Source organism: Quercus robur, chromosome 4 (genome assembly GCF_932294415.1).
Source record: "Quercus robur chromosome 4, dhQueRobu3.1, whole genome shotgun sequence".
NCBI classification, from domain to species: domain Eukaryota; kingdom Viridiplantae; phylum Streptophyta; class Magnoliopsida; order Fagales; family Fagaceae; genus Quercus; species Quercus robur.
This window is the reverse complement of record NC_065537.1, coordinates 64,176,858-64,238,287: the sequence shown is the minus strand read 5'-3', so window position 1 is coordinate 64,238,287 and position 61,430 is coordinate 64,176,858. Positions and strand designations below refer to the sequence as shown.

At 32.6% G+C, this 61,430-nt stretch overlaps 4 protein-coding genes across 6 annotated transcripts; 1 reads left to right on the top strand and 3 right to left on the bottom strand.

The window, feature by feature from the left end:
• Positions 1–1,239: 1,239 nt before the first annotated feature.
• Positions 1,240–13,685, bottom strand: LOC126724517 (ras-related protein RABH1b). 2 transcript variants are annotated; one of them, XM_050429026.1, is made up of 7 exons: positions 13,569–13,685; positions 12,946–13,016; positions 12,711–12,799; positions 12,253–12,362; positions 11,542–11,634; positions 11,099–11,252; positions 1,240–1,241 (listed from the first exon to the last, which is right to left on the bottom strand). In XM_050429026.1, coding segments are annotated over exons 1-7 (636 nt in total). The 2 variants fall into 2 exon arrangements, with proteins under 2 accessions (XP_050284983.1, XP_050284982.1); XM_050429025.1 differs by lacking the exon at positions 1,240–1,241 and having other exon boundaries at positions 10,964–11,252.
• A 16,200-nt stretch (positions 13,686–29,885) lies between these two features.
• Positions 29,886–34,269, top strand: LOC126723338 (acyl carrier protein 1, mitochondrial). 2 transcript variants are annotated; one of them, XM_050426693.1, is made up of 2 exons: positions 29,886–30,144; positions 33,861–34,269. In XM_050426693.1, exons 1-2 carry the CDS (start codon positions 29,938–29,940, stop codon positions 34,053–34,055), a joined length of 402 nt encoding a protein of 133 aa, XP_050282650.1. In that variant the 5' UTR covers positions 29,886–29,937; the 3' UTR covers positions 34,056–34,269. The 2 variants fall into 2 exon arrangements, with proteins under 2 accessions (XP_050282650.1, XP_050282651.1); XM_050426694.1 differs by having other exon boundaries at positions 29,891–30,144; positions 33,879–34,269.
• A 14,761-nt stretch (positions 34,270–49,030) lies between these two features.
• LOC126723337 (putative invertase inhibitor) lies at positions 49,031–49,836 on the bottom strand. The gene has a single exon (XM_050426692.1). The coding sequence runs from the start codon at positions 49,733–49,735 to the stop codon at positions 49,187–49,189; it is 549 nt and encodes a 182-aa protein (XP_050282649.1). The 5' UTR covers positions 49,736–49,836; the 3' UTR covers positions 49,031–49,186.
• Positions 49,837–52,531: 2,695 nt separating this feature from the next.
• LOC126723336 (protein TRIGALACTOSYLDIACYLGLYCEROL 4, chloroplastic) lies at positions 52,532–58,582 on the bottom strand. The gene is made up of 5 exons (XM_050426691.1): positions 58,211–58,582; positions 56,251–56,500; positions 55,191–55,572; positions 53,342–53,658; positions 52,532–52,831 (listed from the first exon to the last, which is right to left on the bottom strand). Exons 1-5 carry the CDS (start codon positions 58,480–58,482, stop codon positions 52,634–52,636), a joined length of 1,419 nt encoding a protein of 472 aa, XP_050282648.1. The 5' UTR covers positions 58,483–58,582; the 3' UTR covers positions 52,532–52,633.
• Positions 58,583–61,430: the final 2,848 nt, after the last annotated feature.

Here is a 61,430-nt window from a genome sequence, read left to right as displayed (position 1 = left end):
TCTTGCTACAATAAGTTTATTTTTTTTTTTTAAATGAATAATAAGTTCTTATATATATATATATATGCAACTTAAACCCAAATAAAATATAGCTTTGTCTTGTACGGCTAGAAAACCTATCTCATTTCCTAAAAAAGGAAGAAGGAAAACCTCTCTCATTTTGGCACACTTCATTTGACTATGAAATTGCTGATTGGAAAAGTACCATAAAGCCAAATAGTGCTTACATGTGATCACTTCTCTCTTTTGGGATTTTGGTGCATTGTCAAGATTTGGTATCACATTTACATTAAATGCAAGCATGACTTTCATGCGTGGATGTACAATAGTGCTCGCCAACCCTTCGGTTATTTTGCTATATATATATGGACTTGATATTCAGAAGTGGTGTTATTTTGCTCCATGTGAGCCAATTTTGTGGCAAAATGTAAGAATGAAAGATCTCTTTGAGGGGGGTTTTGTGGAGGGTTGTGCAGAGAAGAGAAAACTTCTCTTTGTATTAGGTGCAACCCCAAACTTGGTATTGAGTCTCAACTTTTGTTTTGAGAGAGAACTTTGTATTTATATGAGAGAATAATTTGGGAGTATTGGAGTTTGGGCATTGTGCGAGTGTTCTTATACCATATTTTGTATTCTTCATGTTTGTTAGTGAAAATTTGTTTTGTCATTGCTTGTGGTCGTAGGCTAAAAGTCGAATCACATAAATTTTTGGCGTTCTTTCTTGTGGGTGACTGTGTCTATTTTCCTGTCAAGTTTTCTTCATTCATATCATATATTTGGTGAGGTCTTTTGAAGGTTTATAGTATTTTCACAATCAATTTTGTGTGGGACTGCTATCTAGAGGCATTTCCTATTACAATTTGGTAATAGAGCTTTCTCTATTTACAACACCACCAACTTTATTCCACCACTTTTTATCAATAGTGGATTATAGATGGTTAGCCTCAAGTCTTTTAGAATAAGAGTTTGTAGTTTAGTTCATTGAAAATATGTATTTTCAAAAAATTAGCCAAATGGCACCAAAATCTTTTAGCAACCAACCAAAAAAAGGGGCAAAGCTACAAAAAGAATACATAGAGGACTTTACAAACACATGATATAATTCATAAGACATTTAGGTTGGGACAAAGAAGTTGGAGCTTTGGTGGACAACATGTATCAACATGCACATCATCCTGACTCTGGTTGTGACTGCGTTGCAGCTGCATTGCTAGAATTAAGATTGACATCAACCATGTCTTCTTAATTTGTCAAAAAAATTGATAATGAAAACTGAGTTGGTTTTTTAGAAATACAAAAACAATAAGAAGCTTATATAGAGAGATTTTTTTTTTGGCTGGAAAAGAAATGATCATATACTGTCATTGTGTTAATCAGATTATGATGACATAAATAAATGACTGGTTAGACATGAAACTCCTGATGGTCCATTAGAGTCATCGTTGACTGGCAAACAAAAGTTTTTAATCACGACTTTGGGATATTGCATTTGTTTCAAAGTTTCTGAGCAACTTAACAGTACATTAAAAATGTTAGTTGCATAAGAACCCAGAAACATAGAGATTATAACAAATGAAACCCATCTCTAATTTCTCTTCCAATAGACGAAATTTAATCATTTGATTACTTGAATTACACATCATAAATAAAATATAAAAATGTGTGTGCGTGTGTAAGAGAGAGAAAGAGAGACCTATCACGGTGTTTTGAGTTAGTGAAATTGAATGAAGAATTGGCCCTCCAAAGTTTAAGAATAAAAAAGAGATTGAGAGATTTTAGAGGGTATTGGGATTTAGGTGCATAAATTTGAACCTTTTTTTTTTTGTTTTTGGGGGGGGGGGGGGGGGGGGGGGGGGGGGGCTGAAACTCAAAAATGAAGCTTGGAATGATTACTTATTAGGTTTAGAAATTTAAAAGTTAATTTTGGTTAAGTTTAGGGCTGCTAGAAACAGGGATTAAGTTTGCAAGCTGCTAGAGGGATGACCTAAGCAATAGTGCCACCCATTAAAGGGACATGTATGTACAAAAGAAACAACTGATTTGAACATATCTGAGTCTTGTTGCAGGAAGTAGAGACCACCATGTTCTTTACCTAAACCAATCATGCTCCAATGAGCAAGGTTTTGGATAAAGCACAGGTTAGAAATGAAGACAATGCAACAAAATAAAGATTTTGTAAGATGGCTAATGGAAATCAAGTTGAAACTAAAGCAGGTACACAAAGTACACTAGTCAAGATAAGAGTTTCACTGAGTTTTTAACTGTGCCTTTATGAGTTATTAATGTTGTTTCCCCAATAGCAATAGGTAAATGAACAACAGTATTGATGACAAAAATAATGGTGGTAAGATGAGTGATTGAATGGACTATATGATCAGTTGCCTGTGTCCAAGATCCAATCTTTAGATGCAGAAGCTTGTCTATCAACAATACTAGCTGAAAAAATGGAATATTTGGAATCCATGCTATGGGAGTAGAAGGGGAAATGATATTAACCGTGAAATTGTTAATGAAATGGGAAGAGCTAGCACCACCAGATTGAAATTGAGCACTAGAATTCACCATAGAAGATTCATAAGCAGAAGAAATTTGAGATGCAGAATTGGTTCAATCAGTGATTGACTGAGACTTCTGAAAGCTCAGAAGTTGCTCACATCGAGCTTGTGTAACAGGGACATTGAAAAATAATAATAATAGTAAGGTCTAGATAATATATGAATTAATCATTTATTTTAGAAATTTTTTATTAAAATTTGAAAAAACTGTAAAAAAAAAAAAAAAAAAAAAGTCAATTATTTTTTCATTTTTTACTAAAATATTTCTTAAATTTTTTTATTAATATATGCCGTTAGTTAAACCCTAATAGTAATAATTAATATTTCGTAAAAACAAAATATAACAGAACAATTTCTCTATCAAAAAAAAAAAAAAAAAGGGACTCCGTGAAAGTCTGTTCCGAAAGACAAGACCAGAACACAAATTTGACAAATGTGCAAGACAGAACAATTCCACATGCAGACATAGCATTAAAGCAGAAACTAAAGCAGCTGGCCCAATCACAAATGATTTTGCTGCTGAAAGCCCAATAACAAGCCCATGAAAACTATCCATTTTTCAAATCTTCCAATATTTGAGCAACCTCTAGTGCAACGGCCTCCTCATACCACTCTTGTAAACGACGTTCCTTGTCTTCCCTAGTAGTATTGGGATCACGCAACAAATTTCTCATCTTTTGGACACTGTAAAGGCCTTTGATTGTCCGAAACCTCTCTGTATCTTGAGGTCCAAAAAAATCTGCGAAAGGACAATCAGCTTTGCATCCTTTTTTCATGATTCTGCATGCAGCGCACGCCATAATGTCTGTTTCAGAAAGACAGGAAGATGAATACAAAGTCATTAGTGTCAAGATCCTAATCAAAATGGAGCTTTTCAAAAAAATTCTTTAGTCCTACATTGAATAATGATGAGAAAAACAAGGTTAATATAACATAATTGAGCTAAACTGTCTTCTGCAAATCAAAATTAAAATAAAAAACAGAGAGAAGGGAAGAAATATAAAAAAAAATGTAAAATTTTTCAATCTTTGGTGGTGGGTTGTTGTGTCAGGTTGCTCTGAATAGCAGAGAGAACGCCAAGAGGATTGGAAGGGATTGGAAGCACCACCAGAGAGATACCAAGGTACACAGGTGATTACCAAGGAGTGGAAGAAAAAAAAAATCTGAAAAAAATGTAAATTATTTCTATCTTTAACAAGACCAGCTATTGGGGTCAAGTGAGCAACACTATCTTCTTCAAATCAACATTCAAATAAAAAACAGAGAGAAGGGAAGAATGTGCAATCAAAAACAGAAAAGGGAAGAAATATAATGAATCAAGAGCGACACTATCTTCAGCAAATCGAAATTCAAATAAAAAACAGAAATTAATCATGGCAAGCTAGCGAAGAAAATCATATCAAAATTCATTAAAATAAAAAACAGAATCCACGACAAGAAAATTGGATCAGGTTACTTGGAGGGAGGAAGAAAACCATGGCAGACATCCCATGATAGGCGAAAGAAAACCATGGGAGGAAGGACTTGGACATCATTGGACACTGGGAGGAAGAAAGTGGCAGACACGGCTTGATAGCTTGGAGGAAGAAAACCATGGCAGACATAGGTTGGAGGAAGAAAACCATGGAGAACTTGGCTTGGTAGCTTGGAGTACTTGGACACCATTGGACATCAACTTGGATCAGGTTACGCTTAAACCACACCATAGAACTTGGACACCATGGCTTGAGAAAAATGGAGGACTTGGACACCATTGGACACCAACTTGGATCAGGTTACGCTTACACCATGGCTTGGGAAAATTGAAAGACTGGGACACCATGGCTTGAGAAAATTGGAGGACTTTGGAAGGAGCAATTTTGGAGGGTGGCTTGAGAAAATTGGAGGAATCGAACACCATTGGACACCCAAACTTCGATCAGGTTATGCTTACACCATGGGAGGACACCAATGGACACCATGGCTTGAGAAAATTGGACGCCATTGGACACCAACTTGGATCAGGTTACGCTGACACCATTTGGACACCATGACTTACACCATGGCTTGAGAAAATTGGAAGACTTGGACACCATTGGAAACCATGGCTTGAGAAAATTGGAGGAATCGAAGACAACCTAACAAAATATCACAAACAACTAAGAAAACAGGGGTAATTACCGCGATATAGAAAGTGGGAAACCAAAAGCGTAAAAAACGTATACAGTTTGTAAATGAAATCCCACATCGGCTAATGATGATAAAAACATGGTTAATATAACGTTGGAGAAGAGAGAGTAACACACGGAATAATACAAACTCACTTTGTAGACAAGTGAAGGAAGGAGAAGGAGTGAGGGAGTTATGAGTTTACTTGAGAAATAGTGTGTAAGAAATAGTGAGTCTAATGTTTAATCTAATGTTTAATCTAATGTTGATGTGTGATCTATGTTTAATCGTTTAAGCTGTTGAATCTATGTTGAATAATGTTTAATCGTTTAAGCTATAGTGTTATCTAATTAAACAATGTTTAATAGCTATGTTTAAGCTATGTTGATGTGTGATCTATGTTGAATAATGTTTAATCGTTTAAGCTATAGTGTTATCTAATTAAACAATGTTTAATAAGAATTGTTTAAGCTATGTTTAAGCTATGTTGATGTGTGATCTATGTTGAATAATGTTTAATCGTTTAAGCTGTTGAATCTATGTTGAATAATGTTTAATCGTTTAAGCTATAGTGTTATCTAATTAAACAATGTTTAATAAGAATTGTTTAATAAGAATTGTTTAAGCTATGTTTAAGCTATTGAATCTATGTTGAATAATGTTTAATCGTTTAAGCTATAGTGTTATCTAATTAAACAATGTTTAATAAGCTATAGTGTTATCTAATTAAACAATGTTTAATAAGAATTGTTTAAGCTATGTTTAAGCTATGTGATCTATGTTGAATAATGTTTAATCGTTTAAGCTATGTTCTAATGTTTAATAAGAATTGTTTAAGCTATGTTTAAGCTATGTTGAATAATGTTTAATCGTTTAAGCTATAGTGTTATCTAATTAAACAATGTTTAATAAGAATTGTTTAAGCTATGTTTAAGCTATGTTGATGTGTGATCTATGTTGAATAATGTTTAATCGTTTAAGCTATAGTGTTATCTAATTAAACAATGTTTAATAAGCTATAGTGTTATCTAATTAAACAATGTTTAATAAGAATTGTTTAAGCTATGTTTAAGCTGTTGAATCTATGTTGAATAATGTTTAATCGTTTAAGCTATAGTGTTATCTAATTAAACAATGTTTAATAAGCTATAGTGTTATCTAATTAAACAATGTTTAATAAGAATTGTTTAAGCTATGTTTAAGCTGTTGAATCTATGTTGAATAATGTTTAATCGTTTAAGCTATAGTGTTATCTAATTAAACAATGTTTAATAAGCTATAGTGTTATCTAATTAAACAATGTTTAATAAGAATTGTTTAAGCTATGTTTAAGCTATGTGATCTATGTTGAATAATGTTTAATCGTTTAAGCTATGTTCTAATGTTTAATAAGAATTGTTTAAGCTATGTTTAAGCTATGTTGAATAATGTTTAATCGTTTAAGCTATAGTGTTATCTAATTAAACAATGTTTAATAAGAATTGTTTAAGCTATGTTTAAGCTATGTTGATGTGTGATCTATGTTGAATAATGTTTAATCGTTTAAGCTATAGTGTTATCTAATTAAACAATGTTTAATAAGCTATAGTGTTATCTAATTAAACAATGTTTAATAAGAATTGTTTAAGCTATGTTTAAGCTGTTGAATCTATGTTGAATAATGTTTAATCGTTTAAGCTATAGTGTTATCTAATTAAACAATGTTTAATAAGCTATAGTGTTATCTAATTAAACAATGTTTAATAAGAATTGTTTAAGCTATGTTTAAGCTATGTGATCTATGTTGAATAATGTTTAATCGTTTAAGCTATGTTCTAATGTTTAATAAGAATTGTTTAAGCTATGTTTAAGCTGTGTGATCTATGTTGAATAATGTTTAATCGTTTAAGCTATAGTGTTATCTAATTAAACAATGTTTAATAAGAATTGTTTAAGCTACGTTTAAGCTATGTTGATGTGTGATCTATGTTGAATAATGTTTAATCGTTTAAGCTATAGTGTTATCTAATTAAACAATGTTTAATAAGAATTGTTTAAGCTATGTTTAAGCCATGTTGATGTGTGATCTATGTTGAATAATGTTTAATCGTTTAAGCTATGTTCTAATGTTTAATAAGAATTTTTTAAGCTATGTTGATGTGTGATCTATGTTGAATAATGTTTAATCGTTTAAGCTATGTTGACGAAATAGTGTTATCTAAATAATGTTTAATCGTTGTTATCTATGTTGAATAATGTTTAATCTATGTTAATAAGAATTGTTTAAGATGTTGAGAGAAAGATGTAAGATAGAAAAGTGGAATTGTTTAAGATGTTGAGAGAAAGATGTAAGATAGAAAAGTGTAATATGTTAGAGCTATGTTGATAGTGTTATCTAAATAATGTTTAATCGTTTAAGCTATGTTTATGTTGAATAATGTTTAGTCGTTTAAGCTATGTTGACGAAATAGTGTTATCTAAATAATGTTTAATCGTTGTTATCTATGTTGAATAATGTTTAATCTATGTTAATAAGAATTGTTTAAGATGTTGAGAGAAAGATGTAAGATAGAAAAGTGTAATATGTTAGAGCTATGTTGATAGTGTTATCTAAATAATGTTTAATCGTTTAAGCTATGTTGACGAAATAGTGTTATCTATGTTGATGTGTGATCTATGTTGAATAATGTTTAATCGTTTAAGCTATGTTGACGAAATAGTGTTATCTAAATAATGTTTAATCGTTTAAGCTATGTTGACGAAATAGTGTTATCTATGTTGAATAATGTTTAATCTATGTTAATAAGAATTGTTTAAGATGTTGAGAGAAAGATGTAAGATAGAAAAGTGTAATATGTTAGAGCTATGTTGATAGTGTTATCTAAATAATGTTTAATCGTTTAAGCTATGTTGACGAAATAGTGTTATCTATGTTGAATAATGTTTAATCTATGTTAATAAGAATTGTTTAAGATGTTGAGAGAAATATGTAAGATAGAAAAGTGTAATATGTTAGAGCTATGTTGAAGAAAAATTATATAATATTGTTGAGAGAAAGATGTAAGATAGAAAAGTGTAATATGTTAGAGCTATGTTAGTATGTTAGAGCTATGTTAGAAAAATTATATAATATTGTTGAGAGAAAGATGTAAGATAGAAAAGTGTAATATGTTAGAGCTATGTTGAAGAAAAATTATATAATATTATAGAAAAGTGTAATATGTTAGAGCTGTGTAAGATAGAAAGAAGAAAAAGAGAAAAAATATTATAGAAAATAGAAAGAAGAAAAATTATGTATATTATAGAAAAGTGTAATATGTTAGAGCAAAGTGTAATATGTTATAGATCTTATAGAAAGAAGAAAAATTATATAATATTATATAGAAAGAAAGAAGAGAACAAAAAGTGGACATTTTCACAGTAATTATTTTCCTATACTACAAGTGAATCATGATTAGTGACAACTACTCATGCCACAATTACAAGGAGTACCTAGGCGGGTAGAAAACTCATGCCATGCCATGACAAATGACAAAATTCTATACTATTTATTACAAGGAGTACAATTTATTTTCCAGGGCGAATATTTTCCTATACTACAAGTGAAGGATACTCTATATGGGTAGAAAACTCATGCCATATACTATTTATTACAAGGAGTATAGTTTATTTTCTAGGGCGAGTATTTTCCTATACTACAAGTGAAGGATGAGTTTAGTTTCCTGTACTATTTATTTATTTAGAAGGAGTTTATTTTCCTATACTACAGGTGATCATTCTACAAGTGAGTACAGTTTATTTTCCTGGGCGAGTATTTTCCTATACTACAAGTGAAAGATGAGTTTAGTTTCCTATACTATTTATTTATTTAGAATGAGTTTATTTTCCTATACTACAAGTGAAGGATGAGTTTAGTTTTCTATACTATTTATTTATAAAGGGTTTATTTTACAGGGCGAGTATTTTCCTATACTACAAGTAATCATTCTACACATATTGAAAACCCATGCTACAAAACTCTATACTATTTATTACAAGTGAAGGATGAGTTTAGTTTCCTATACTATTTATTTAGAAGGATGAGTTTAGTTTCCTGTACTATTTATTTAAATATGAGAAAAGTGAGATTCTCAATTTAATTATGAAAAAACTCATTCTACACATATAGAAAACTCATGCCACAAAACTCTTTAAATAGGAGATTCTTATTTAAATATGAGAAAATTCATTGAGAAAAAAATCTCACACTCCACGGTACCGAGTGAAAATCTCACATAAAAAATCTCAGGTGGCAAAATCTGACATGACACACAAACCCAATACGACTAACCCATTTATAAACAGGTCGTGGGTTGAACTTAAATGAGTTTGAATCATATTCAGGTCAACATAACTGACCCATTTAATAAACGGGTTGTGTTCAAGTTCAACATGTAAACCCATTTGACCCGTTTAGCTTATAAAGGTATTAGCTTTTGTTATTACTATTGCTCAAAATTTTGTTGTAATTATATGTTTATTACTATATTTATAGTTATAATTTTATTTTTAATTTTAGATATATAAGAATTGATAACATGTTATTCAAGTCAAGTATGACCTATTAATCAAACTGGTTATTAAACGAGTTATTTGTATTGACCTTTTATATAACTTGTGAATTAAACGAGTTAAACGTGTCATGTTGGGTTAACTTGTTTAATAATCAGTTTGTGTTAGAATTGAGGTTCTTGACACATTTACTAAACAAGTCAGATTCCAGGTGAACTCATATAGCCGAATACTCAAGGCTCAACCTGATACGAACCCTACCTGCGAACATGAATTGCGACCCCTAATAGTTCCCACGGGAGAAAAGCAAAAATCTCACATACTCTCACATTCACTACAATATCCAAAAGAGTGTGAAGAGTATAGGAGAATAAATAGGAGAAAACTTATTGAAAAAGAGTGAAGAGTTTAGAAGAAAATTAGGCGAAAACTAAGATGTGAATCATCAGTTAGTGTCACTTTTCTCATTAGTTAATGTGATATACATTTAAAAGTTGTTTAAATTTCGCAAGATATTGTTTTTAGTCAACTATTCTAATTTTATAATTTTAATTAATTTATTTGTATCTTAAATAATTATCAAATTAATTATGATATCATTACAGTCTGACTTCAAAAATCTTGAACCTCTCATTTTTCCATTCCACCATTGAACAATTTTGTTTTTAAAACCATGCTCAACAAGTTTTTTTTTTTTGTTTTTTTTTTTTTTTTGGTCGTTATAAGCCTAATGATAGATTGAATTTTAGATCTCTAAATTTGTGGCACATCTTTTAAGTCAATTGAAACCATCACTACTCTAAATGAATTTATTTATAACAATGTCAAGCACTTTTATTATTGAAGTCTATGTCTAACTCTTATCTTCCAGTCATCATTAGAGGGATGAGTATCCACTATCCCAAAGCCTTTGGTAAAAATTGTAAAAGCTATTATAACCTTACAGGAACCTCACAATTATTATTATTATTTTTTTTAACTTCCTATCATGCCAGTGAAGGGCATAAGGCATTTTATGAGCTCATCATGAATTTTTTTGGCACAACATATGTTCCTTATTCTCTCCAATAGTCAATTTTAAGATAGAACTTAACTAAAAGAAACCTTTTGATGCATCTAATGTATACATTCTCTTCCTCACCACATGTGTATCTCATATAGCTTTGGAATCTATACATTAAACATTATGAGAGTGAGAATGCATACATCCTGTGCATAGGACAATTAGTGCAACTAGAGGGATGACAATAGCTAAAACTTTAAGCCTTGGAACAGTGAATGGGTAATCAACAATGTTACAAGTTCCTCAAGTAAAAAATAGTCTCATGCACTTAACGGTTGTGACTTTTGGGCGAGGAAGGGCTATGCTCAAGAACTAGAAGGCGAATCATGTAAACAAGGAAAAAATGGTCTTTTTTTATTGTCCCAAGTCCTAACTAATTTTCGGATGTGTGCAATTCCCTCATCTTGTATACATACATAGGGAAGAGTTCAATTTATGGGGTGACCAAATAAAGGGGAGGGGAGATCAGTCTCACAGGTGACAGGATTGTAAATTGGAGCAGAAAAGTCACATTTTTAACACATACCTAACATAACATAAAGATTCTTTCAAAATAAAGGGTAGACCCAAACATTATATTGCATATAATCACTTTTAGAATAAGAGTTTGTATTTTAGTTCACTAAAAATGCATATTTTCAAAAATTTTGCCAAATTGTAAATCCTTTAGCAACCAAAAATAGGTACAAAGCTACAAAAAGAGGACAACGAGGACTTTACAGACACATGATATGATTCATAAGACATTATGGATGGCGCAAAGAAGTTGGATCATAGGTCCATAGCATGTATAAACATGCACATCCTCCTGACTGTGGTTGGCACTGCGTTGCAGCTGCATTGCTAGACTTAAGATTAACATCAACCATGTCTTCTTGCTTGGTCGAGGAAAGTGTTTCCATTCCAGGTAAGGCTGCTGCAATCTTCCGAAATAGTGCCAGACAACAAGAAAGAAACTTACATAAGAGGGTTTTATTTTTTATTTTTTATTTATTTTTTTTGCTGGGAAAGAAATAATCATATGCTGTCATTGTGTTAATTAGATTATAACATAAATGATTGGTCAAACATGAAATATTTTAGGAGACCTGAAATTTAGCTAAAGCATGAAACAGCTGCTATAACCATCAAGTCTGCAGTGTTTGAAGTGCACTAAACCAAAATCATGTGTATTTGATTTCTTGCATCATGCCATTAGCATTTATATAAAGTAGCTATCCAAAGTGGAGGAAATTAATTGCTTACCTTAATATTAAAGCCGACCTTGGCACTAGTTTCAATAAAAATAACATTCAGGTCACGAGCTTTGGCTTCTCCTTCCTCTATAGAAACTTGCCTGTCCAACCATTCACAAGATGCCCAGGTCATAAGCACAAAATAATGCACCAGACATTAACCACAATAAGCATAAGTAACATTGAAAAAATATCCATTGGGAACTTTGAAATGTAAGTGATCTCCTAAGCATCCATGTAAATGAACAAGATATTCTCAATTACCAACTTTGTAAATTGTGTATGAATGTCGTTTGCCAATAGTAGTTAAGAGTTAACAATGTAGGAATTAAGGTAGACCTCAATTTGGTCAAGCAAGGATATAAAAAATGTAAGAGCAAAAATTAAACAGGCATACATGTCAAGACATTCTAGAGCATAATTGCAGTAAATGTAGAGCTCAAAGTTAGCATAAAACCGTCATTTTTTCCCCTCACTTTTTGCCAGTGGAAAACTTTTATATTTTTGTCTTTCTAGCTAGCTTCACTTCTAACTCAACTGATTCTGCTACTGTTCACAATGAATAATGTAAGAGGTAACCATAAATCTAGAAGAGGAATTGAAGTGTCATTTCTATAGTCAGCATTTGATCAGGGAACAGTTTGACCAACTGAAAATGAAAATAACACAAGGGATCAACTTTATCCAAAACAAACTGCAGCCAAGGCAATAATCAATAACTTTTCTCCACTAGATCTGTTTTGTTGCCAACAAGTACAATGATAACATCACTGCCTTGATCTATGCGAACCTCTTCAATCCATTTGGAAGTATTTAAGAAGGATTGTCTGCCTAAAGAAAAAATGTGCCTAAAATCATTAGGAAATTTACTAAACATATAAAACTCGACTAATCAATTTAAAAACATTAGGTGCCAAACTATTAAGCTTTTGAATGAGTAGCCTTATAAGTTTGATATGAGCTATTATACTTGTCAAGAAAAAAAAAAAAAAAAAAAAAAAAAAAAAAAAAAAAAAAAGAAGTTTGATATGAACCATTGCATTTGTGCAAGATGCTACAATTAACTTCAATCATTTTTTAGGATGCATGAACAGAACAAGGATATGCAAATGGAAAATTGAGACCCCAAAATAGAAAAAAGTTTCCACAGCATAAAAAGAAATGAGTCAAAGAACATACTTGCAACGTCATACACAATGACTGCCACAAAGGAATCCCTAATATAGCTCGGAATGAGACTCCTGAACCTTTCTTGTCTAGCTGTATCCCTATCAAACATTTCAAAAATTGATGTTTAATATGTGGAAATGAATAAAATTAAAAAAAAATTGAAAATGCAATTTAAATATGGTCAACAATGAAAAAATGAATGTAACAGTAACACCTCACAACCCCTTTAAATTAAGAATCTTACCAAAGCTGCAATCGAACAGTTCGATCTTCAAGGTACATAGTCTTTGACAAGAAATCGATACCAATGGTAGCCTGTTTATCAATTAATAACACATATAAGATAACAAAGAATAAACAAGTCCAAATGATCACAAATCTTACATTAATTTCAACATCATTATATGGTTCAAGCTATTGAGATGGCCCCCTCACTTTGTACTACATCGTCCTCTCACATAAGAATGGACCCCAATTATAAATCCCGCATTTTTGGCAGAAAATTATTCGATGCTCTATGAGCAATACTCCCTCCTCTCACATGAATTAAATTAGTCAAACCCTCTATTACGCTAGACAAGGAAGCATCAAAATTCTCATTTCTAGTTAAGTATTTAGCATCATTTAAATTCTAAATTGAATTTTGAACAAGTCAAGTAAAAATCTCAATGCCAATGAAATTTTGCTCAATGAATTTGATTTGTAGCATTGTCCTCACAACACTACCAAGATCATAGGATCATACATAACACACACAAAATTGTAACATCACGAAAAATCTAAAAATTCAATTCAACCACTATTACATCACATTCATTCAAACGCAAAAAAAGCCAATCAGATCCAAAAAAAGAAAGCGAAATGGACCTGATAGGTGTTGTCGAACTTGTTGTACATGAAGCGAGTGATGATATTGGTTTTGCCGACGAACTGGTCTCCCAAAAACACCAGCTTGTATTTCGCTAAAGCCGATACCGGAGCCATCTCTTTCGTTCTGATTTCCGATCTATCTATATTACTGTTATTCTACTACCACTCCAAGATTTTTCGAATTTCGGGCTTCAAAATTGGGGATCTCGTATCGTATCACCTCACATCGCCGCGCTGAGCTGAACTGAGTTTTTGTATCGGAAATTTCGAGTGTGTTGTTTTGTGCGTGAAATGATTATGTATGGTCTCTTCTCTTGGTTGCGAATTTGTGATCGCAATGATGCTCTCTCTGCTCAGGACTTTCCTTTTTGGTTTTTATAATTTTATCAGAGGGACCCCACTTTTGGCATTAGTGATTTTGTTTGGGTCCTGTTGAATGTGCGGTTTGATCAATGCGTGAATCTAGTGATTATTTGATTTGATTTTACTAATTTAGTTTTGGAGATTTGTTAAAAAAAAATTGGTGGGATTTGTTATTTTATAAACTTTTTTATTGGAAAATAAAAAATAATTGACTTTTTTGTTTTTTTATGCATTTTTATATTTTGTATGAAAGTGATATTAAAATTTTCTTAAAATAATTAATTGCAAAAAGCTCTAAGTATATCCATTAATAGAAGTTTTTCTAGTACTTTAATAGATAAAAGTTACAAAATATATATGCGTGTGTGTGAGTATCAATATTTGGCAACATGAAACAAATACGATATAGGTTTTTGAATTAGGATTGAGCCATAACGGGTTTGGATTATAAACGAATCAACCTGAACCATCGAATTGAAAATTATTGTCATATCAAGTATTAATAGCCAAGATGCCCTCACAAATTATGTAAGACTATGGGTCTGCTTAAAATTCGCTTATTTTACTAAAATTAAAAACTTTTTACTGAAAGTCCTGTAGATAAAGATAAAAATTAGTTAACATAGTACAATGGGACTCATAAATAGTATCAAAAAATGCAACGAGACCCCTAAATAATAGCAAAAATAAGTTGAATAGTAAAATAAGTTGACAAAATTAATCATGTCAAACAGACACCATATGTAATTATGAACAATTAATTCTAATTTGATTATAATTATAATCAATTTGAAATTAATAACGTGTCATAATTCGATTGGCTAAGACTACAAATTATAATAAGGTTACGCACATTTAATTAATTAGATGGTTATATATTAATTATTTAATGAGTAATTTACGTAATTATCTTTTTAATTCAAATAATTAGATAATGATTTGGGGCTGATTAATTCTGAAATGGAAGTAATTGGGGCCTATTAATGCTAATTAGAAGCTAATTTGGGGTCTATTAATGTTAATTGTGTTGAAACTATTTTACAACAAATGACCACTACTCACTATTTCGTTGATATCTCTCAAAACATTTTTAAATTTGTGAGTGAAGTTAATTTTGCTAGAAACAAGACATCTGGGGGTTTAATTTGAGCATAAGAACAAGACAATTTTAATTAAAAATGAGTAAAATATGATTTTTCGAAGTTGGCTTTTAGGGCTATTATAGGTTTTTAAAAATTTTAATCATTTTGCTTGCTCGCCACTCCCATCAACCTCCGAAATTAATACACCAGTCTTCTCTAAACTCTAAATTGGGTCTAGGTTCATGATTTTCTCTCATCCTTTGTCAACCCTCATTGAATGACCGCTAATTCATATTTTCTCCACCACTACTACATAACCCCCCCCCCCTCTCCCACATTCCAAAGCACACAGAAATATTTTCTCTTCTTACTCTCTAGAGTTATAATAAAGTAGAGCTAGTCTTGTCATATCTTGATCTTCTTAAGACTCAAGATATTGAGTGAGCCTCACTTTCCCTTTCCTAGTTCTTCTCTACTTCACCTTTAGTACCTGTTGAGGTCTGAAAAAGATCATAGTAAAATAAGCCCAAGAAAGAATAAGCTAAGCCCAAAAAGAATGAGTTAAGCCCAGAAGGAAAACTCAAGCCAAGTCCAAAGGGATTATACGGGAGATCCATGAGGAAATAAAAGAAAGGCCCAGAGGATCCCGAAGCCCAGAAAAGAGAAGCATCCAAAGAAAAAAAGAGAGAAGACCACAGCAAAGTATAAGAAGCAAGGATCCTCAGGCACCATCAATAGGCGCGGATCCCTTCAGGCACAAAGAAGAAGGAAGATTGGGACAGCTCGATAGAAAGAAGACAGAAAAAAAAAAAAAAAAAAAAAACAAGAAAACAAAAGCGCGAGCGACTTCTCACGGCACAGACAGAAGAGTCCTCGGGGAACCAAGACAGGGAAGAAGGATGATAACAAACGATCTTTAAAAAGGCAGAACAGGATTCCGCCCAAATAGGAAAGAAAAGGAAAAGTAGAAGGCGCCAGAAGTGGGGATGCCGAGAAGGGCATACCTCAGCACTCCCAAAGAAGATAGCCAACCAGAAGCTTTCAAAAGGATCAGAACTGAGAGAAGGAAAGAATGAGAAGAAACGGAAAAGGGACTTACCAAGACAACAGGGACAAGACATGCTCTGTTCGCAAGAGAGCAAAACAGGGGAACCAATGGTTTCCCGGGAAGCCCAGCAAACTCCATTATAAAAGGGGGGGACGGGCTGTGAAGAAAGGGGCAGCGAAAAAGTGAGGAAGAAAGAAGAAATTCTCTAGAAAAAGAACTATCAGAGAAAATCAAGAGTGAAGAGAAAATATTAAGGGAAAACAAAATATTGCTTCCCGGTATCCTGTAAAAGCCACTATTGCACATACTCGGATTCAACGAGAATTAAACTTTGCAAGTTTTGAAGGCTGAAATAGTCATTCAAGACTGCAATTTTTAAGCTTGATTGAACCTTGTAGCACGTCCTAGTGAGCTTTCTGTAATCAAACAAACGATGCATTAATGAAACTTTGCTTCATATTTCCCAGGATCCCCACAGCACTAATTTTTTATCGCTTAGTTAATCCTGTCTCTTTCCTCCTGAATTTACCTTGTTAATTTTTGGCATTCTACGATATCCTTATTTGTCATTTTTGTTTGTTTTTCAAGAGTATTCTCTGCATTTCACTTGATTCTTAAACAGCTCGTTAGCTGCGGTGAGTCAAGGCCCGGTCCACCAAATCCTCCTTTTCATTTAGGCCTAGGATCCTTGGGCCTGAGTGTCACGAAAAAAAAGGGGCACTCTCACAGTACCTCCACCAAAAGCCTCCTCCTTCAGTGTGTGGATCTTGCATGCATGTGTAATCCTTTTCCCTAGTTTGTATTTCATTTTCCTATAATGTTGATTTAGGATTAAATCATGCTAGTTGATCATTTAAATTCCTTGAATATGCTTAAATGTTCTTGATATCCTTGAATGTTGTCATATGTGTTCTTTGCATGTTCTTGGTTATTTGTCACATGGTCAAGTGTAATACTAGCTTTGATCTTAAGTTTATATCCAAAATATGAAAGAAAAAAAATCTTAATTTCATAATTCCCTCAAATTCTTGAATCTAGGATATTAATTTCAATCCAAATGTGATGATAAAAAATGGAATTAGGGTTTATCACATGCACACACATTTAAATTCAAGCAAGTAACATGTTAATTTAAATTAAAGTAATAAATATGCAATTGATTAATAATATATTGATTAATTGAATGACATGATATAAGCATTGGCAACCATAGTCTAGAAGACCTGTTTCACCGGGCAAGGTAGTGCCTAACACCTTCCCATCTTATAACATAACCTCTGAGCTTAGATTAAGAATTAGTAAATTAATTGCTTATCCATGTAATTTTCAATTTCTTGATTGTAAGTAAGAAATAAAGTCATGTACTTTATCTTAGAATGTATTTGGGACTAAAGCCATGTAATTTCCTATGAACAATGGATATTCACTCTCAAATCAATAAAATGATGAATTTTTCAATTGTGATTTTTTTTCCAATAATAATTAAATAAATGGTAACTCCATTATAAAAACCTTAATGTAAAGGGAAAATGTAATCAATTGAACTTCCTTGACCAATGGCATGATCTCTCACAAATTGATACATTTGACAAACCAATTTATTCATGTCAACTTGAAATAACCCTTTACCACAACTTGTTTAACTCGTATAACAAATAAATATTCATTTTTATTTTAAATTTGTCAAATACCTTTTATATCCAACCTATATTTTTTAAACTTAAAAAGAAAATAAGAAAGACATAAACTATGTTATATTTTTTATATTTATTATTTGGTGAGTTTTATAGATGTTATATTTTTATTGAACTATGTAGTTTTGAATTTGGATTGAAGAGTGAAGAGTATGCACTTCTTTTGTGAAGTAAAGAACATATTTTGTTGATATATATATATATATATATATATAGAGAGAGAGAGAGAGAGAGAGAGAGAGAGAGAGAGAGGTTTCTTTTCAAAGTATACCATTAGCTTCTATTTAACAAGAAGAGTGAAATTTGGGCTTGACTTCCTTCTACCTTTTGAACCTAGGTTTTTTTTTTTTTAATAGAGGAAATACCTCGAACTTTCATTAAAAAATTAGCCATAATAAATAAGAAGTACATTACAGGGTGTAAAGGAATATCCTCCATCCACACTGAAAAATCACTAACATGTCTCACATGTGTTAGCTAGATTATGAGCCATATCATTGCATGTTCTACAACTACGAGAAAAAAGAGATAAGACAGAAGGAATCTTTAGTAGGTTTAATGGAAGAAAGTAAATGACCAAAGGTAGCAAAAGACTCATCTTCACTTCTCAGAGCCTTGATAACAACTTCAGGATCCCCCCTCAAGGATAATAGAAGAAAAACTATAGTCATGAGCAAAGAGGATAGTTTAGCTGCCGCCAAAGCTTCAACAACATCTGTGGAAGGTGGAAACCTGACTTTCTTGGATAAGGAAGGTAAGATCTGTCCTTGATAGTTGTGAACCATCACTCCCAACCTGGCTTCAATAGTATCTCTAAAAACAATACCTAGGTTGATTAGGCCAATTTCAGAAGTAATGTTGATCTTTTTGAACCCTAAGGGCCCGTTTGGTAATATTATTCTAGTAACATTGTTTGTATTTTTTGGAAATACGTATAGGTGAAAAACTGTGTGAAAATAGGTGTATTATTGTTTAAACACTGAAAATTGTTGTTTAAACAACAGTAACAAACGGACCCTAAACTTGTAATACTTCTAAAAGAGATACTTCCTCATTAGGGCGGCCTCTAAGCCTAGGCCAAAGGCTTCCACTGAAAAGACCAATATCCCAATAAAAAGAAAAAGTCCCAAAATAGTCCCTTATCAATAGAAAAAGGCTTCATCCCAATAATTGTTTTGGCATAAATAACTTTTCAAAAAAATTATCATGGATAAAATACTATTTTAAATTATTTGATTTAACAATATTACTCATAGAAAATAACAAGTTAGTAATATTTAAATAGAAAAAACTTAATTAGTAATTTTGTATATCTAGAAAAAAAGTATTTAAATACTGTATTGAGATGTAATATTATTAATTAAATATTTTTAATTAATTAATACCTTTTTAAAATTATTGCTTTAAGCTTCAAATTGTATTGAGTCAATCCTTTTTTTTTTTTTTTTACCAAAAAAAGACATGCACAACGACAAGGAATTTATAGATGCAAACCCATGAATTATTGCAAAAATATTACTACTTGTTTATAATAATAAAAAAAATATGCATTATTGGTTTATAATTGACTGGTATCAGGGTTGGCTCAATGTATTTTGGAGCCTAAAGCAATAATTTTAAGTGGAGACTTTCTTTATATTTAAATATTAATTAAATAATATTTCTTTAACTCTTGATTTTATAATTAATTTCATTTTAAATATACATTTCATACTTTTTAAGATGCAAAACTACTAATTAATTTTGTATTCAAGTTTTGGTAACATAAATTTAACTAGAATAAAATAAATTTTAACGTAAATAGCAATAGAACCTAATTGATCGAAGCACACTTTACAACCTTTATTAAACACTAGTATGTAGCCCCATGCTACCGCACGGGAATGGATATATTATTAATCATGAGTTTATTCATGTTTAAAAGGCTCAGTTAAGTCTAAATTCATATTATTAACCAGAAAATTTCATTAACAAAACTTAGCAGTATATGTATTTTACACAGAAAGATGAACCTTGGTGACAATGTTTATCTAAAAGATCCATTCACGCTTTTGAATCTTCAATCTCTATTGGTGATTGAAATTTTCGCAGCTTAAAAAATTTTAAATTAAAAAAAAAAAAAAAAAAAAAAAACCCTCAGAGTTGTACTCATTTTGTAGTTTTACGATGGGTCATTTTGTAACATGATGGGCATTTGTGTGAAGAAAAAACCTCTGAAGTTCCATAGCTGATAAAAGAAATTCTCTCCAATCTCTTTTTATAGAGAGAGGGGTTTGTGCGTGTTTTTATACATCCTTCGTAGTTGTATTATCACGAAGTAGGTCCAATGGATTTAGATTGGTACTATCAATTCCCAAAGCATGAGTGTTTAATGTGTTATTAATTTCATCTCATTGGCTTCTGCACATGACAGCTAAATTAAAAATAATTAGATTGTACACGTGTATAGTAAAATTGGACTCCAATTTCAGATTCTAATTGAATAACTGGAATGATAATATATGATAGTAACAACAATAGGAAAATTCAAATAAAATTTCGAATTAAATTGTAACAATCTGAATAAAAAATTCCAATAGAAAGATAGGATGGAGTGATCCACTCCAAGAAGGCGACCAAACTTGCATAAATATAGAATAATAAATCTTTCTCCGGAAAATTTACATTATTCATAACCTTTACCTTCACTGAACATTTTAAAAATATAGTGACTCACATCTGCCATCCAGACATCTACAGCCGGGTCCTCTCCAATTCGCGTGAGATTCCATTGATCACTAAGTTCCTTTGCAGCCTGCAAAAAGTATCATCCATCGATCCACAGCAGTGCTTTCTTCATTTTATAGGTGCCAAACCTGAACAAAAAGCCAAATATAAGGATAGTGAATTTTAGGCATAATGTGCATCTAATCACATATTAGCAATTTATAACAAATGTAAAGATGCAAACTTTGTAAGTGAATAGTAAACAAAACCCAGTGCCAGAACTAAGAAGAAAGCACTTTAATCCAAAACTCAGTGCAAATGTAAAGATGCGAACTTTGTAAGCAATTTATAACAAGATGCAAACTCTGGCTTTGCTATCTTTTTGGAAATTATGCAATATACCCAAACCAAGTTCTTATCACCGATATTAATCTCTTTGGTTTTCACGTTTGACTACAAAATCAAGAAAAAACTTAATTAGCACAGTAACTCACTTGACCCGATACATAGAAGTGGTTTTAATGAGAATGAGCCCACATACATTTAGCCACATAATGCAAAATTCAACTTCAATTTCAAATTCTAGACACATGGCACAAAATTAGAGTTCTAATTTGGAATTCAATTTCACACTCTCTCTGCTTCACCTATTATTTTATATATAGATTAGGATCACTACTTTATGCTCTAAACCTACACAAATATAAATATATTAAATCGATGAATTAAACTAATTTACTAATATTAAATAAAATTGTTCTATATTGATATATATATATATATATATTTTTTTTTTTTTTTTGAAACCTCTATATTGATATTTTGAAAATATAAAAACTTGTACAAATATATTTAGATATAATTAAAATATATGTTATTACCAAAAAAAAAACTGGTAAATACAAGCAAATATTAATCACTTGGCAAATAAAAGAGATATTTTCAATAATGAAGTCAATATTTAAGGTTTGAAGATAATAGGAAACAATATTGTTTAAGGCACCTACTCACCTTTTATTTGATCCCTTTTTAATGAGATCATTTATTCCAATGCTAATATCGCCCACTGTCAAATGCTCACGTAATTAAATGTCAATCAACGCTTTTACAGTAGTACACCACCATCACCTATAAATTTTGTTCTGTTTGACTTCAGACGTACGTGTCCCCCTTGGCTTGGATTCAACCTTATTTCATTTTAGACGGAAGAGGATTCAAATATCATTGAGTCGGCTATGCTCAAAATATATTAAATTTATTTTTATCTTAATAAAGTTATTTATCTTTTTATTAAAAAAAAAATTTATTTCATTTTGGTTCTCCTATATGCTGATTGGAAGGATAAAGTGTATCTGACATGATGGATGCATCCTTTTAGGTGGTTTTAGTTGGCAACCCCATTTTCTATTTACACATTTAAGAAAGAAAAAAATCCCATCGTTTAGTTTCTTGACTTTCGTGTGTAAGAAACTTTTTGATTTCAAATTCTTCAATGTTTTTTCCACCCTTTTAGGTGGCAATATCTTCTGTGTGCTTTTGATGTATACTGCTGTTTCTTCACATTTTTTTTTTTTTTAGAAGGATGTTGTTTCTTCACATTTGATTTTACAGCGGCACAAATAATCTAATTGTATTTTATCCCAAAAAAAAAAAAAAAAAAAAAAAAACTAATTGTAGGGAAGGAATTGTGATACTCTAGGCCAGCCTATCAGCAATTTTTTTTTGAAGATCTTATACCTTAGCAATATTAGTAAATAAAAAAATAACACAAATTTATATAGTTCGGCAAAGTACCTATATCCAAGAAAGCGAGCAGTAGAAAATTCACTATTAGAAGATAAAGAGTTTTACAATAACTTTATAGTTCCTATAAAGAAATCTTAATCCCAAACATTGAAATTTCTCAAATGGGAAATTACAATGACATTTCGTGGCTATGCTACTCTCCGTACACTTCGTCCATAAGGCCTCTAAACTTGAAACCAGTGGTACTTTTCATTTAGAATATAGCCTCTAAACTTGAAACCAGTGGTACTTTTCATTTAGAATATAAGCCACTATCTCTAACACACCAAGGCAGGGAAAAACTCATGATTCAATTGCTATTCTCACCATGTAAGAATGAAAAAGATGAAAATTAGTTTGTGCATAAGAACCAACAATGAATCTGAGGGCATACAAGTCATGTTTTACTTGTATCGTATGGAAGGTTTTTTTACTTGGAAAATAATCCTCCATATTTGCTACGAAGTATGGAGTCTTTTTCATGGTAAGGTTAACAAATATAAGATTATTTGTCATTCAAGTCATGGCACAATTCTTAAAAGTGTTGTCCTGTATTCCCTTTACCTAAATTTAAGAAGTAGTTGCATTGCCAATTTGCCATCATGAGATGAATCCATGAGGAATGGCTTAGAGAAGAACGTAAAGCAAGTACACAAAAGAAAATGGTGGAGGCAGAATAAGGATTCCAGTAGTTATGAACCCAAATCCAAGGTGACAGGAAAAGATTGATCATTGGTTCTTACATATTCTTCTTTGTGCCACTCAGCTCCCTGACCTATTTGAGACAAAGGCTGTTGGTTCGTGTAAAAGCATTTCCAGAAAATATTCCATTTTCCGGAAATGCTATTTTCCGGAAAGAAAAATGTTTTCATGTGTTTGGCTGCCACAAAATTTGTTTTACGGAAAATCAATTCTGGTGTTTGGTTCATTCAAACATTTTTACAGAAAATGCTTTACATACCCAATTTTCCATACACTACCTCAACTGTAAACATGTAGATAATGAATCAATTCCACACTCATTCACAAAAGAAACAAAACCCACCAAAAAAATTCACCAAATCCAGTCAAATTGAGATTGCGCGACGGAGGAGAAGATGAGATCGCGCGGTGAAGGCGAGATCGAGCGGAGGTGAGATCGAGCGGAGGCGAGATCGGAGGCGAGATCGGTGCAATCGTCCAACGAGCGGCGCGATCAATGAGCGCGCTCGTCGGACGATCGCACCGCTCATCGATCGCGCCATTCGTCGATAGACAAGCGCGCTCATCGGACTATCGCACCGCTTGTCGATCGCGCCGCTCGTCGATCTGGGCTCTCTCTCTCTCTCTCTCTCTCTCTCTCTCTCTCTCTCTCTCTCTCTCTCTCTCTCTCTCTTCGGAAATGATTTGAAGTGAAAATGAGAGTGTAAAATCATTTCCGGGTCAAAAGAGTAAATGTTGGTCAACAGGAAATTATTTTCCGGAAAATTTCGTTTTCCGTTGCTGCCAAACATGCGGGTTTGGGGGAAAATGATTTCAGGAAATCATTTTCCCCCAAAAGAAACGCACCCAAAAAAACGACCTATTTATATGCAAGTGTTCAAGCTAGGTGGATAGTTTATTAATAAAACATTACAACATGTATTACAAGGCTAAGTTATTACCAAAAAACTTTCTTACCCCAGACCAAGTTAAAGCATGAATCAATGCGTCAGTTCATCTTTAAATGTCTGTCTTGCTAGAGTAACCTTTATCTCAATCCCTCCAAGTCATTGTTTTCATGGCATTCCATAAGTATTAGACTGTGGAATCAAGGAGGCAATAACTTCAGGCTGCCTTGATCCAATATGTTCCTAAAGTCCTAGACTCTTGGTCAAGAACATATGGTACTTTCGTATTGCAGGTATTTCCAAGTAGCCAAAAGGCATATAAAGTGCGCATTTAGATTGAATTAGTTGCTAATTTTCTTATTTTGCTAAAAATGGTTAAAATTACTGGGTAAACTACATATTTGGTTTATGTCCTTTACACTATATATCAATTTGGTCTTTAACCCTTCAATTGTGTCAATTTGGTCCTTAACCTTTAAGTACTATGTTAATTTAGCCCTTATCATTATTTTTTAGATAAAAATTGCTGACGTGTCAAACAACTAAAAAAAAAAAAAATTAGTTTATTACCACATCAACGGAAACTCTTTTTTTTTTTTTTTTTTTTTGCCACTAGTCACATTATCAATTTCCATCCAAGAAATAATGGCATGGACTAAATTGACACAACACTGAAAGTTTAGAGATCAAATCGACACAATTGAAAGGTTAGGATCAAATTAAAATATATTGTAAATGATAAAAACCAAATACCTAGTTTACCCAAATATATTCGTACAAAAAAGGGTCATGTTTAAAAGATTAAGCTCAAAAAAAAAAACCTAAATAAGTTTTAGAAAAAAGCAAAAACCAAATTCACATATATAGTTATCATATGAAAAGCCATTACTTGGAAATTCGAAAAATGTTGTCTTTAGAAAGAACGGTAAGGGCATATTTGGTAGACTGTAATAGGCTCTGTAATGTAATAGTTATTCATATAGTTTAGTTATTCTTTAGTTTGGTTATGTTTTTATTACAAGGAATAATCATTCCTTATGAATAGCTATTATTCAAAATAAGGAATAGTTATTCCTCTTTAAGAGGTTGTATTAGCTATTCCTTAGTAAGTGTAATAATTTCAAAACTTAATATATTTCCAAGTAAATAAACTTTCCATATATATCTAATAATTATAAAAATAAAAAATCATAAAAAATAACACATATCTCTCTTAAATTTAAAAATAACAAATTTTAAGGAGATATAATTGTATGAATAAGAAATTTCCTAATATAAATGTTAAATTTCATTCTAATGTTATAACTCACAACCAAACTAATGAATAGGTTTAGTTATTACATTACAACATATTTTATTCCTAGTAATAAAGATTACAATTCCTATCGTAATCTCCATTCAGTGTACCAAACATACCCTAAGTTACAAAGCCAGCTAAACCAGCAGCCTTGATGGGTTTCAAATATTGATTTGAATGAGTAGATGGCCCAGTTAGGTTTTCAATTGGGCTAATTTGAAATTCGGGCTAAAATTTACAAATACAGCCTCCATAATTATTCCTATAAAACAGCCGCAGGCCCAAAAGCTTCCTATAAGTTGATAGGCATTATACCATTACCCTTGCAATACCTATCCTCTTTCTTTTTCTTTTTTCCTTTTTTTTTTAATTTTTTTTTATTTTTTAATAGAAAAAGGAATCTGCAGGTGGGGTCATTGTCCCGACCCACTTAAACTCGAATTTGACATGGTGTGGGACCACTTAAGTAATAGTGGAGCTCAATAATGGAGTTTGTCATTACTCGAACTCACAACTTCAAACTGGTAAGGTGATGAGACATAAGAACTTCCTACCACTAAGCTATTTCTTCAATCAGGTGGTCTTGTAATGCCTATCTACCTACACATTCTGTATCATTAAAAGTTGAATTAAAACAAAAACATGTAAAAAAGGGCAAAATGAAAGTGAAAATCTAATTATTAGATGTGATAAAATGGTACACATAGTCATCGAAGCACGTTTTGGTTGACCAATTTAATTTAATTTTTTTCTTTTTATAACTACCAATTTAATAGATTTGATAACTCATAGTTGATAAGAGATGATGCGGTAGAAGATGGATTATAGTAACTTGCCTTGCGTACATAGTGTGTAATGTGTAAAGGACCTGATAGGATCATAGGATAGGAGTACAGTACTAACAAAGAGTAAAATAACTAGTGAAAACTGCTCAGTTTGGAGATTAAAAGGTGTGAGAGTGCCCTTTTTCGTGACACTCAGGCCCAAGGATCCCGGGCCTAAATGAAAAGGAGGATTTGGTGGACCGGGCCTTGACTCACCGCAGCTAACGAGCTGTTTAAGAATCAAGTGAAATGCAGAGAGTACTCCTGACAATATAAAGAAAATGACAAACAAGGATATCGTAGAGTGCCAAAAATTAACAAGGTAAATTCAGAAGGAAAGAAACAGGATTAACAAAGTGATAAAATTAGTGCTGTGGGGATCCTGGGAAATATGAAGCAATGTTTCATTAATACATTATCTGTTTGATTACAGAAAGCTCACTAGGACGTGATACAAGGTTCAATCAAGCTCAAAAATTGCAGTCTTGAATGACTATTTCAGCCTTCAAAACTTGCAAAATTTGATTCTCGTTGAATCCGAGTATGTGCAATAGTGGCTTTTACAGGATACCGGGAAGCAATATTTGTTTTCCCTTAATATTTTCTCTTCACTCTTGATTTTTCTGATAGTTCTTTTTCTAGAGAATTTCTTCTTTCTTTCTCACTCTCTTTCGCTGTTTTTCTTCACAATCCATCCCCTCCTTTTATAATGGAGTTTTCTGGGCTTCCCGGGGAACCATTGGTTCCCCTGTTTTGCTCTTTTGCAAACAGAGCATGTCCTGTCTCCATCGTCTCGGTAAGTCCCTTTTCCGTTTCTTCTCATTCTTTCCTTCTCTCAGTTCTGATTCTTTTGAAAGCTTCTGGTTGGCCATCTTCTTTGGGACGTGCTGAGGTATGCCCTTCTCGGCATCCCCATTTCTGGCGTCTTCCACTTTTCCTTTTCTTTCCCATTTGGGCGGAATCCTGTTCTGCCATTTTTGAAAGTCGTTTGTTATCATTCTTCTTCCCTGTCTTGGTTCCCCGAGGCCTTTTTTGTCTGTGCCATGAGAGGTCGCTCGCGTTTTGCTTTTATTTCTTGTTTTCTTCTTCTGTCTTCTTTCTATCGATCTGTCCCATTCTTCCTTTTTCTTTGTGCCTGAAGGGATCCGTGCTTATTGATGGTTCCTGAGGATCCTTGCTTCTTATACTTTGCCGTGGTCCTCTTTTTTTTGGATGCTTTTTTTTTTTTTTTCTAGGCTTCAGGATCCTCTGGGCCTTTCTTTTATTCCCTCATGGGTCTCCCGTATCTATTTCTTTGGGCTCAGCTTGAATTTTCCTTTTGGGCTGGACTTGTTCTTTTTTGGGCTTATTTCACTATGACCCCTTTTTTTTAGACCTCAACAAAAGGAAAAAAAAAAATTAAAAACTAAATAAATGGATGATATTAAAGGACCAGAAAGAATAAAATTCTTTTGACTTTCATTCATTACTTAAGCAGAGAATAAAAAATAAACGGAGAAAGTTTTTCGTTGAGCAACAAGAACAAAAAGAAATTGAGAGGCAATAAAAGTTAACCGGAGATTAAGATGAAAGGAGAGCAATCCACACTGTACCAATTGATGAGCAACTACGAAGAAAGTATGAAATCTGAATTGGGAAAAACTGAATGATTCAATTCATTATTGTTTGTGTACAAAGATATATATATATACCTGTACTAACTAACTCTGCCTCAAAACTAATAAACTGACAGCTGCAATCCACTATGTATAAATTAGCTCCTAAACTACGAGTAGTTTACAACAAAATACTAAACAGTCTGTAGCTTTGTAACATCTTTCTTCTTCTTATCCTCAGTTTCTACAATAGCAGCAGTAGTTTCTACAGTAGTAGCAGTAGCTTCTGCAGTGACTTTCTTCTGTTTTGATGAGATTTCCTTAGATTCAACTCTATTGCTTTCACAGAAAGCTTAGAAATAATGGAGAGTAGGGAAAGTGAGGGTATGATTTTTTCAAGAATCAAGATGGAAAGTGTGTGTTTTTGTTTTTGTTTTTGTTTTTTCTGCCTTTTGTTTTAGGGATAAATTAGATAATGAAAGAGTATTTTCATCTTCTTAGGAGATCAAAAAATTTTACAACCAGCGACGCAAATGGGGTAAATTTTTTTGAGAATCCGCAGATGGAGTAAATTAACAGAGTGGACAACATTTAAGAGATTATAATTTTTTATATAATATAATATTTTATTTTATTATTATTATTTTTTTAAAGATATGGACTTTTTTTTTTATTTGTGGGCCTTAGGCCAATGTCTTGGTTGCCTGTATGGTAGAACCGGCTCTATTATTTACTACTCGTTAAGGGATCCCACAATGAAGTTCTAGTGAATATTGTATACTTGTATATATAAGAGATTTTATAGGAAATTTGTATAGAATTTACTAATTTAAATTTTAGCAATTCCACAAGTTGGAGTAATCTTCTACCATCTCTATTTCAAAACTCAAGTCAAAAAAAAAAAAAAAAATCAAATGCGTTCATATTCCCTAATTTTTTTTTTAACGTTCTCACAGTCCAAAAAAAAAACCCCAGTTTAATAGTAATGGATGAATGTGTTAGAATAGCAAGCAGTGACCAACTGATGCATTTTGATTAAAAAAAACAAAACACAAGATGAGAAATAACCTAGAAATGGGAAGAAAATGAGAAACAAAAAATAAATTGTGGGTTCTAAACAAGAGACCAAATCAGGTTGTAGTTGTCGACCATGCTTAGGCAATGCCATGGTTGTTGAAATCCCGATTTGGATCATACGCTCTTACAATTTTATGATCTTACTTGCCCAAAACGATCCGGGTCTTTCAAAGATCTTTAGTAGAATCGCTACGATCATTCAGGATCGTACAATTCTAAACGATCTTGATTTTTTGTAATCTTCTTTAACTTGACAAAAGGTTTAGTTGAATTCAAATAAAAAATAACATCCCAATAGACTCAGTTTTGCTATTCTAAGATAAAGAGATATATATGGCTTTTCAAAATAAATAAAGAGATATATAGAGTGTCAGTTTAAATGAGAAATAACATTCCAATAAAATGTCATGTTTTGACCTTTTTGGCATCTTTAAATGATGCTTACAAATAGATGTAATTATGTATTGTAAATACATAAAATGGATGCAAATTTTGAAACATAGAAAATACTTTTCAAAAAATAATTCATTTTCTGAAAATTATTAAAATAATTATTTACGTCCACAACATTTTCATAACAATTCATAGGTGGCTAGTTGTTATTAGTTCTAATTTAAATATATTACTGAAATTATTTTTTTGTCCCACCAATAATAATCTGTAATAACTTGTCATTTAAGATTTGTTGTGAAAGTGTTGTGTACGTAGCATTTCTCAAACATCAATGTTAAATTTCAGTGGGTAATTTACCAAAGTTTTCTAATAGATGTATTTTTTTAATATAAAAAAAATAGTAATTTAGAAACAAAGTTATTTATTTATTAGATAAATTGCAAATCACACCTATAAAGTTTGGAGGTGTTTGGATTTTAGACTTTGAAATTTCAAAATTTGGATTTTACCTCCTAAAGTTTGGGATTAGTTGGAATTTACACCCTAATGTCTCAGGATTTAGATTTTACCCCTTAAATTTTAGTGATTTTTAGATTTTATTCCCTAGAATTTGGGATGTTTGAATTTTATACTCTAAAATTTCAAAATTTGAGGGAAACTTTAGAGGGTAAAATCCAAGTTTTGAAACGTTAAAATATAAAATCCAAACAATCTTAAACTTCAGAGGATAAAATTCAAATGGTAAAATTACAATGTGTAAAATCCAAAAACTCCTAAAGGTGTAATTTATAATTTACAAACAAAGGTGTCACGTGCGTATCACGTGCTCCTAAGTTACTCTTTTTTAACCACTGGTTGAGAGTTCTCATTCGAGTGTGTGAGTTCACTGCTACCGAGAGAGAGAAATAGAGAGATGGCACTGAGAGCAGCCATACTTCGCCACCTACGAGTCCCAGTCAAAACCCTAACCCTAACCGGACGGAAATCGCAGCCATGGGGTTCGTACGGTGCTTCCCTCCGGTTCCTCTCATCGCACGGTGACGATCATCTCTCCAAAGACGAGGTCATCGAAAGAGTCCTCTCCGTCATCAAGAGCTTCCCCAAAGTCGATCCCTCTCAGGTCAGCCCCTCATTTTCCCTTTTCCATTTTCTCGAGAAAATTCCTGTTTGGTTCGCGACCAAGCAATTTTTTTACGTGTCTGATTTTGCTCCTCAAATCAATAAACCTTTTTTTTTTTTTTTTGGTATAACAAGCTGAAAAACATGTATCGGTTAGCTTAATTCCTTTGCTGAAAGTGTCTGTTTGGTTGCTGAGAAAATGTGAGGAAGTGAAAATGGCTGTTGACTGAATCTAATAGTACTGTTATGGTTTAGCTGAGCTGGATTTACGGATATTAGATCAACAATTTAGACACAAATTTTTATTTATTTTCCTAGTAACCAAACATAAGTAGCATTGCTTGATGGCTGTTATATGTTTGTAATTGCTTTGAGGATATTGATCTATCTAAGATCTGCTTACAAATGTTAAAAAAAAAGGATCTTTTTATTTTTGGGTGATTGTTCAGCTTGTGTTTTCTTTGCCGAAATCAGTTTCTAGATGTGGTTGATATGAGACCAAGTTTTTTAGAGCCAGTGGGAGTGTCCTTTGTTCTTTCGTTTGAACTAACCAATTCGTGTTGTGTGGCTAATTATAAACGGAACGAATAAAAAAGAGGAAAAAAAAAAAAAAGGAAAAGTGTTTGGTTCAGGTTTTAATGTCGATGTATTTTTCTAAACAAATGTAGAAGTAAATTTTGCTTAACTGATGATATTTGTATAATGGTTCGTGTTTTATTGTTTGGAATGATGTGTCATAACTGTTTTAACATCCCATACAATGTAGAAATGCTAGGTCAGTATTTGACCAGACCAACATTTTAGTAAAGTTAAAGGTTTCATTTTGGAGGAGTTGCTTCATATGGTTTTGCATTCTAAAATGCCCAATTTCGGAGAGAGTTTACATTTTTTCTTTTTGGAGTCTGCATAAGGTTTGTATCCTGTATGGCACTGTCAAATGCGTAAGCAAAAAATATACTACTGTACGACTTTCTGATTTCTTGTTATTTTTGGGGCAATTGATTGAGATTTTATGGGAAGATATAAAATTCATTGGTATATGCCACTGTTCTCTTTGCATCTTTTTTTTTTTTTTTTTTTTTTTTTTTTTTTTTTTTTTTTTTTAAATAAGTAAAAAACTTCATTGAGTTATATAAGAAGAGATAAAATGAAAGGAAAAAAAAAAGGCACACAGGTAGTGTGCTAAAGAATCAGTAGAAAATCTAAATTAACTAGCAATGAAACTACAAAAATCATGTTAAGAATCAAAAGTAGAAACTCCCAAAGCATTTGCCCACTCAAACTGAGTCTGAAAAAAAGAAAGCTTCAAATCGTTAATCGATCTTCCATTCCCTTCGAAGGTAGCATTCCTTTCCCTCCAAATACCCCATATGAGGCAATGATGGATCATACTCCAAATCACTGAACTTTTGTGTCTGGTGAAATTATTGGGCCAGCTAGCTAGGAGCTCCACCTCCACAACACCATGCAGCATGACCCAATGTACCTCAAATAGTGAACACACTATATTCCATAACTCCCGAGCTATAGGGCAGTGTAGGAGTAAGTGATCAATAGCCTCCCCATTCCACTTACGCATACAGCATCAATCTACCACAACCACTTGCTGCCTCCTCAAATTATCAACAATAAAATTTTCCCCCAATGACGCAGTCCAAATGAAGAAACTAACCTTGGTAGGAACTTTTGATGTCCACAATTGCTTCCATGGAAAAGATAGTGGATTAGTGGGTTGTAATTCCCTATAATAATTTAGCCACCCTATTCCATTTCAAAAGAGCTGGAATATATCAGGTCCATAAAAGTGGAAACTGGCTGTAACTGTTAATCTTGAACCAGTCAAGAAACTGATGTTCCAAATGTAACTATACTCTGAAAAAGATAAAAGGTCAACCACTGAAGCATCCTTGTTGCGAGCAATACTGTGCAATTCTAGGAGACTATTTTTCAGAGGAAGTTCCTCACACCAACAATCATGCCCAAATTTAATGAAGGAGCCATCCCCCACCTTAAGAGTAACAAAACGATGAAAATCATCTCACCCTTACTCTTTGCATCTTTTAAATTTTGGAGGATCTAGATCATTCTAGCCTTTCAAGGCATCTGGAAAGACAAATGAGCATAAATCTTGAACGGCATGAAGCCACGAGTGGCCAGGTTGAGATCGTAGTTGGGTGCATCACATGCTAGCATTTGGGTGGTTTGGTCTCATTGCCCCTTGCATTGTATTGCATGAATGTTGGATGCAGGGGTTGCTCTTTTTTCTCCTCTCTTTCTTTCTTTTGGCATGCTATGCCAAGTTTTGTCTCCTGTTTTGCTCATCTTATTTTATTTATTTATTTATTTTTAAGTGTCTTTACCACTGCATATGGAAGGGCATTCCATTGTTAATTGAAAGAATCCCAAACAGCACTTCATTCTTCCTGGCTTCATGGCTCTCATTAAGCCTACTGCTACTTTGCCCCCTCAATTAATTTGACAAGAACTCTTTACAGATGGCCTTTCTTCCCCCTCTTTTTTTGGGTTGCTTTATTTCATAATTAAAGCCTTATCTCATCTCATTATGCAAGATGTTTTTCATCTAATCATTGTTGACACACTTCTTAGAGTCAGAGCTATTGTTATTTCCTAGAAAAATACATGTATTTCCCAAATATTAGTTGTATATTGGTTATGGGTTGTTCTGTTTTTATTTTTTATTTTTTTAATCTTATTCTCTTAGAAATTCTTTCCTTTACAAAGTTTAAAACAATAAGAGAGGGAGCGAAATAACTAAATAAAACTGCTTGGTAGAATAATTGTCAATTCTTCAGCACCTGATCCTTTGTACTGCCTTCTATGCCCATATAATTTGTAAAGTAAGCCACAATATTTTGGCTTGCCTACATCATCAATTGTGAAAAATTTTATATTAAATCTTGTGAAGCCAGATTTTGACACTAACATGGTTTTGAACTTGAAGGTCGTGTTGCTTTAAGCATAGACTTCATTGTATTCTGTCCCAGAAAGCATGATGCATCACCGTTGAAGCTACAGCTAAGTGGGATTAAATTTAGAGGATATTTTAGCCAGCATTGTCCTGTCCCACACCTTAGCTACCTCCAAACCCCCCCCCCCCCCTCCCTTTTTATTTTTATTTTTTTTTATTTCATGTTTTCCTTTTTTTCTACTGGATTTTGTTTCACTTAATTTTGCATGGCTTAAAACAAAAGCTTCTTCTTATCTAAAAAAAATCTAAGGCACTGATTGGTTCCATCCAGGGGCTGTCAGAAGATGCCTAGCTGATTTTGTCAGGCATTTTTTTTTAATAAGATTGTATCACATAAAATGATTTGCCAATCTATCCATCTAAAATTGTTATTATTTTGTTTCTTGATTTTGATTCCTTTCTTTCGTTTTTTTTTTTTTTTTTTTTTTTTTTTTTTTTTTTTTTTTTTAATTTTAAAATTTTAATAATTGCACATTAGTTAGAAAAAATGGGGGAGGGGGATTCAAATCTTGGTTATCCTTATAAAGGAGATTAAACAATGTATACTGAACCAGAAGGCTATTGGCTACCTTTTCTTCCTTAACTCTCTCTGTGCAATATTTTTCATCCCCTGTTTAGCATCTTGTTTGCTTGATCTGCAACAGTTATGTTCTTTCTGAGAACAGCATTGTCATGTCTCCTAATTACAGTCACCGTATCTTAGCAAATGCATTATTGGGGGGTTACAGTTTATCCTGCATCTGCAGGTGACTCCTGATGTACATTTCCAGAAGGATTTGGGCTTGGATAGCTTGGACAATGTGGAGATTGTGATGGCTCTTGAAGAGGAGTTCAAGCTGGAGATTCCAGACAAAGAAGCCGATAAGATTGATTCCTGTAATCTTGCGATTGAATACATCTATAACCATCCCATGGCTGGTTAACTTAACATTGGCAGTCTTTTCTCTTTTTTCTCATTGAATTACATGTTGAACGGTAATCTGATCAGCCTTTGTTTTGTTTACTCAGTTGGGTATTAGTAGAAGTGATCCCCAAATTTTGGTGGAAAATAATTTGAATCTGTTTGAAAAAGAGTGGCCTTTTCAGAACATGGCTTTGTGATGCTTCTACTTTAAAACATTAACAGTTTATTTTTTATTGTCGACAAATATCTGAATGGCTATGTCCAGTGCAATTAATGTGTTTAAAATGTTTGTGTCACAGAACAGACACTTTGGTGAATGAAGGATCCGAGGAGAACTGGTGGTAGCCCCACTGTTCTCCTTGTGGCATTTGAGATGTTATGACTGTAGTGTAGGAACTTTGACATTTTGGTGTATTTTACTATTTTGTGATTTTTTTATTTTTATGGCTTGGGGCCAAAGTAAATAAATAGGGATCATCCAATGGAGCATCAATGTGCATATGAAGTTTTGTGTGAATATAGATGTATTTACGAATGTACGTATGAATTGTACATTTGCTTCTGTAAGGCTGTGAGCATGTGTCATCGGCAAATTTCAAATGGTGGCACTGGTAACTGAAATTGTGGAGATCATGAAGGAAAGAAAATGAAATAGGGACCATTTGGTTAAGCAATCTGAATTTGCATATGAAATTTGGTGTGTTTATATATGTATGAATGGATGTACATTTGCTCATTCTTTGTGTGTATGGGTGCGAGCATGTATCATTGAAATTGTGGAGAGTTTACTTTTCTGTTGCTTGAATTTTGTTGTACTTCTTTTAGGCTCCCACTAATTTAAATTCACATCAATTAGCTGGATTATTTGTTAATTTTAGGAGAAATTTTGAATGATTGGTAGAACTTTTGAATAAATCTTAACTTAGAATGTTAATCGCAAAAGTTTATTGTTTATATAGATATTTCAAATGATTTATAGTTTGATGATTATTGCTTAAGGCTGCCAAGTAATTATCTAATAAACTTTTATTAAAAAATTACATTATAAGTTGTTTACAAATCTCACATTGGTAATCAAAGGTAATCAAAGGACATTCTTTTGAGAAAAGAAAATTGATAATTTATAATCTTTATCCATCAAAATTCATAAATTTTAAATAACTCATGGGTAAAATAAAAACTTTGTTTAGGGTAATGTTAATACAATATAGTTTTTCTCCTTAAGTATTTATTCAATTAATTGTTAGTTCAACTGGTAAAATTTCTGATGGTTAAATAAGAGATTTGAGATTCAAACTCTCGCCTATACCAAAAATTGATTGATGTCTTAGTCTAATGATAAAGAGTTACTATTTGAAGTCATATATGATATATCTTAACAAAATCATTTCTGTATGTTCTACTAGTTTCAAATTAAATGTCACATCATAATTTGTAAAAAGCCATTTCTTTTCCAATATGATTACTTCTCCAAAGCAAATGTCTTTGAATAATAATTTTAGCATATTTAAATAATCATATACGTTGTCTTCTAACTAATGAATAGTTTAAAATTTGGAATTCCATATACACAAATATGACTTGTTTATTATGATCTTTGAACTAATAAGCTCTTTTAAAACCTTTTAATGAGTGTTTTGCTCAAATATATCGTGACTATTGAAGCATGTCTTCCCACATGTTCATTTGAAAGTAGTCTTATGAGTATATTTAAGTTTTGTGAAATTATTTTTAGTTTAACATAAAAGCTATTATGGAACCTTTTGACCTAACCAAAAGGCAATACTTAAACAATAAGCTAACCAAAATTTTTAAATGACCTAAAAAAACCTCAATATGGTGAAAATAAAATTCTTAAACAATGCTATTTTAGACAATTATTTTTAAAACAACGCCAATCAAATTTGGTTGGTTTTTCTAATCATCCTGCATATAAGTATAGTTATATATGTTGCCTTTTTATTTACAAGTAGTAAGACTATTTGAATTTTATATACAATAATATAACTTGTTTATAATTTTTTTTGAACCGATATATTCTTTAAAACCTCTCAAATGAGTGCCTTGATTAAATATATAGTAACTATTGGATCATAGCTCCTTACGTGATCATTTGAGAGTAATTATAGTCTTAATATATATATATATATATATATATATAGAATGTGATTAATTTTTATAAAAAGTAAAATAAAAAACATATTAAAAATATTATGAATCCTAATGACCTAACTAAAACACAATATTTAAACTAGAATCCAACCAATGTAAAAATCCCCTGAAGTCTAAAATTCCTAGTTCTTAAATAATACTTATTTGAACAAAAATATTTTAAGATTCAGTTAATTTATAGATTAAGTTCATTATTTCAAATATTTTTAGTCATTGAATTGTGTACAAGGCACAAAGGTTTCTGTCCTAATTGAAGAAACCCAATGGCTAAGAATTTCATGACTAAACTTATGCTGGTGATATTAGATTTAGCTATTCTTAATCTTATTCTAATTGAAGTGCAAGGTAATGATCCAATCTCTATATCTTTGAGTCACTCTTCCATTCCAATCACGCTTTATGGGCCTTACAAACTTGACAATGTGGATGGAAGCTATTCTACTTGCCTTGAAGAAAGGGTTAAAAAATGTAAGAGAGCTTTAAGTTTTAGAAGTAAACTATCAACATGCCCGAACTTGACCTTGGACATTGTGTTTATAAGGCTTTTAAATTTTGCAAGAAAGTTGGGCATCAAGATTATCCAATGTTTCTGGAAGTTATAAAGGCCGAAGAATTATGCCTAAAAAAATTTGTTAAGCGTCATCAAATGACTAATCTGGGAAGGTGTTTATTGGAATGGTTTGAAGAGAATTTCAAAAAGAACTGAGATGCCACATTAAGAAGATTGGTAATGCTTTTGACAACAATAAAATTGATGCTAAAAAGGATTTTATGAGAGGCACATGGATTATGAAAATGTAATTTTAATTATCTTTGCAATTTTTCACGCTTTTACTCTTGAATCTGCCTTATGTCTTTGTGGTTTTATTCTCTTTCATTGTGATTTCAGTTGCTAGCAAATTTTAAGTATTTATGTGTGCAATATGATTGTTCTTATTTCTATATCTTTCAGATTGTATAGACTTGGTTGTTTAAGCTTTTGGGGTAATTAGCCCACACATAAAAGAGATATTAGAATTATATGATTAAATAATTAAATTTATCATATTCTAATAATTTAAACTTTTTGGAGAATCAGTAATTTAACATTAGTAATTCTCTTTGTCCATCAATTAGGTTTGGTAGATATTAATAGAGGAGTGTCAATAGGTTAGCTAGCTACCCTAGAAAGTGTAAATACATATATATGGAAATCAGATTAAAGAGCTGTTGTTAGTTTTCCTATCAACATTGGCAGAAAAATCATACCAATTGAAAATGTAAAAAATTATTTACACTATTTTTCAAATTGTATGTGGCAACCTTTGAGTACAAGTGCATGATTTACCCTTTGGCCTAAGCTTGAGTGTGGCGAAGGATATTGTCTCGGTGGGGTGTCATAGACGAGAGTGGGTCAAAGATGGAAGGGTGGAGATTGATATCTCTAAGCCGATGTGTAGAGGAAGGAAAATAACGTTGTGCAATGGACACGAATGGTGGATTAGTTTCAAGTATGAAAGGCTACCCAATATATACTTTGATAGGGAGTGTCCTACTTGGTTGAAAAGTAGGACTCTTAAAGAAGGTGATAAGCAGTTTGGCCCATGGTTGCGGGCTTTCGTGCCGAATCTATCTTGAAAAATGGTGATACAGGTCCCTGGCTTCGATGAGGACGATAATGGGGATGAGGTGCAACATAGGTGACGATGATGTTCGGACCAATGGGGAAGCCACTTAGGAGACTGAAATAGGTTTGGAGGTACCCATAAATGCCCAGCCTATTGTTGCCGGAGAAAGATGACAGGAAGAAATCAATGATGGAGATGGGGTAGTAGACCGAGTGGACCAAGTTATGGGAAGATTTATTAAACCACACTCTGAGGATGCTTTATCGGATATTCAGGGATTTGAATTGCCTATGATGGGGGATACATTGTTGCCTACAGAAAATCACATCCCCACCATTAAGGAGCAATTAGCAGACATTGATGTTAAGATTACTAGATTTAAGGGTACGAGAGGTAGGAATGCAGGGCTTGGGCCTGAACTCTCTCATTACCAACAAGATGAAGTAGGCTTGCAGGGAAGTTCTCGGCTCAGATTCAGTACCTCTATCTGAACTAATGGGGTTGGTTTTGAATAAAAAAGGAAGAGCTAGAGTAGTAAGTAATCAATCCAAACAACTGGGTATATAGTACAAGTGAGGTGGACAATGGTGGATTGCCTAAAGAAGCAAAGGTGACAATGTTGGCAAAAAGAATTCAATAAGAAGTTGATGAGGAGTTCGATGACACAGTAGGGGGAAAGAAGAGAAGAGGGGTTGATGAGAAGGTTCTAACAGTGAAGGCTAGAGTCTAGCCTACCGATATCAATAAGTCTCTCAGCATAGAACTACCAGGGGATTGGGAACCGCAGTGTAGTTGATGAGCTTGGTGATATTATTCGAGCACAAGATCTCGGGATTGTGTTCTTATTAGAAACTTGGTTGACAAAGGTTCAAATGCAACACATATGTGATAATTTAGATTTTGATGGGTGCTTTACTGTCACAAGTGATGGAAGAGGCGATGGATTGGCACTTTTGTGGAAAGCTAGTGAGAATGTTTGGGTGGACAGTTTTTCGAAATACCATATAGATGTGATTGTTCATGGAGGTTCGGAAAATGCTTAGAGATTGACGGGGTTTTATAGTGAGCCCGAAACAAGCTGCAGAAGTGAAGGTTGGAATATGCTTCGATTGTTGAGATCAAAATTGAAATTACCTTGGTGTTGCTTATGTGATTTTAACGAATTGTGGCAGGTACAAGATAAACAGAGAGGACCACCTCAAGCTCATAACCACATGCAAGCTTTCTGAGACACTTTAAACACTTGTGGGTTTGTAGATCTGGGTTGCTCAGGGCTAGATTTCACTTGGCATGGGTGTAGAGATGGTGAATTGATTTGGGAGAGATTGGATCAAGGAGTAGCAAATTATGAATGGCTACCAAAGTTTCCAATAGGGTGGATAAGGCATTTGAATTGCTTCCCTTCTGATCACCGCCCCATATTAGTGTCACTTGCATTGAATGTTAAAAGGCAAAGGTGGAGAAGAAAACTGTTTCGATTCAAGGCAAAGTGGTTGATAGAGTCGGCCTGTAATGGTGTTGTTTCAAAAGCTTGGGAGTGTAGTTCGGAGGGAACACCGATGTATGTGACAACCAAAAAATTAAAGAAGTGTAAGAAAATGCTGAAACCTTGGAGCAAAGATCACTTTGGGAATGTTGTGCAAAGGATTAAGAGAACAAAAGAATTATTATGGAAAGCAAAGAGTTTTTACCTAGAACTGGGTGTTGGGATAAGATGGAGCAATTAAAATCAGAGCTTAGCAGTTTGTGTGATAAAGAAGAAGAAAATGTGGCAGCAAAGGTCACACATTCAATGGTTAAAAAATGGAGACCAGAATACAAAATTCTTCCATGGTACTGCTACACAAAGAAAACGTAGGAATTTTTTAATGGGTTTAAGGGATGAGAATGGGGGTGTGGTAGGAGGATGAGGAGGTGTTTTCGGAGGTCCTAAATAAATTCTATGCTGAGTTGTTCACTTCTTCTCAGCCACATGATTTTGACTGAATCTTGGAGGGGATTTAATAAGTTGTCACCAAAGAGATGAAGGTAGACTTAGCTAGACCATACATGGTGGAAGAAGTTGATTATGAGATGGAACCTCTAAAAGAACTGGGGCCGGATGGTATGCCTCCTTTGTTTTGTCAGACTTTTTGTACTGATGTAGGTATGGATGTCTCTCAAATTGTTTATCAAGTTTAAATTCTAGCTCACTCTTGAAATCTGTCAATCATACGTTTATTACATTGATTTCCAAAGTTAAAAATCCTGAAAGGGTAACTGAGATTAGGCCTATTAGTCTTTGTAATGTGATTTATAATATAATTAGTAAGGTTATTGCTAATCGTCTTAAGCCTTTGTTAAATTCTATTATCTCAGAAACTCAAGGTGCTTTCATTGCAAATAGATTGATAACAGATAATATACTTATTGCCTTTGAATCTTTGCACAACATGAAGAACAATTGTACGGGAAAGAAAGGCTTTATGGCATTTAAGTTGGACATGAGCAAAGCATATGATAGGATGGAGGAGATTTTCATTAAAAAAATTCTTCTGAGGATGGGTTTTTATGATTCTTGGGTGGCTCTAATTATGGAGTGTATTAGCACAGTATCATACTCTATTCTAGTTAATGATGAATCGACAGGTTTGATTCAACCATTAGGGGATTGAGATAAGGGGACCCCCTTTTGCCATATTTGTTCCTGTTTTGTGCAAAAGGGCTTAATGCTATTATTAAGAGTGTAGCATCACATGGAGAAATTCAGAGTTACTCTATCTACAGGAATGGTCAAAAACTCACTCATCTCTTTTCTGCAAATGATTGTCTGTTATTTTGCAGATCTACCCTAGAGGAATGTATGAACATTCAAGAGCTTTTGGCCTGTAATAAAACAATTTCAGGTCAAGTTATTAATAAAGATAAAATAACCTTATTCTTTAGTAGGAATACTGATGTGCAGGTGCAGGAAGTAATCAAAGTTTCTCAAAATGTTCCAGCTATTCAACATTATGAGAAATATCTGAGGCTCCTTTCCTTTATTGGTAGAGAAAAGAATGCTTGCTTTACACAGATTAAAGAAAGAATTTGGGCTAGAATGCAAGGGTAGAAAGAGAAGCTTTTCTCACAGGCAAGTAAGGAGGTTATGGTCAAAGAAGTGGTCCAATCCATATCCACTTACTCCATGAGTGTTTTCAAATTGGCAGTTAGCTTGTGTAAAAATATTTAGGTAATGATCCGTAAGTTTTGGTGGGGGCAAGGGGACTCTAAGAAGATTCATTGGGTTAGCTGGAACTTCTTGTGTTTTTCAAAATCGTTGGAGGTATGAGCTTTAGGGATATTCAGAAATTTAATAATGCTTTGCTTGCAAAAAAACAGGTATGGCGGTTTTTTCATAATAAGGAGACTTTGCTTTATAGGGTCTTCAGTGCCAAATATTTTCCTACAGGAAATCTTTTATGATGCTCTGGTCCATCTAAAATGCTCTTTTGCTTGGAGAAGCATTTTACAACCCCGTGATGCCATTAATAGAGGGGCTATGGAGAGTGGCGAACGGGTTCTCTATTGATGTATGGAATCATAGATGGCTGCTTAAGTCGGGACATAGCAAGATTATTTCTCCGAGACGAGATGCTGAAGTTAGTAGAGTTCATGGACTTATCTATCCTGATACAAGAGTATGGGACCCGGGTTTGTTGGAAAGGTGGTTCTTACCGTGGGAAGCAGAGATGATCAAGCATATCCATGTGTCTGAAGCTGCTAAGGATCATATGCTGGTTTGGCCGCTTACCCCGGACGGTAACTATAGAGTGAGGAGTGCCTATCACATGCTAGCAACCAAGTCTAATAGTCACAACCCAAGCTCATCCTCTCCCAATGATTCATAGAAGGCATGGAGGAGTATATGGAAGATCAAGTCCTTGAACAAGATTCGCCATTTTATTTGGAGAGTTGCCAAGGACTCGCTGCCAACCAAGCAAAATTTAAAGGCTCGGCATATCCCATTGGATGAAACCTGTGCTATATGTGATGACCAACCTGAGACGTTACTGCACTACCTTTGGCTGTGTGAGCATGCTTAATCGGAGTGGAGGTCAGATGCTGAGTTTGGTCGACTATATCACAAAAAACATAGAACTTTCTTCGCGTTGTTGGAGGAAGTAATGGAGATTGGCTCGAGATATCGTGTGGCTCTCTTCTTCACTATTGCATGGAGTCTCTGGCAGCGACAAAACCGAATACGGAGAATCAAGTATCTTAGCCATTGCATGAGGTGGGGGATAAGGCCAAAGCTCTGGTCGTAGAGTTTCTAGAGGCAAATAAGCAGGCGCTAGATCAGTCCAGCGAAGTTTAGTCCGATGGTCGCCTCCACCGGAAAACTTCCATAAGGCAAACTTTGATGCAGCAATGTTCGAAAGTATGGGTTATGCTGGTATCAAGGTGGTGGTTCGGAATCAGAGAGGGGAGGTAATGGCTGCGTTGAGTCAGAAAATTGAGCATCGTCAGACTCTGGAATTGGCAGAAGCTCGGGCTACTTATAGGGCGGTCAAATTAGCTTAGGAGATGAGTTTCTTTGGGGTACAAGTAGAAGGGGATTGTCTTGTGGTTATCTAGGCTTTGAAGGCTCAAGCACGGTGTAATACTCTATCTATATGGGCATGTGATTGAAGATACTCGGCGACTAGGGGCTGCACTACAGTTTTGTCACTTCCAGCATGTTCAACAGAAGGGTAATAAGCTAGTTCATGGATTAACTAAAAGAGTTATTTTATTTGCAGATACTGATATATAGGTAAAAGATCTATCTAGTGATTTGGATGATTTATATTAATGAAATTTCTTATCGTTTTCTCAAAAAAAAAAAAAAAAAAAAAAACTCAATAAGAAAATGCTATTAATTTTATTCTTTAGACATTTTCGTTGAACACAGCAAAAAAGAGTATTCAACGAAGAGGAATAATATTAATGTATTACTGTATATTATATTATATTATTCATACTATAGACAATAGTCTAAAATAATATTATAAATACAATTCATTATACATTTAAGCACTTAATAACACCTTCTAAAAAAAAGTACTGTGTTATTAATTTTGTTTTGTAGACATTTTTTTTTTTTTTTTGTTGAAAACACCAAAAGTTAGTTGAGATACAAAACTCTTGATAATATAGAATAAATTACTATTATGATCTTATTATTAAAAGAAAAGAATGGAAAAAATGTGAATAATTTTGTTCTTTAACCCTCAATGCCTTTTTTTTTTTTATATACAAATTTTCAAGGGAAAAAAAATTTAGTTGCTGAGGTGGAAGACTCCATCCACCTCCATTTTTTTTCATCTCACATTTCACTCCGATTAAATAGTAGAAAATCACATTTTTCCTCTATCCCTCTCCCCCAACCAAATATAGCAAAAATGATTTCAATCATGTAGTCTTCATAGCGGGGCTCCAAACTTACCTCCATCTATATTGTTATGTTTTCTTCTGATCACAGTAGATATGTAAAACAATTTGAGTTTTGGTCTTCTTTCAATCATAATACTATGAATATCTGCTTTCTGCCTAAATTATTTCATTTTTTAGCAAACAATCCTATTTTCTTGAAACTCAACCTGAACCCCACAGAAAGTGATAGGTGTCACTGAATTGTAGACCCCTAACACCTGTCTATTATTATTAGGGTGGAAGATTTGAATATAATTTGATCATTCTCTCTCTCTCTCTCTCATTTGTAATAAATCATAATAAATATTCCCGAGTCGCTAGTCCTTAAAGTAACTTCAAATTACACCAACTTCCGTAATAATTTTGTCCTAGCACGTACAATTTTATTTTTGGCTTCGAAAATTATTTGAACCAAGGAGTTTTGTTAGAGAATCATGTTTACCAATATGGTTTATTGATATATAGTATAGTTGTTATCTTTATATATAAATAAATAAAGATAACAAGTAACAACCAGTGGCGGAGTCAGGAATCTTGAGTTGGGGGGGCCGAATTATATATTCTATCAAGATAAACTCAAATAAAAAATAGACAGTCCCCTACAAAATCCGCATAATATATGTGTATGTGTGTAAATATAAAATATATAAATTGTTTGCAAAACTTCATCCATGTTTGACAAATCAATATCATAATGTTATAATTGAAGTATCATATGAGCTTTTTTATTTCTTGATAAAATCTTGAGAATAGGAAATTTCAACCAAATTGCATATATTATCAATGTTGAATGATTTGAACGTATTAATTGAAATTAAGCTAAAAATTAGGGGTTCCACACTTCCACTATTTACTCACAAAACTTACTACCTAACTATTTCATTCTATTGCAATTGTATATCAACTCTAAACTCTCTTTTTTAGGAAAAATTACTAAATTATTTGATCAATGCTTTCTTTTGGGGGGCCAACTCCTATGTTTTTTCATATAACCTTTAAATATTTATAAAATATACATAAGTTGTAAAAAAAAATTAAAAATTTTGGAGTGGCCAAGGCCCCCCCAAGGGTACATGTGGCTCCGCCACTGGTAACAACTATACTATATATAGATAAACCATATTGGTAAACATAATTCTCTAATATATCGTTATTCTTTTTTCTTGTTGTAGAGCTTGACAAATACTTGACGGACAGTTAGAGAGTAGACATAACATCCAAATCAATCATTCAGAGATTCAAAGACAACCCTTATAAATGGTTCCCTTTCTTCCTCTACGTTTAAATTAAGTTTCTTTGGATGATATTCAGTTAGTTCAATTGATAAAGTCTTTGATAGTTAAATAAGAGATTTGGAGTTTAATTTCCGCTTACACCAAAAAACTAATTAGTGTCTGAGTTTAATAATAAAGAACACAATCAAGAAACAGACGCCATATGTTTAAAACTCTATAAATAAATATATAATTATAATAATAATAATAAGACTCTCTCTCTTTGTTTGTTTGTTTTTTTTTTTTCCCATTTTTTTTCTCTTTAGTGTGTTCAATATATTGTGTGTTGCATGAAGACATGGTGAATAGCCTTTTGGTGATTAGTTCAAACTCAGTTGATGTGGGAAGACATATATGGTGAACAATTGAATGCTTTCATAATGCGTCTAGGACTTAAATTGCTACCATCGACACTTTTAGTCAAAATTGATCTTGAACTTGAAGTGAAAGCATGGTGACTATTGAAGGCTTTCATAATGCGTCTAAGACTTAAATTACTCCCTTTCAAGATTTCTATTTAATACAAATTGATTAAAAGTAAAGTTTCCATTTGCAATTGACTAAAAATGGAATCGTACCTTATAGATATAGTGAAGTAGAATGTTAGGTTATTTACTTCAAGATCAACTAAGTTAGCACACATTTTTTTCATCAACTCATTGGTTCTGGATAGTTAATAGGGCACTTTCTACAAAATATATGTGGGATTTGTACTTTTTTTTTTTCCCTTAAACAAAAAGGAAGGTGATTGACTTTTTCTTTTTCCTTTTTTAAAGCTAATGTTGACAATTCCTTCGCATGCATGATTGTTTTTAACAAAGTCCTGAAATGTCCTTAAAATTTTTGTTAATGGTTAATAAATTATTTAAAAAAAAAATTGATACCATGCATTTAAAAAAAAAAAAAGTTAAAAAAATCAATTGCTTTTGTATTTTCCCATAAAAAATTTATAGAAATATTTCCTAAACCAATATGCTTAGTACGTCCATTAAAATTTTACTTTTTAATACACTCACCTTATGTTACTCGTTTCTATAAAATAAAAAAAATAAAAACCTTATGTTATTCTGTGATTCAATTTCTGTAGACTTCTGCTGGTGCTTGGAAAAAGCCTGAATATAGCAAAATGGATCAACTAATATTGCATGTATACGATCTACTGACAACAACTTTGCACCCTTATCCTCTTATATGTTGATATGAAGACAAGAAAAACTTGTGTTTCTAAAAACGATTTTAATATCTTTTTATTATTATATTAGGAACCCTATTATTATTTAATCACTTTTTGAATATCATTTCCAAGAAGAATGGAATACCATTAAAAGGAAAAAAAAAAAAAAAAAATCCTGGAAACTATGGAATAGTTAAGCACTTCTTTTTTTTTTTTTTTTTTTTTTTTGCGAATAATAGTTAAGCACTTGTGCAAAGGTTAACGTATCAACGTTTATAACCTAGTTAAAGACCTTGTACCTGAATTGGCACCTCCATATACACAAAGTACTTGGGATATAAGGAGGAAAAAGTTTAAATTGCGGAGTTAGCAGCATGTTGTAATTATTTTAAAAAAAAATTTATATCCTAAAAAAAATAAATATAATCAAGTTGTAATTAAGAATTTTGGTAATCACTTATATAACCCGAATTTATCTAAGAATCATCAAATTTGGAACTCAACATACATACACATACATAATCCAAGATATCACATAAATAATAATTGAAGAAAAAGGAATGAAACTATATAAATTAATGTTTTTTTTTTTCCTGTTTTTTGAGAGAAAGAAACTAATTAATGTTAATGATCTCACTTTTCATGAGGTATCATGGATATGGTTCTAACTTATTGTAATAAATTCTAGAGCATTCGTTCACTGTCACATCTTGAATCTAATAATTAATTACATGGTGCTGTTCTTACTTCTTAGGCAATCCCTTAACGATTAGACTTTCCACCCAATTTCATGGCATGTGTTAGCGTACACGTCCTTTTGCATTTTACTTCAATTTAGGAGCATAAAAATCATTATGTTGGCGGAATTGTCTCTTCCAAATATTGCTTGTTTATTATTGTGTCTTTTTTTAAAGAAAAATAAAATAAAAGTTATTTCACCGGTATATACTAGCATCTGAGCATAGCATGCGCGTGAGTTCAATTTTTTTGAATTTTTTTTTTTCATAGGAAGATAAACGTTTTTTTGTTTAACTTGTTTTGTTTTGTTTATATATATATATATATATATATATATAAAGTAAATGTATAGTTGCTTTGAAAAAGTGGGTTAGTAGAAGAGTGATCTTATTTTGTAAGATATGTTTTAGATGAGAGTTAGAGATATATTTTTACAATATTATCCTCAAGTTTTTCCCCTACTTAAACATAGGCTGTAGGGGTATTTTGGAATAAAAAAAATGTTCAGTTCAAACTGAAAAAGCCCCTTAAATTGTAGTATATGTATATATATAGTGCTATTTTAATTTGTTCTGTAAGTGCTTAGCTTATGGTTCACCATAAAAGTCTTGGGAAATATTGCAATTATGATTTTCTCCAAAAAACCATTTTCGTGGGTTTTTGTTTTTTAATTGAAAAAGTTTTTGTGATTAAATAAGTGACATGCAATCAAATTCAGTATTCAATAAAAAGAAAACTCTATTAATATCTTGATCAGATGGAAAGAATAATCATCATAAGCCATACTTAATTGTTATAGGTTCAAATAATTTACTTCAATAATAATCACAAACAATTATGAAAAATGCTATTAAAAAAGTGTAACAAATTTTAGTGTAGCAATGAATGTAGTTAGTGTACTTTAACTATCTCATAAATGAATAGTAAACTTGTAATACCATAGCACTACTCAACAAATATATATATATATATATGTATGTATGTATGTATGTATATATATAAAATTCTTTTGACAAAACAAACCAAGAATATTTAAATCTTTACGTCAAGTCCCATAATTTTGTCCTAAATTATTGTAAAACACTGATAAGTCTGGTCCTACTAATTGGATAATAACAAAATCACAGTGCAAATGTCAATCTCTTAGTCTGAATCAAAGCTGTTAATCCTACTAATTGGATTTGAAGTTTAAACAAAAGCACAGTGCAACCATCAATTGTGTCAGGAGTGATGGAGATATATAGAATATGCCATGTTCAAAATGAAAGTCTTTTCCAAACCCTGCTTCCAGTACAGAAAATTCTTACAGTTATTAACTTATTATGACATATGGTTCAGTAGAGATGTTTCAAAAAGCATCATAATCAATAGATGTGCAAAGATTTTGTCTTTCTAATGAGATTGAATGTGTTCTCGTCTAGTCGTCTTTATCGTGTTTGGTAAAGAAATTTATTTAGCGTCGCCTTAGCTAAAGTCCAACTTTCACATGTGCTTCGGTCATCGGTCATGAAAATGAAACATGAAAAAGTAAAGGGAAAATCTTCTTTCACACTCGTTAAGTGTATACTCCATATATATATATAATGTCAACAATTTTTTTAAGCATATCCATATTTAATACATAAAATTGATACGGATGATTTACACTAACATGTACAAAACAAACTATACCCGTAACAGTAACGGGAAAAGTAAAATATTCTTTGCTACCTTTATAAAGCTTCCACTCTTAAATAACATCACATCTACAATAATATCAGCAATGCTTAGTTGTAATTAGAAGATGCAGTAATGACAGTAATGTAAAGCTTGATTAGTTGTAACAAAAAAGATGCAATAAAATAAACCATATCACGATTACTAGTAAAGAAAATATAAGACTTATAGAACTAGAAGATCCACTATGATAATGAGCAATCTTTTCTCTTTTTTTATTCTTTTATTTATTTATTTAGGAAACAGTAATACTTATTAAAACACATAAACAAAAATATAATATATAGAGTTTTTTAAACAGACTTATAATACATTATATAACTAGAATATCACTATAAAATGGTCTAACATTCTTCATATTTTTTGAATAATGAGCAATCATTAGATATGAATAGCATCTTCTTCATATTTTTTTGATAAAAAGATAGCAACTTTCACTAAAAATAAGACAAAAACATTACATCTTGAGTCAAAGCATCTTCTCCATTTTAAATGAATTCACTTTATGCTTTAAAATAAAATTTATATTAAAATTTAAAATTAAATCATTAAATAAATATTATATATTTATATCAAATTAATCAAAAATAATATTATTAGGTCCTGAGTCCCGACGTCCCGTTACAGAAAAAAAATAAAAAATAAAAAAACGAAATCTAGAAGCTTATATAATAATCTAAGGTTTAGTATTGAAAAAAAAGTGTATAATAATTTACGGTTAAGATTAATTAAAAGCTACTCTTTCTTGAAGTTAGCTTCAAAACACAGCATTATATATATATATATATATATATATATATACACACACATATTAAACTGATTAATCATTTTTGTTCGACTCCATCTGTTTGTCTCTAATGAAAGAAACTTACAATCAATATGAAGACAATATCTGCCGTCTAATAAGAACAATAAGTTTGAGCCCCAACAATCATTAAACACTTAAAAAAAAAAAAATCTGCAATAAGTTAAAATACAAATAAGAAACCAAACTGGTACAAAACATTGAATAAAGACAAGCACCAACGTGCGTGAATCAATTTAACATATTAACTATGGAAAGCGCTATAGCAGACAACTGAAACGTGTTGTTGTTTCTCTTTGTCAATGGCGAAACCACACCTTTCTTTTCCTCGAATCCATCTTCACATGTTGTAGAGGCATCTAAGACTGAGCTCACTTCAATGTTAGCATCGTCATAGCGCTTAGCCTTGTAGTCTTTCAGGGCTTGACTAAGAGTGGGTACAGCATCGGAATAAAGATCAAAGCAGTCACTCAAGCAGGACTCAATGAAAGAGTCTGAGTTTTTGTTCCCTAAGAGCTTCTTGATGTGGTTCCTTGTGTTTGTAACGTTCTGTTTGATTAACTTGATGGATATCTTACCAAGTTCACGAAGATCATCAATACTCTGGCTTTTTGGGGCTGCTTGGAGAGAGTTTACACAGAAGTTGTAGCTTAGGTTTGGATCTTTCTGCGAGCATTTCTTGCAAGTTTCATGGATGAGGTTGTTGGCGTTTATGGTATGGAAGGTGGAGATAAACAAGAGTAAAAGAGGGAGGGAATAGGAAGAGAAGAGAGGCCTCATTTTGTAGTTATAGGATATCTTCTAGCTGTTCACAGGAGAATGATTTATAATGGTGAGATAGATGGTAGTTGTAGCCTTGTAGGCAGTTTGGATAATCGATCCTTAATTTCTATAGATATGAAAAGAAGAAAAAATAGGGGTAAGCTTTGAGTTAAAAGCAAGGTAGCAGAATAATTAATGACAGACTAAGAATATTTAACTTTAAACTCAATCAATTATAATGTACATGTGTTTTTTTTTTTTTTAGTTTCAACCTATGACGTCCGTTTCTGATGAGCGTTCTTTATCATCAGACCAAGACACCAATCAGTTTTTGGTATAGGCGGGGATTGAATCCCAGATCTCTTATACAACCATCAGAGACTTTACCAGTTGAGCTAACCGAAACCCACATAATGTACATGTGTTAATTCCAAGAGATTGATTTAATGATTTTTAAAACCTCATGATATCTAAGAAATTCCTCCGTATAATAAATAATAACTATGCGTGTGTGAAATGGGACAACTACATATACTCGATAAAATAGTCAGATGCTCGAAAAACTATTGATATCCTCATTTTTCAATATATATATTCGTAGCCTTTACTTTTTTAATTTCCTTAAGGCGAACCCTCTATAACATAACTAAAAACAACTAAAATTTTTTTTTTATTAATATAAATTTCTTATTATATTATTCTATTAATTTCTAATTGATCTAACTATTTAGAATTAGAATTATTTCAAATTAGAATCTATCTTAAAATCTATCTAGAATTAGAATAAATAAGTAAGATTAAAATGTGTAGAATAAGATTCTAATCTAATTAGATTCCATTTTGAATATTAATTGTTATGTTCAAGAATATATTCATTCATCTATTTAATACTTATTTGAAATTCTATTCTCTCTCTCTCTCTCTATATATATATATAATGTACATGTGCTAATTGATTGTTTTTTCCTTTAAAATATTTTGTTTATTTTATAAGAGAAACAATGAAGTTAGGGTGACAACTTAAAACAATTTCACAACATCCCCAATTGCCTACCACCTCATACCTAGTTCAAACCTCAATCTGCAATTTAAAATGTTTTTTAATAGCCCATGTGTAAGGTGGTATGGGAAAATTAGGTGGTGTTAAAAGAATTATTCTGAATTTTTATAATGATCCTAACTTTACCGTATAAGAAATAAAAAGGGTGGACACGTAGATTGTGATTGATAAAATTCTTTAGGTGTTGTACATTACCCAACCACAAGATTGGTTTTTATTTATTTTGGATAAATTTTGATAAATACACGGGAAGGGAGAATTTGAACCTTGAATATCATGTCATAAACACATAATAGATTTCAACCAATTGAACTACAAGACTTTTGAAACTACATTGTTGAATTTAATTGAGAATTTACAACACATAAACAACTGTACTTAAATTTTACCCTTTCAAACAAATATATTAGGAACATAAATTTACAATTTATTAAGGTGACAAGTTATGTCTTTGGAATAACACAACTTTAAGATAAATCCATCATTGATACTACTTATATTGTACACCAACATAATAGGTTACCATAGTCAACAATTGTGTCCCTACTCATTAACGGATTTTTGTCCACTTATGAGAGAGAGAGAGAGAGAGAGAGAGAGAGAGAGAGAGAGAGAGAGAGAGAGAGAGAGAGAGAGAGAGAGAGAGAGAGAGAGAGAGAGAGAGAGAGAGAGAGAGAGAGAGAGATTGATTCATGAAGTGAGTGTTTGGATTGCGTTTATCTACCCCACGTTTGCGTCTACGTTTACATTTACATCATGGCTACAATGCACGCTTCTGATACTAGTTGCAGCTGCGTTGGGCTATTTTTTGGGTCCCATGGCATTGTTTATAGGACCACCAAACTCAGCAAAATGAGCATTCTCATGCATTTTTAGGTCTCACGGCATTATTCACACATTTAAAAATTATTTTACTACCATGATTTCAATTTTTAACAATAAGCAGTATCCAAACAGACCCAAATACTTGTAAAGTTGAGCTTCTAAATACACGTCATCATTCTTCCCCAATTGATTCAATAATGTATGAGTTATGACACATAAAACATGGAAGTATGGGACCTTGTGTGTTGTCCAAGTATAAAAAATGACGCTAGCTTATATTATTAGAATATAATTGGGATGATGCTTGACATAACATAAATTTGGAGCGCATTGAAAATCTAAAGTCATTTCACATTAAATTATTATTTGGGGAGCATCTTCTTGCATGCACGGCTCATTTCATCAAAATGTTGAAGTGTGCCTCATTTAATTTACCAAGAACTTAAAACAATACCTCATTTCCTTCAAAAGGCCAAGATGAAATATAATATTTTGAATTGTTTGCTCTCCTCCATTCTCCCTAATTTTCCGTACTAAGACTCAGTAATTTTGGATTCTTGGATATAATATAATTTTCCTGTATGTTCTATAGTTCATACTCTCCGTTTAGATCACCGTAAATGAGCAACTTTGCGTCCACGGCCCATTTCATCAAACCTTGCAAGTTACGAGTGAACTTCAATACTTCATGGAGGCCATATTCATAAACAATGACACCAATTTCAGGTTCATATAAAACACCTACTAGAATCAAATAACAAACTAAAATTTGTCCATTAGTCCTCGACTTTCAGACCATTGGCCAGGCCGACATTCAAGTGATACTCCATGAGAGGCTCTCTCTCTCTCTCTCTCTCTCTCTCTCTCTCTCTCTCTCTCTCAAACATGCAATCACACACGGAATAGACTTGATTCCAATATGAAACGGATGGAAGAAAAGCTTCTTGTGAATTTTGCAGCCAATGTTTTCTAGATGAGAATGTTAGTGCCTCAGGCAAAACAGTGTGAGCCAAATAAGGAAAAAAAAAATGTTAAAACTCAAATACGCGCAACTCAATCATCCCCTCTTTTCTTTTTGGAGAATACCAAGCAACAACTTTCCCAGATTGTAGAAGCCTTAAGGAGTAACTTAAGCTATATATGAAATCCTCTACATGCGGGCCACGTCTCCCAGATGAAGAATCCAGCGAAACCCTAGAATCGACTCGAAAGACAATGGGCCCTGCAATCTGCAAGAACAAGTTCACAAGGTAGATCATTAGAGTTTTCTTATTGACTTCAATATATTCAGCCAAAATTTAATAAACTGAGCTACTTATAGAGAATTAGTAGATTCAGCTTCAACATTTTTTTTATGAATTATGCATTGGTAGTAATCTGCTAAAGTAGCACCACCACTTTTACCTCCTTTCATTTTTAAAAACTATGCGAGAAAAAAAAAATTAATAAATAAAAGAAGAAGAATTTTTAGAAGTTCATATAACATATTTTCCTGGCAGTCCACGTCATCCAATAGGGGTACAAGCCTAATTAGCTGCATTTTGCATCTCAAATTGGTCCTATTAAAACACAAAAGATTGAGGTCCGTTTCAGCATAATGATGCTTCTACCCTTTCAAAAGGTAGATGAGGTCTTGTGTCTGACCCATTAGGGTGGGAAAATGTGGGTTTTGGGATTATTCTATCATTTTTTTTTTTTTTTTTTTTGATTGAGAGAGAGGGCTACAATGTATGGTATACCTGCTGTTGAAAGATCAAATTAAGCCTTGGAGAAGACACTGGACTTTCTGCACTATTAACAGAAGACCTCTTCAAACCATTGAGCACCCTTCTGGCAAAAGCTGAAGCTGAACAAATATCCAAGCGAGCATCTACCCTGGTCAGGTCTCCGTACGGCTTTCTGAAATTGCCATGCTGGAAAGTATAGCATACTGAACCAAATAAGTCAGCACTCAATGGACTTCTCTTCTTAGCATTCAAAGAAATTTCCTCATCTTTCCTTGATGCAGCAGCCACCAAGCTCTCACTGCCCCCAAACCAGGCCGCACATGTGCCACCTAAGTTGTATGGTTAATAATAAGATAGAAAACAAGTAAAAGATTACATCTAAATGTTCTCCAATAACAGGATAAGAGAAAAGAAAACAGTGATCTATGCACCACAAGTAAATATCACAAGCAATTGTGTTGCACTTTATCAAGTAATTTATACTGTCATCTCCTGCACCATGCTTAGTATCATATGTTTCATTACAATTTTTAGCTATATTGTGGGGCCATGATTGTTCCAATCACTAAGTATTTACTAAGTCCCTGTTTGAGGATATTGACTACAGTTAGGGGCAAGAATTAATGGATAATGGTGCAATTTGAGGAAATTTACAAAGGTGCAATTTTTTTTTAATCAATTGCTTAATGCTATACATTTTCAGCAATGGTGCAATAGTTTCTGTGATTTGAGCTATCGGGGATTAAGCTAGACCAACGCATAAAATCCAAGATAGTACAATTACAGGATCTAATCCTCCAACAAAAGCATGAAACTCCACATTTTTTGTACCAAATCAGGGTGAAAAAGAGGGTGTACTTGGCTAGGCTGGGAAATGGTTAAGCCAAAAGATATTAATTAAGATGAATTATATGGATTGCTCTCCAGTATGGCAGTATTTAGAAATTGATTGATTGGTAGAGAAGTTGTTACTTGTGTTTGTTTTCTAAGAGAGTGTTCCTGATCCATGAATGGACAGTAGCTTATCATGTCAAGAAACACTTCAAAACCATTGAAAGGTGCTCTCTGCAGGTGGAGGGGATTGAGGCCACTTGATAATGGTTATGATATAATTCTAATGGGAAAACTAAAGCAGCCAATTGAATTACACACACACACACAACACAAACATACATATATTGAAAATACGTTCAGAATGTTTTCTTTGGTTTCTTATTTTTTGGTTGGGAGGGGGGGTCAGAAAAGAGGTCACTTTATAGTCCAGAGATTCTATTTTAGTAGGAAGTAATATAGATATAAGCTACTAAGGTAAACCTTCCTTAATAGCTAAGAATGACAAGTATGTATTTTCATTTACATGAAGTAAATACATTGTATGTTGAGCAAAACATACACACACTTATCTACATGGTTAAAATGGGAATAAAAGTTCCTACAGTTTTTACCGTGTCATAGAATGGGGCAGTCTATCCCCTGTTCTTGACAATTCTATTAGCAATCACACTTGGAGTGCATTTGGATTTTGCTTATTTCCGGTAGCTTATTTGCACTATGTTTATATCAAAGATATAGTTTTTGGTAAATTTTATGTTAAATGTGTTACAAAAAGCTAAAAGCTAGTTCATTTCCAAAAGGCTAAAAGTTAGATTATTTGTAAAAAACTGAGACAAAAAGCAAAAAGCAAAAAGCAAAAAAAAAAAAAAAAAGCAAAACCCAAACGCACACTTGGTTTTTCTTTCTCATTTGTAATATTTATCAACAATCTGAGTAAAATTCTTTAGGGAGGAAAAAAGAGAATTTATAAAAGAATTACTAAAAAAAATAGACGAAGAAAAAGAAACATATTTGAGCAGAAAATTACCAATAATTCCAGATATAGCTGAATGTGGTTCATTGAGACGCACATCATATGAAGGTCTCCAAAACAAGCCCCTTTCTGTCTTCACCATGACATCTTCTTCTTTCTCCTTTTGTCTCCAAAAGTCCTGGCCCTTCTCATAAGAAAATGCAGCCTTTGCACATAAGCCAGGCAATAGACCAAGCGGTGCCTCACCATTGTTGGCACTAAGCGCCTGAGGATGTCCACTATTTTTGTGTAAACCAAAGCGGTATCGCAATCCAGATTCAGAAACAAGTGATGAAAGATCTAATGATATGGACTCCGGCACATCCCAATATTGCCCTTTATGGTCAATGAACAACTCAGGCCATGCAGCCTCCAAAGTAATATCATGATTAGGAAGCTGCAAATGTACATTAAAGATTGAGAAATATTGGTCATTTACTCATCCACCATATCTAGAACTACAGAAGAATTAAAAATAAATAAATAAATAAAATTAAAAAAAAAAAAAAAAAAAAAAAGAAGAAGAAGAAGGAAGAAAGAAAGAAAGAAAGAAAAAAGATTGACATATTGGTCATTGTTTCTCTTTCTTATAAAATAACAAAATATTGGTAAAGTTCTATAATTTAGCTTCATCAGCAGAACATTTCATGTACTTGTGATGCAGTTCAATAGTTTGTTTAGCAAAACATTGACATATTTGTTTAGGTAATTGAAGAAAACTTGTATGTTGAGATATTTAATGTATGTTACTGTACAGATTATCAGTTTTTAAGCATATATAAAGCATATGTATGTACAAAGACCAAAGCATGTCCAGATACTCGACCACTCCTATAGTCTATATATCTATCCCTTATCAGGGAAACCCATTTTAGAAGGAAGAAGCTTCAGTTACAAGGAAGAGGTACGTAGAATCTAGCCAAGAGCAAGGAAAAAAATGCAGCCAACCCAACAATCTGCAAAACAGAAAATACAGCTACCTAGAAAAATTATTTTGAAGGAGAAAACTTGGTGTTCTGTATGATTGTTTATAGAATATAAGGAATATATATAAAAATATGGCTGCTATGCGTGCCTTCTGGAAGAGCATCATTTTGTGCCGGCGTCCTTTTCTCTCACCATGTCCTTCTGTGCTTAACATTATGGATGAGGAGGAACTCAGAGCAAGCTGTGAGCTTAATCCCAATGAATAGAGGGATTTGTCCATGAAATGTTTTGCCACATCCTTGAATCCAGGAAGTTCCCACTCACCACCATTAGAAAATTCAGCTTTAATAGAAGAAATTAATTTCTTTGGACGGAACTGCCCAATTAATCCAAGCCACCTGTACTCACAAATATTATTTAAGATACCAATTAGTACATCAGAGATTTAGAAATTTTAGGTACAATGAGATACTATTAACAAAAATGTTATAAGGATTTTTTTTTTTTTGGCTGTCAAGTTCCAACAATAACAAAGCGTTAGTCCCAAATTTTTTGGAATCAACTATAAATCCTCAACAAATTAGACAAGTTCCGATTCTCAATTTCTAACCCATGAAGTATCCCTACTTCTATAAGGAGAAATACTCAAGGAACAAGGACATCAAAATTCAAATTTTCAAACATCAACATTTGTGTGGCTAACAAACATGCCCAAGCATCATGAAGTGGAGGTCACTTGTTGAAAAGTTTCTAATCTGGTGCAAATAAACATGCCCAAGCAAGCATAAGTAATTATGAGGGAATTAAAATGAATTTTGGAAGTGGAATAGGTTGAGAAGAGATTGTGAAATAACTCAGTTGTTTTAATTTTTAAATACAATTCAAACATCAACATTTGTTTGGCTAACAAAATTTATTATGTTGAAATTAACTCAAATCAGTGAAATTTTTTTCAAGCTTTAGTAAGAACACAAGTAATATTGATAGGGTTAGATATTTCAAGTTAAGCTAAGCAGCGTTTTTTTCAACCTTAAGCTAAGCAGCGTTTTCTTAACCAATATCCAAAGGACAAAGAATGCCAAACCTTAACTTTTAAGATTGATCACAGACTGCAGTACCTAAAGAACTAAAAGTTAAAACATGTTATTACAGGGTGGGGGTGAGGATTATCAAAAGTTGCACAAAGTGACATCTTTATATTACCAACTCAATCAACCATAAGCCTTGTTCAAAAAAAATTATGGATATTATGTTCTATGCTGTTCTTTAATTTTCCTTAAAAGATTAATTCAATAAAGCCAACAACGACAACAACCAAGCCTTAATCCTAAAACTGTGGTCAGCTATTAGTCCTCCATAGAATAATTGGGATTGGCCACATGTATTCTTTTTTGCCATTCTATCACATCCAAAGCCATATTCTCTATCGCCTACTTAATTGACATGTCCTTTTTTTTTACTACTTTCACCGAATTTTTTAGGTTTTTCTTTACCTTTTTTCATTTCCTCAACTTGAATCAACCCACTCTTCCTTATTTATGCATTAACCATTTTCCTCTGCACATTACCAAACTATCTCAAGCGTCTCTCTCTCTCTCTCTCTCTCTCTCTCTCTCTCATCAATATGGACCACATCTACCTTTAAAAAAATTTCCTCATTTTTTTCAAATCTCATCTTATTTCCACTTATTCATCTTAATATTCTCATTTCAACTAAAGTCATTTCAATTTATGAATTCAACTAAGCCAAGTTAACCCAAAATTTCAGAACCTTAATCCCTCTTCTTTGCCTGCATTTTCTCAGCCACTAAACACAAACTCCAAGTAAGGCAGAGTGAGAAAGAGAGTTTGGCTATATATTTTTTAAATCTGTTTGGTTACTGAAGACAGTCAAAACACAGCAGCAAATAACAGTACAAGCTTTCTACTTCCATGTCTATTGACTAAATTCTTTCTTCAATTTAACCCCAAAAAAAAACCCACTTAAATTTTAAAACTCAAGACTTGAATTACAGTTTCCATTCCCCCAGATATTCCCAGCTACCAAACAAAGCACAAGGCAAGAAAATAAAACAAGACGTTTCAACAATCACCACCCATATACATACCAGTTAGCAGTTTCTGGTCTGAGCAAGACAGTCTGAAGAGCAAAAGAGCCCAACTCCTTGTGAGCAGTGGGTGCAAAAGAGGGAATAATTCCCAGAGGGAACCCATTTCCCAGAAGTGAGACTTGCTGAATCCTCAGAGCTCGGCTGGCTCGAGCCCCATCAAGTGGAAATGGCTCACCAGGGATGGCTCGGGCTGAGCCCTCCAGGTTCCTTGGTGATGACACGTTCAGGTCCCAGAAAGTGGAGTCCATTGCTGTCCTTAGTTTCGCCATTTCTTTTTCTTCTGAAATGTGTGTGTTGGTTTGGTTTGGTTTGGGTGAGAGACTTGTTAAGGGTTAGTGAGGGTTTTGGACCCTTTTGGTGGTGTTGTGTTTTACTTTCCTTATCTCTGTCTCATTTATTTTTTGTCATTACATGATGGGTTTTAGTTTTTTTTTGTTTTTTGTTTTGTGGGTTTCTGCTTCAATAGCTGACATTGGTTTTTGCTAATTTTAAGGTTTTTTATTTTTTTATTACTCCTAAAGTAAATAGAGATTCTTTCTCGAAAAAAAAAAAAAAAAAAAGTGAATAGAGATTGCTTTTGCCAAACACCTTGTTGGATTCCTCCTACTAAAATCTATCTTTGCTTATTTTTATTATTCTTTTTATGGGAAAAAAATGGGTAGGGAGTGATTTTTGTTGGCATCTTCTACATAGACTTAACTATAATAGCACCTTACTCGTTGAATTTGAATGAGTCATAGTTTGGAATTCATCCCCATCAAAAACACTAATGAGCATGAACCGAAAGCACAAATCTTTTTTTTCCTTATTTTTATTATTAGGTCCGGTTAACATTAATCTTTTAAGAGGTCTGGTTTTTCCTTGAACTAAAACCAATACGATCCACTTTGCTAAGAAAGTTATGTCAATGAGATGGTTTAAACCCTGCCTTATCAATGAGATGGTTTTGGAAAATTCAAACTAAAAAGTAAATAGTACAATTACTTTGATTAATATCTCGACGTGAATTAGCCACAAACACAGAAGAAATTTTTTTCTTTCTTGATCTTTTCCAAACAACAATGATCAAATAAAAGAATCATTAGAGAGAGAAAAAAAAAAATATATATATATATATATATATAATTAAACACCAACATAAGCAAAAGAATAGAAATTAAAATGCAAAACCTATCCTTTAAGTTTCACCAAAATTCATTTCATTTCTCTAATTTTGCTTTTGTTCATTTTAGTCCTCTAAATTTTAAGTTTATTTAATTAAGGCTTCTCCATCAACTTTTGTTAATGTTGCGTTAATTGTATAAATTGTTAATTTTTTTCCTTCAATTTTTATTAAATTAAAAAAAAAACTAATTAATAATTGAAAATATTTTCCAAATTTTTTTAAAAAAAATTAATTTAATTGAATATAAACTTAAATCTTGGAGGTCTGAAATGAATGAAAGCAAAATTAGAGATAGTATTACTAATATAGTCATGAAGAACCTATCACTAATACAGAGTTAACTTATCTCACAAACCAAAAAAATTAGAACATTCCATAATTGATAATAGTTATAGGCTTATAGCAATAAGGCATTATTACATAAATTTACAAACAGATTACTCAAAAGGAATTCTTAAGCCATGCCATTCAGCTAACACTTCCATTTAAGTTCTCATCTCCAAACACTATTCGGAATTCAATGGTTGCCTCAGCTTCTCGCCCAACCCAATTGAACAGAATTCTCTTCTTATCACATATTAAAGCATACAGTAAACATGAATCTAAATACAACCTCCAAAGGCAATAGTACATGTTAAACTTTTTTATTCATTTACCAACACCACCAGGGATAGTCTATGAAACTACTGTCCAATGGAGCTTCACTAGTTATCCATAAACTTTTACATGTTGCTTACTACCTCCAAACTCGATAAATTTCTATTTGGCCTTTTTTATGCCAAGATTTTGTTGAAGTCTCTAAAATAAAAGAAAAATGAGATTTATTGAAGTTCCAATTTATCAAAAGAAAAATACAATATAATACAAAATAAAAGAATGACTTTCTAAATTTCCCTAGAACAAATAGACAACAAAGCAAGAAATAGCTGAGATGTTATTGCAAAAAAAACCTACTCAAACCCTAAACTAGCTCTCACTTTACATAAATTAATAACCAAACCTCCCCTGAATTTCTATCACAGTTCAAATGCATAAAAAATCAACAATTTACTGATCCATCAACAAATTATAGAGATTGAAGAGGAATATAGAATTGAAATTTAACAAAGACATCATCCATATGAGATGCAATTTCAATTTCTCCAAATCATGCATAACTTTTTGAAAAATTATTTTTTATGCAAAAAAATTAGGAGCTCGGGCACAATAACTCTAATACACATTTCCACCCATGAATGAAACTAGACTCTCCCCATGTACCATAGCTTGTATTTGGGTGAATTTGGATTCCCTATGAATTGAAGATTCTTAGGGCCCATTTGATACGTGTGTTTAAATAATAGTTTTCAATTTTTTTGGAAATATGTGTAAGTGAAAAAGTGTTTAAAAATACGTGTAATGTTGTTTAAAAACTAAAAATATATGTTCAAACACATGTACCAATGTTATACAAGACCATTGCAGCATTGCCTCATTGTCATCTACCAGAAGAAACTAAAGCTGTCCAGTTTCAAGTATAGTACTTCATCTTGTTTTAATTTCTTGGTTTCAACCTAATCATCTGATGTGTCAGCAACGACCTTTGGTCAGTTAAATGCAAAACCAACTTTAAGTTGGCAAAGACGAAGAAAAAAACAAAAACATGTGTACATGGAGTTACTTTAGCCTGAGTTATTACAACTGACCTTCTAAGAATTCAAATGCAACTAGATGAGTATATGGAAAAAGATAAGATTAGGATATGCATATATGGAGTTACTTCAGCTTGAGTTTTTACAGCTGACCTTCTAAGATTAGGATCTAACAAAAATTACCAAGGAATTCATATCCATGAATAGCATTAGTAAAACATAGAGCATATGTCATATATGTGAAGTCTAAAAGAACAAGAATCAGGCAAATGGGTGGGTTTGGGTTGAATTTGACACCCCTTGTTAGAAGTGATAAGAGTTGAATACACATTCATTTAAATCAAACCTTTATCCATTTAATTATGTAAATGCCACATTCCAGATGTAACAAACACATCAAAACGTGGGTGGAATGGCCTTT

Bases quoted from the DNA above. Each gene is read 5' to 3' on its own strand.
- LOC126724517 (XM_050429025.1), bottom strand. From the start codon at position 13,685: ATGGCTCCGGTATCGGCTTTAGCGAAATACAAGCTGGTGTTTTTGGGA. The intron at 12,800-12,945 runs GTAAGATTCTTA...AATGTTTGATAG, and splicing joins ACTGTTCGATTGCAGCTTTG to GGATACAGCTAGACAAGAAA. The intron at 11,253-11,541 runs GTAAGCAATTAA...CTCTTATGTAAG, and splicing joins AGGTCGGCTTTAATATTAAG to TTTCTTTCTTGTTGTCTGGC.
- LOC126723338 (XM_050426693.1), top strand. From the start codon at position 29,938: ATGGCACTGAGAGCAGCCATACTTCGCCACCTACGAGTCCCAGTCAAA. The intron at 30,145-33,860 runs GTCAGCCCCTCA...GGGGGGTTACAG, and splicing joins CCAAAGTCGATCCCTCTCAG to TTTATCCTGCATCTGCAGGT.
- LOC126723337 (XM_050426692.1), bottom strand. From the start codon at position 49,735: ATGAGGCCTCTCTTCTCTTCCTATTCCCTCCCTCTTTTACTCTTGTTT.
- LOC126723336 (XM_050426691.1), bottom strand. From the start codon at position 58,482: ATGGCGAAACTAAGGACAGCAATGGACTCCACTTTCTGGGACCTGAAC. The intron at 55,573-56,250 runs GCACGCATAGCA...GTACATTTGCAG, and splicing joins AAATGATGCTCTTCCAGAAG to CTTCCTAATCATGATATTAC. The intron at 53,659-55,190 runs GTAATTTTCTGC...CATACAACTTAG, and splicing joins AGCTATATCTGGAATTATTG to GTGGCACATGTGCGGCCTGG.